This window comes from Oreochromis niloticus, linkage group LG6, assembly GCF_001858045.2.
Source record: "Oreochromis niloticus isolate F11D_XX linkage group LG6, O_niloticus_UMD_NMBU, whole genome shotgun sequence".
NCBI classification, from domain to species: Eukaryota; Metazoa; Chordata; class Actinopteri; order Cichliformes; family Cichlidae; genus Oreochromis; species Oreochromis niloticus.
The window spans coordinates 19,796,896-19,867,706 of record NC_031971.2 but is presented as its reverse complement, the minus strand read 5'-3'; the positions used below and the strand labels follow the sequence as shown (position 1 = coordinate 19,867,706).

Below are 70,811 nucleotides of genomic sequence, written 5' to 3'. Positions count from 1 at the left end.
CAACAGAGCATTATCTGTTGAACTTTTTATTTTTTTTTACAGCATTTTATAAAACCTACCTGTCCACAGCTATTGCCGTCATTGAGTAGATGCTTGCAAACACAGATGTGACTGGAAAGAAATTGTGGAATTTGCAGTAGGCTTTCCCGAAGTACCACTCCCCGTGAGCGGCGTAGATAAAGTTTATTGAAGTATTGAAAGCAGCCATTGACGCATCCGAAAACGCCAGGTTTAGCAGAAAGTAGTTTGTCACTGTCCTCATGCGCTTGTGCGCAAGAATGATCCATATCACAATTAGGTTTCCAAACACCGCCACCGCCAGCACGAAGCTGTAGGCAACAGACCAGAGAGCGATGCGCCATGGCGGCTGGACAAACTGGTTGGTGTGGTTCGTCGTTATGTTGGATCCGTTATATGAAGCCGCCATCCTCTTCTCCTTTCCCCCTGATGTTGTAAAGGTTTCGGTTGTTTCGCCAATATGTTCTAGGCGCACAGCTGGATTGGCAAGAAGGATTTGCTTACAGGCGCCATAGCGCGCAACTTAAACACCCCTAAAAAGATCCCTGTTTGTTTGATCCGACATGCACGTCTCTGCACACAACTAATAAAACCCAGTGAAACTGTGTGTGGAACAAGTATCTCCCAGTGTTTGATTGTGCCTATGAATGCGCAGCCTCTCCTCCAGTAGCAGGACGCCGTGCGCGCTCAGTGACGCACAAGTGGCACAAAGTGAAAAAAGATTGATTGATTCTTGTGGCGGCTGTTTTACACTTCATGAATAATGCTCTCTCTCTCTCTCTGTCTGTCTCTCTCTCTCTCTGTGTGTGTGTGTGTGTGTCTGCGGTGTAGAATCAGTCTGTGTTTAGTGTGCACCTTTATCTACACTGGCCGTCAGATGATGTTGTTTGCAGTATTTCCAACGAAGCCACAAACAGGATATTACATTTCATTCATTCAGTCTTTCTCTCTAACACGTGTTGTTCCAACTATGTCAAAGACTTCATCGGTGCCATTTCCTGCTGTTGGGTTCTCCAGATATATAAAATTTTGTGCTGCTTATTATTATTATTATTATTATTATTATTATTATTATTATTATTATTATTATTATTATCATGTTGTACTGGAGAGAAAGTGAAAGTATGCAGTGTGTTGTGTCACCTTTACTTTTGGTATAGCTGTGATTTTTCTCTTTTCTCCTTTTCCTGTCAGACCCATGCAGCATTCAGAACTAACAGGCTGAAGTTCCCTCCAGACATCCAACAGCTCACATCGCTTTTTTTTTTTCCATACAGTGCTATGCAAACCTCTATCCAGGCTGCATTTACATGTTTTCCAATTGAGTTCAGCAAAGCTTTCTGACAGACAACAACATGCACTCACCAGTACAACTTGCTACCACTTACTACTACTGTGTTGGACCCCCTTTTGCCTTCAGAACTCATTTCAAATCTCTGAGGAAATATTCCTCAGAGATTTTGCTCCACATTGTCATGATAGCATCACACGTGACTCTCTTGTTCAATTACATCTCAAAGGTGCTCTGATGGACTGAGATCTGGTGAATGTGGAGGATATTCGAGTACAGTGAACTCAATTTATTGCAATGTTCAAGAAACCAGTTTCACATGGTTTGAGCTTTGTGACATATTTTCATGCTGGAAGCTGCCATCAGAAGACGGGCACACTGTGACCATAAAGAAAAGGCTATGGTCAGCAACAATAGTCAACAACAATTGTGGTGTTAAACAATGCTCGGTTGTGAAAGTGTGCCAAGAAAATATCCCCCACACTATTACACCAGCAGCTTGAACCGGTGATACAGGGCAGGATGGATCCATGCACTCAGGATGTTTATTTATTTTGACCCTACTGTCTGTAGGTCATATTTCCAGTGTTTGATTGTTCAATTTTGGCGAGCCTGTTATAATTGTAGCCTCATTTTCCTGTTCTTAGCTGACAGGAGTGACACCCAGTGTGGTCTTCTGCTGCTGCAATCCAGCTTTTTCAATGTTTAACACATTGAGAGATGCTCTTCTCCATACCTTGGCTGTAAAAGTGATTATTTGAGTTAGTGTTGCCTTCCTCTCAGCTTAAAGCAGTCCTGCTACTCTCCTCTGACATCAGCCATCAACACGGTATTTTCTCCCAGGCAACTGCCACTCACTGGATGTTTTCTGTTTTTCAGACTATTCCCTGCAAACCCTAGAGATAGCTGTGTGAGAAAATCCCAGCAGATTTGTAGTTTCTGAGAGTAGATTCTCAGACACGCTGCACTGGCACCAACGATCACGCCATTTCAAATCAAATCAAATCAAATCACCTTTATTGTCACGTCACATGTGCAGGTACACTGGTACAGTACATGCGAGTGAAATTCTTGTGTGCAAGCTTCACAAGCAACAGAGTTGTGCAAAATACAATAACGTGCAACAAGCAAAATATAAAAATGGTTAATCTAAAAAGTAATAAATATATGTACCATATATAAAGGTATATACATTACTGAATGTGTGTACTAAATATGTTTTTCTACGTGTGTGTGTGTGTGTGTGTGTGTGTGAGTGTGTATATACATGTTTTACAAATGAAATAGAGTAAACAATAAAATAAGATATATAAAATATAAAATATACAGAGGTAGGTATGTGCAAAACAGTGGCATTAATGTACAGTATGGAGTGCATAATGTTGAAGTTCCAGTAGTGAGGGTGAGGTGTCTATGACGTGTTCAGCAGTCTGATGGCCTGGTGGAAAAAGCTGTCTCTCAGTCTGCTGGTACGGGACCGGATGCTGTACCAGCATTTTCAAAGTCTCTTAAATCACCTTTTTTCTTAATTCTGATTCGAACATTGGCAGGTTGTCTTGACCATGTCTTGACCATGCCTAAGTACATTGAGTTACTGCCATGTGATTTGCTGACTAGATATTTGCATCAATGAGCAGTTGATGAATAAAGTAGCTGGTGAGTGTATTCCACTGTACTGTGGCAGCTGCTCAGAGTCATTTTTCCTCATTGAAACAATACATCCCCAGTTATCAGGTATGGTTCCACAGCCAAGTAGGTCTTCCTCAAACTAAAACTTTTAACTCAGTTCAATATGTGCATTCAAACAAAAGAAAAAAAGAAGCTTTGTTTTGAATTCTGACTCAGCAGAACATTTAATGCTGCATTTAAATGTGAGAGGACATTTATTAGACATTTTCACTCTGCTAGGCACAATTACACTGCATTGACTGCAGCCTGAGTCTCCTAGGCTGTGTCATATAGAAGTAAGATAATGTTTCCTGACATAAAGACATTGTTTGCAGCTTCTGTAATTCATCTTAATTATACTTTTTACCAAGACATACAGGTGCATAAAAAGATGCAAATAGTTACAAACAAGCGCTACACCTGTCGACTATTGCCCTGCAATCTGAAGCATAATGGTTTTACTCTCACTGTTAACATAATACATTGTAATGGCTATAGAGTAAGAAACCGCGCAGAAGTAATTAAATGGTTTTGTGGTGCAGGAACAAAACCTAAATTACCAGTAATTTTAAAAAAGTTCAAAATGTTCAAATGATTGATGATGTAGTCGATAAGACATGAAATGTTATGTATATGGAAGGATCTACATAATAAGTATTTTGTTCTGCTTTGCAATCCTGCATATTAATGTCGGTTAAAATGATTATCAGATACTTAATGTATAATATAACAGTATAATGTATACTGTGTGTATACATGTTATTAAAGCAGGATAAGATTTCCATTCATATCTGTCAGCAAACACAGTTTCTTAACAGCAAGATGAATGCTGAAAAAAAAACAACAACTTCATTTGTATGTGATGCATACCAACTTACTTGAAATTGACTCCTGTCTGTTTTCCCCTTGGATCACTTTGAGAATAGCTGTGTAATGAGCCACCATGGGCTCATTGTTTGGCCACTGCTTCTTTGCTGTGTTTTTGTTGTAAAGCTTGATAGGCTTAATTGTCATTGGGAAGCTCCATTTTCTGACTTAATGTGTCATTTGTTTAGCTATTTAGATAACAGTACCTTTTACAAACATGCCAGGACAGCTGATGTGTAGCTCTTTTCACTGCTGGTGCTATGGTGTTTCAAACTGGGGTTAGAGCTCGGGGCTATTTGGTTTGATCAGTTCAAAATGTAAGCACGGACAGCAATTTATTTGCTAATGAATGTGCATCGCTCTTCAATTATTTCCTAATTAGTCCATATCTCAGACATTAACAGCTGAAAATTGAATTCCTAAGAAGACTGTCATGTGAGGAATTCATTGTATTGTTCGTTCAGTTCAGTTTTTGCGGTCAAAGTAAGTGGAACTATTGACCAACAACAGACTGCCACACACTAATCAATTAAATGTTATCAGCAGCCATGCTTGCACTGCTGAAACATTTGGACTCAAATTTAGAAGCAAGGGAGTGTTTTCAGTGTTGCCTCAACTAAAATGAGATTAATGATTTAGGACTGTCAAACTCTAGTTTGTTGCTATAGATATACACCTACCAGAGCAAAGATTAACTGTCTTCAATAAAACCAGCTTCAGTGCAGTTACAGTAGCTGTCAAGGTCTGCTGCACTGATAAGAATAAAGCACCATTGCTTGGAATAATCATCATGGATGGCGGTGATATGCTAAAGTAAAGTAGATTTTGTACATTCATGTTAGATTTCAATTTTAATTAAATTCAGTTTATTTATATAGCGCCAAATCACAACAGCAGTCACCTCAAAGTGCTTTATATTGTAAGACTCTAACAAAATATAGAGAAAAGTCCAATAATCCAAAGAATCCCTATGAGAAAGAACTTGGCAACAGTGGGAAGGAAAAAAGGCTTTTGAACAGGAAGAAATATCTGGCAGAACCAAACTAGAGACGAGACAGCCATCTGCCGTGACTGGTTGGGTTTAGGAGCGGGAGACAGAACAAAAGGAAGACAAAGAAATGTGGTTCTTTTCTTGTCTAGCACTTCAAGGTTTCTATTAACATTTCCCTTTGCTCATACATACTTGCATTCATCAGATATAAGAAAAAGGTTGCCTTTTCTGTGAGATCTGTGGAAATGACCTGGGTGGGATATTGACAGCTTTTGACTATTTGTCCATTTCTTTCAGGTTTTAAACACGAACACTATTAGATATACGATATCTTGAGCGATCGTGGCTCAAGAGTAGGGAGTTTGCCTTGTAATCGGAAGGTTGCCGGTTCAAGCCCCGGCTTGGACAGTCTTGGTCGTTGTGTCCTTGGGCAAGACACTTCACCCGTTGCCTACTGGTGGTGGTCAGAGGGCCGGCGCCAGTGTCTGGCAGCCTCACCTCTGTCAGTGCCCTAGGGTGGCTGTGGCTACAATGTAGCTTGCCATCACCTGTGTGTGAATGTGTGCGTGGATGACTGGATGTGTAAAGCGCTTTGGGGTCCTTAGGGACTAGCAAAGCGCTATACAAATTAGAGATGGACCGATCCGATATTACGTATCGGTATAGGTCCGATACTGACCTAAATTACTGGATCGGATATCGGAGAGAAATAAAAAATGTAATCCGATCCATTAAATATCAAAAAAGCACCTCACGGCGTAACTCGGCTCATAACCGTAGCACATCGGAGCAGTGTGCATCACGTGATAGAGCAGCTGTGTGTATTTGTAGCCTCTACCAAACCAGCATTTCATCTCCGAGGAAGTTATCCCAGAGAGAAGTAAAGCAAGTGTGTAAGTTCATCTCTGAATGTTTGTAAAGCGTTCCCACGTTAAGCTTAACAACCGATATATGGAGCGACTGCCTCTCTCTCTCTCTCTCCTGCTGCTACTTCAATCATGAAACTGATCAATGATCAGCTGATCGGCTTTTCTGTCGCGAGTCTGTCTCTCTTCTTTGTTTTTGGCCCACTTTGCACCAGAAAGAGGAAACCAGCGGCTGAACAACAGCAGCACGTTTAAGCTTGATAAGCTGTTGTTAGAATGTATTTAATATTACTTTCTACACCAGGATCCTTTTCTACGTAGCTGACGTCTGGTAACTGTGCAGGGGCGGATCTAGCAAAGTTTAGCCAGGGGGGCCGATAGGGCATGAACAGGGAAAAGGGGGCACAAAGACATACTTTTCTTTCTTATTCTCATTTAAAATGTCTAGCTTTTAATAAATAATTATCTGAATCTTACACCCAAAGTTTTAATCTGATGTAAAATGTATAGAAGTCCATTACTGTATATAGTAACTGTTAAGTCTAATATACCCTAGTAAGCTATAGTACTTTTCCCTTTGGGAAGGTACTGTCTGTGCAGTCTGCAATTCTGTAGAAGAAAGATGTTGAATCTATTTAATTATTCTCGAAAAATAATTTATTTCTGTGCATTTTTTTTCACCCTGCATCAAATTAAAGTTGATTACATCGATTAAGCATCATGAGGTGGAGGGTGGGGGTGGTTCCCTATTTTTTTTTTTTTTTTTTTGCTGGGAGTTTGCAACCCTATTAGTTAGGTTGCTTAATATTTCTGCTAAGTACTCTTTAAAATACCAGAATAGGGAGGATGGAGCAGGTTTAAGTTTATTAGATTGATCAGTGTTGCTGAACTATGAAATATTTTGGCTGCAGTGTATTTTTTTACATACAGGTATAACAGAATAGCTTTAGTGTTGTTGTTTATTTAAACTTGAGTATGAACTTATACAAAATGCAGCAAGATATAAAAAAAAACAGTTTTATTGATTAAAAAACACACTATATCGGATTCATATCGGTATCGGCAGATATCCAAATTTATGATATCGGTATCGGTATCGGACATAAAAAAAGTGGTATCGTGCCATCTCTAATACAAATACAGGCCACTTACCGTTTTTTACCAAGATAGAATATAGACAGACTGTGGTAGGAAACAAATTCAAAAAGGTCAATTTTATTCATGTAAAAGTAGAAGTCCAGTGATCCAAGTCTTTTCCCCCTAAATGTGATAAAAATGTCAGCACAATATTAACAGCTGGTTGAACTGAAGACAGTTTAAATAATGACTCAGACTCTTGAGCCACACAGTCTATACAGCACATAAAATTACAAAATGATGACACAGAGACTGGGCTATTTGAAGGAGGGCCTCAGAATGAGAGAAGCTAAAATTAGGCTTTTAAACAAAGGATGAAAAGAGGTGTTACATGAGTAACATTGTTATAGTTGTACACAGCTAAGGGGTCAGAAATTGGTCAACTGAAACACTGTAACCATCATCAAACATTTAAAAAAAATTGTGACATGCTGGTCTTTCTCTTTGGATCTCGTGAGCTGTCCCCGAGGCAGCTTTGGATATCATCCAGTATGACATACTATTAGAAATAAAGCGGTCAGCTGTCATGGACAGCGCCACATTCATTCGCCCTTCTGTGTGTTGCGGATTGGACAACAGTTGGGCTGATATCATGTTGCCTGAGCATGGCATAAGATCTAAAGTAAAAAGTTTGTTTCCCCAAACAAATGGCTTGAATGCCCAAATATAATGAGACAATATAGTGATGCATGTTCAGAGTCAAAGTCCTTAAAACAGACCAAGATCACACTGGATTCCAAGTCTGTAATCACTAGGAGAAGCTGTTGTGTTTAATAACAATACACCTCTTTTGTCTTCTGATAATTTTTTACATCCGTACAGGAGATATTTTGTTGCTTTTGTTGCATTTATTGTGATAAGTATAAACCCGTGCTCATCATGGTCAAAGCTTAAACTTATAGGTGGAAACTTGATTTTTGTTTTGGATCGAGTACTACAACATAAGGCTTGTGGGCCAGAATCAGCCTGGCAAAGACTCCAATCCGGCAAGCTGGACAGCTTTGGGAAATATAATGGAGAGCATAAATTTCTGGACCTTTAACTGCATTTTTGTACATTTTACAACATTTCTTCCTGATAAATACCTCCCTACAGACATTGATACTACACTAAAGTAGTTAAGTAATAGATAAAAATTTAAATGATAGAAACATTCCTGTACTTGATGTAAAATGAGTTTAAAATCCCTGGTGTAGATCAAACAAACACAAACCTGGTTCAAATCAGCTAAGTTCACTTTCAAAGCTTCTTTTTTTTTCTTACAACCATGTAATTGATCCCACCATTACTGATTACTGTTGTTACAGTTTTGTGGCTTTGGAAACCATTTCTCAACCAGAGAAACTCCATAGCTGATGCAGGGTTGATGACAGAAGTAACAACACAGTCATATTTAGAGAAAATAAAATTCTCATTAAAATGACAGGAGGTTAAAATCTGCTAAATAGTGCTGCCTAAGAGTTTAATTCTCATCATTTATAATAACTCACAGACTGCTTCTGCATTTTTGTGCCTTTACATAAATTACCATCTGCCAGGGAAGCAACAAATGGGCTGGTCAGAAAGGGTTTTTGAGGTCAAAGTCCTCCCTGTGACATCTCCTTGGACAGGGGACCTCAGTTCACTTCCACCATCTGGAAAAGCTTCCACTCTGCCAGCTTTCTGATTACATCTTTAGAGTACTAGTAAAACAGAGAATGACAAAACAAAGAGTTGGAAACTATATCTACTCTCTGCCACCCTGTTCTTCTGTAACTCCAAACTCCCATGGGTTGGGTATGCTAGAACATCAGGCTGAGGTCTACAGGTAAATTAATTTTGTCTAAGTCATTATCAAGCTCCAGCTTTACCTTCGTAGGAGAAAGAGTCAGGCAGTCCCATAAAAAGTGGCTGAAATGGATGTAGCCATCGTGACATAATTGATTTGGTTTGGATTCTGCTTTTTTTAAGCTTTTAGTTGTTGTTGTGTTTTTGTGGGGGGTTTGGGGGTTTTTTTGCTTATTTTTTTTGTTTTTTAGTGAAGTTACTGGCTAATTGGTGCTGATTAGTAGACTAATAAATTTTATTTACTAGAATTTTAATCACTTTCTCCTTCTCTTCGCAAGGCCAATCAAGATTCATGCCGCATTCTTTAATCTCACTGCACATCTCTCGTTCTCCTTTGCAGACACCTTTATGCAACCCTCCTCCTCCCCATCTCCACCTCTCATCACTCAGGCTCCATTCAAGCCACCATCTTCATCTCCACCAGTGTCTAAGCTCCGGGGGGTGCTGCTCTAATCCCTTTCACAGCTGGAGTACCGTTCTGCCGAGACCGGCAATCAGAGTCTAACCGCCAACACCTAGCAGGCCTAGCCAATGCAGATCCAGTTGCTTGTGTCAGGACTAGTGATTAAAAAAATGACTAATTAATCACGCGATTTTCTGTAATTAATCGCGATTAATCGCAATTACTTGATCAATAACCTGGTTGCAGCTACATTTTTTCAACTTTATATTTAAGCTTGTAACTGACATTTCTGGAATATAATGGAGTAAATGCAGAATAAACACAAAGAATGTGTGCTTCAATTCAAAGAGAATTTGAATAGTTTTCTTCAATCTTTTAAGACAGGTTCTTAAATTGTATTCCTGTGAAATACAATTTTTTTAAAAACCTATATACTAATAGGTAAGTATACACTAATATATCATATAAATTAGTGCTGTCAAACAATTAAAACATTTAATCAGATTCATCACAGGGTTACAGTGGATTAATTTTGATTAATCACAAATAAATATCATTTATTTTTATTCTATATTAATCGCATTTCATTTTGCATGAGCAAACAGACTCGAGAAAAAAGGGAAAATATACGCACTACCTGATCAACTGCCCATTTGCGCATGTGCGAACATAACTCTACTTGCACAAACTGCCCAAAATGCATTGACAGAAACATTTCAGGGATTCTGAGTCATTCTGCACTCCAGATGCGTTAATTGCGTTAAAAAATTTTAATCACGCTGACCATGATGCCGGATTAATTTGCGTTAATGCATTAATTTTGACAGTCACTAGGACACTTGTTAGTCAAAGCAACTGTGTGCCTAACTTGGTTATCCAGTTGGATGAGTTATAAAAATATTCTTCCCACCATTCCCACTGCTGAGAGCTTCTAGACACTCACACCATTAGAGACCAGGTTTGGCCTAAACTAAACATTTGTCCTTACAGAACGATGTTTGGTATTTTGTAATGACCAAGATGAAGGCCACAAGCCGAAACACGTTGTTCTGCTAATGAAGTTGTTTCCTAGTCTTTCAAGTGTTGCTGCAGTCCTCACCTGACCAGATCCTTACAGAACGACACCAAAAAAACTGTCCCATAACCTAATATTTTTGCTGTGTTTTGTAGAAAAGCAAAAAATATTTAACTGGTTACCTGTTAAATTATCTGTTGTTCCTATATGCAAGAAAACCCATCTGCTCAACAGTAACTCAAATCCCCCAGCCTCTCACCTTGCCATCCAGCACTTAGCATTTCTCAGCCTAGCCAATAATGTTCATTAGCTCTTCCAGTTAAAAACAAAGACTTTTCTGTTATCTGCTTTTGAGTTCAACCTAAACCTTTAAAATTTTAATTTAGATCAGGACGGTAAATATTAATAAATCATGTTACCACTATCTTCATCAGTAGTTTTCTATCCAATTATGCTCATCTTCCCTCATTTTTAAACACATGGATAAAATAAACACACTGTGCCATTTCTTCTTCTGACTGTCATTTAATTGGTGGAAGAAAAGAATAATCAATAAAAAAAGAATAAAGTTGAAACACATTAATTGGGTTTTGGTGCTTTTGACACATTATAGAATCCAAAAGTGAATCTGGATAACAATAAAGATAGGCTTGACTTCATAAACCTTTGAATGCATATCTGTTTATTCTGTCTTATTGAGAGACGATATTTAGAAAATGGACTTTTAATTAAACACTAAATTGCTACCATCTGAAGTACAGTGCAATGAACCTGCTGTCGTCTCTTCATTAATCAGGACCAAGACGTTCTGCTCTCAGAATGTACCTTGTTAATTATAGAAGCGCCAACAAATTACAGTCCTCTGTCTTACTCATTCATCCTTGTGAGTTATCACAAGCTTTTCTTCTCGGTTTGGCTTTATCACTGATTTACACATGAGAGCTCACAAACTCTTTGCTGGTGCCATACGTTCATCAGCGCTGAGAGAACAGCACAAAGGATGATCAATAGTCACATGCCTGGCTGCTCTGGCTGCTTTCACACTCTATTTGGGGACCGGAGTGTGTGGCATTTATTTTTGTTCTCTCAGATGTCTTACTTTGATCTAAAACGGTTCATTTATTTTCAGAGGTGAAGTGCAATAGCAATAAAGTGCTGATGAGTGAAAAAGAATTAGGTGCTGTTGATGTGAAACACGAGATTTCTCAATGTTGTTTTTTGAAAAAAATCAGGGTTCACAAATGTCCCTTTACTCCTGGAGACAGCTATGTGATTTCATGCAAAGTACCTTCATTGTATGACTGAATGTAAAAATTTTTGTTACATTTTAGATTTTCATTTCCAGCTCTTCCTGTTTCACTTGAGGAGAAAAACAGACTACTAGGAATATCAATTTAGTGACACCACAGGCTCCACTTTTTGCAGTAATCTTCACTGCAAAATTAATATTTGAACACAATGACATGGAAAATAAGCTCAATTATTTACATAGTGTATGACTGACAAGCAAGTTTTCTTTAATTGTTAAATAATAACTGGCAGTTATCATAAGAATTATAAAGAACACTGTTGAAACAACAGTATGTGAAACCAAAAAGGAGGCGACTCTCACCCTTCTTGACTTCAATTTGACTCCATTATTTTAGACTTTATGTTCACTTGCTTCATGTGCTGTTTGGTTAGATTTAAGAACCAACACTACTTGGTTAAGGCTATCCCACATACTTAAATTAACCACTGGTCCAATTCCTAGCAGCAGTGAATCCATACAAGAATTTCCACGTACCTATTCATAAAATACCTGAGGGTCTTTTATAATGAGCAGCTTATTGTTTACTTATATGAATGGCTGATACAGTAATCACTGTTTGCTATTGTTTTACTCGCTATGTGCTTACATCACTCTGCATTCAATCATTAGTAAATTAATATATGACTTTCTTCTACCTGTATCTTGTCTTAACCCAGTATAATGGCCAAATATGTAATGTAACGTGCCAGTCCAATGTGTGTATGTATCGCTTTGCCTCTCCAAAGTGTGAAATGGACCTGCATGCAGAAGTTCCAGTAAGCTACAGTACCAAAAGAGGGAGATATTTTATGTCGAAGAGACATTACTAACACATTTACATGTAAATACAAACAGACCACCTATCTTAATCATTTGTAAGAGGATCCTGCAATGTACTTCATACCTTCCTTGGTCACTACTAACTTCTTGGCTTTGAATATATTATCTCCTCCTGCTGGCAGTGCAGCTTCTGCATGTATGTTCATTTCAAGCTTTGGAAAGGCAAAGTGTGACATGTACACATTGAACTGGCCTGTCTGATATACTCTTTGCCATGATATTAGGTTGTTTGTCCTGTTTCCCTCCCCACAAGAAACAATAAACAAAGCATGTTGGCCATTATTAAACCATGATTCCTCTCTCTGCAAATAACAGTTTTAATTATCATTCCTAGTGCTATTAGCAAAGTCATATACCATTTCAGGTCACTGAATGATAGTTTTAAATTAGCCTCAAATCATTTATATGAAAGAGAGGTGGAGGCAAGCTACAGTTGTAGCCACAGCTGCCCTGGGGCAGACTGACAGAAGCGAGGCTGCCATATCGCGCCATCGGCCCTTCTGGCCAACACCAGTAGGTGAAGTGTCTTGCCCAAGGACACAACGACCGAGACTGTCCGAGCCGGGGCTCGAACCGGCAACCTTCCGATTACAAGGCAGACTCCAAACTCTTGAGCCACAATCGCCCTACTATGATTCATGTCGTCACTACTTGGAATTGTTAGACAGCTTGCCTATGAGTGGTGTAAGAGAATGTAGCCTATGGGTTTTATATTGTTAAATGGTAAATATAAGACAAGGTGTTTCATGTCAAGACAATAATTTACTAAATGTAACAAATTATTTTTGCCTGGAAGTAATTAAGTAAGTAATTAAGTGTACTTCATTACAGAAAAATGTTATGTGTAATATGTTGTTTTGAGTAATGACCCCAACATCGATCACAGCAAAGAGGGGAAATACCTCCAACATGCACAAACATTTGACCACACAGCACACAAATAATTTGGATCAATGTAATACCTTTGATATGCTGGTTTGTGATGGTGGTGACTCTCAATGCAGAGTCAATGGGAACCCAATGAGAATCAATAAGGAATTGAATCAATGATGCAATTGGAATCGTTAAATTCTTATCAGTTCCCATCCCCAAGCAAACAGATACACTCATCAGCCATTCTCTTGGGAAGAGCTGCTGAACAACTTGTTAAAGCAAATATTTCATCACCCATCAATGTGGCAAAAACACAAAACATTTAGGCATGTTGATATGGTCAAGATGACCAAAGATGAAGCTCAAACAGAGCTTTAGGATGGGGAAAAATAAAAGAAAATACCCAGTGAGCCGCAGTTCTCTGGGCAAATATATGTTGCCCCTGCTGCTTCAGGTTGATAGGAAGACAACAGTGACTAAAATAACCACTCATTAGAGTGAAGGTATGCAGATGAGCATCTGCTGTTTTAGCCCAAACCAGATGGGCTAAAACAGCAGAAGACCACACAAAGGTGCAACTCATGTCTGCTAAGAACAGGAACTGATGTTACAATTTACACAGCTCAACAAATTTGGACAATAGAAGATTGTAAAAATGTTTCCTGATCTAATATGTTTCAATATCTTCTTCAACATTTAGATGGTAGAGTCAAAATTTGACACTTTGTGCCCCTTAGCACCAAACAAGTGTCTTTTAGTGCTACAGCCTACCCGAATATTGTTGCTTATAGTGTGTTTGTCTGCCCAATGTTGAGAATATAAAAATAGGAAAAGATTTTGTATAATATGTTAATTTTATTACACATATAGAATAGCAACACCTTTTAAGGACAACTTAGAGTAGGTATTTCAGTCCATGTGTAGTGTTTCATATGTTGTCTTTTATATTATTACCGAATCATTAAAGTACAAAGTCCACTTCATTATGATAAGCATTCTATTGTAGCTACATAAAAAAAGAGCTTGGTACATTACATAAATTATTGTTTATTTTTTCTGTTCTTCCTTCTCTTCTTTGGTGTCTTCATCCTTTCTTTCTTCATCTCCTCCTTCATCTGTTTTTTCCTCTTCCCGCTTTTCTTCATCTTCTTTTGTCATCTCAATTTTTTCCCCTTCTTCCTTTTTCTCTTCTTCTACTTTTTCCTCTTCTTCCTTTTTCTCTTCTTCTACTTTTTCCTCTTCTTCCTTTTTCTCTTCTTCTACTTTTTCCTCTTCCTTTTTCTCCCCATCCCCCTCTTTCTCTTCCTTCTTATCTTCTCCTTCTTCCTCATCTTCTTCTACCTCCTCTCCAGTGAAGCGCTCAAGATCTATAATACGATGTTTTAGAGTTTTGTCTGCATTTTCGTAATTTCGTAAGATCTTCTTCAGCTTGACCTGCATCAGCTCCATGGTACCATACAATTTGTTTACCTTTTCCTCCAGCTCTTTTTGCTCAGGTTTGATGTTAGCTGGATCCAAGTCTATAAGACCATCTTTCATCAGGATCTGCCGACCCTTATCCTCAAGCATGCCTTTGGCATCTGGATACTCTGACAGTGATTCCATCAGGTCATCCTTGGAAAGGCAGAAGAGCTCTGAGTATCCAATGCTGCGAATGTTGGCAGTCCGCCTGTTACCCGCTTTGCTACCTTTAATATTAAGAATACTAATCTCACCAAAATAGCTGCCGCTTCCGAGTACAACAAATTGTGTCACACCATCATCGGCAACGACTGCCAGTTTTCCATCTTTGATAATATACATCTCACGACCAATGTCGCCTTTCTTACAGATGTAATCTCCAGGGCTGAACACCTGTGGCCGGAGTTTGAGCACCAGCTCAATCAGAAGGCCTGCCTCACAGTCTGCAAAAATCCGAACTTTCTTTAGTGTCTCCATGTGGACTTGGATGGCTATTTCTGCTTTTAGCTTGTCTGGAAGATACCTCAGCACCTCTCTTTCATCCTGTGCCTTGCCATTATTCCACAGATAGTCAAACCACGTGATGACTCGCAACTCTAGGTCCTTACTAACCTTTCGAACCTGCAAATGAAAAGAAAGCAAGAGGATTAAAATAATATTTAGAGACTAGATTATTTTACTACGTCTTTTGATCTAGACTTTTTTGATCAATGTTCATTTACCTGCATGTACTGCTTAATGTTGTCAATGCGGGCCTGGAACTGGGCTTGGGCTGCATTCATGTTGGAGATCATGGTGGCAATGTTTCCAACAATGGTGGCAAAGATTAGGACTCCAACTAAAAAGTCCACAACATGGAAGAGAAATTCTGAGTCCAAAGCTGGTGGTGGGGTTTCTCCAATAGTTGTCAGAGTCAGTGTGGACCAGTACAGGCTAAAAGCATACTTCCTCATGGGCTGTCCAAACTCAGGCTCCTCGGGATCATCCAGAGCAGGGTAAACCCAGTCATCGGCACCAAATCCAATAGATTTGGAAAAAGAGAAATACCAGCAGGCATTCCAGTGGATGATAATAAGGATGTACATGATAAGGTTTGCAATACGGAAGATGTTGGGGTAGTTGGTTTTAGTCTCTGTTTTGGTAAAGAACTCCATCATGCGCCCAATCCTCAGAAGCTTGTTTATGCGGATCTCTGGGTAGCTGATGCCAAGGACGAAGTAGAAGATGTCAGTGGGCAGCATGGAGAGAACATCGAGACGAAACTGAAAGCTGCTGATGTATCGATCCAAAAGCAGCTTCTTATCTTTCACTAGTAGGCCTTGTTCAAGGTAACCTGCAGTTGAAAGACATAGTGTTTACCATTCACAGGGACATTATGTTTTTAAATACTATATGGAATTAAATGTTCCCTTCTACTGCTACAATCAACCTTTAATTGCACACAGGATCACAGTGCAAACTGTAATTATTAGCAGCTTTAAGATTTGTAGTTGGTGGTGTAAATAATGCTCTAGATATCTTATAGTAAAGCAGTTTCAACTAGTCTTTTTTTTCTGTTGATCAGAGTCCAAAAATTATATCCAGAAAGGGAATTCATGTTAGAAAGGGATCTTTTCTAACGTGAATTCAGCTGAAGGCTTCAGCAGTACAAATTTCCCTTTTGAGTCTTGCTGGATGATAGTTGATTGCTGTGCTGCAGTAGAGAGAGAGAACTACACCATCACTTACATATAACATGACCAAGAGAAACGATGACATCACTGGCCACTCATTTTATCTGTGTAAGTCTAATTAGTGCTTTAAGGAAAACTGTTAACTATATCACATTTTGAAAAGATTTCTGCAGAATGGTAAGGTTAGTCTTTCACCTGTTCTGGTCCTGAAGTACATATCAGCCAGGTAGATAAGGTCTGAGGTGTAGTCCAGAATAACCCAGTAAATTATGTAGTCATGCTGCAACTCCTCAAAGCAAGCCCTGTTTGCAAGAGAAGATGACCACCAGCAGTGAGGATGGTTTGTAAATTAACAATGTTGAATATCTCAACACTATGTCCTGTTGTGCTACTGTTGCACCCCATTAACCCAGTAATCTGTACTAACAGAAAAAAAAAAGACAATACAATGTTAAAAAACATAACTTCTCCCTTTAAAAAAATAAATAAATAAATAAAACTATTTCTGTGCAAACTGGAAAGCAAACTGCAGCCAAAAATAGTTTTAATGAAGTAGGATATAAAAGAAAACAAATGAAATCATGTAAATATTTGACCTTTAGGGAAATTTAGTGATGGAAGAATAACTGATTTATCAAGGTCACCTGACTATGATCATGGTCCAGTTATACATCACTGGTAGCGTAATGACAAACAGCCAGTTGTAATACAAATTTCCAGCAGGATTAATAACAAATATTTCTCCTGGCCTGTGGAGGAAAGAATGAAAGTGTAAAATAAATACTTAAAATCATACAACACATAAAGTTTCTGTAAATTATGTACTTACTTATCTTTGTCTTTGCTCTTGTCTTTCTCTTTCTCTTTCTCTTTCTCTTTTTCCTTTTCTTTCTCTTTTTCTTTCTCTTTCTCCTTTTCTTTTTCTTTTTCTTTTTCTTTTTCTTCCTCCTCCTTCTTCTCCTTCTCCTTTTTTCTGTAACGTGCAATAATAAATTAGAGAATACTGAGCACTAGTTATCCTCAATAACATAGTAACATTTCCTAAAAGGTGAGGAGATAAAAATCAATACTCTTTCTTCTCCTTCTTTTCCTTCTTCTCCTTTTTCCTTTTTTTCTTTTTCTCTCTGAAAAAAATGATTAATGCAACATGTTTAACATGATTACAGGAATCTAAAAAAGCCTCTTTTACTTTTTTCATGACCCCAAATTGTACTTACTCTTCATTGTTGTTGTTATTGTTCGTGTTGCCTATATGAAGAGACGTTGATTGAGGCGAACTTCTGAAACACATCACATTTTATTAACTGACAAATCTTTGCTTTTTTTCTCATTATTATTCTTTGTGTAGTTACATTTAAGTTTTGCTCACAGGTCATCGTCACTGTCACTGGCAAAGTGAGGTGGAACATAAGGTGGTGAGGTGAGCAAAGCCTGGGTGGTAGTGGCCATTGCAGCAGAACTGTAGAATACTCTGCAACAATAAAACATTTTTCAGGATGACAACTTCGGACTAGACTAGAATTTAAGTACTGTTGCGTTCCAAATTGGCCTTTTAGCAGTGCATAAACTTACACATATTTTAAACTGAAACTGGAAGTATTTTGGCAGTTGTTTGATCACCTAGCTTTAAAAGAAAAAAACTGAAAAATATATCTGCTTTTTGATTTATCATAGGAACTTTTTGCGGGTTTATACTTTTGGTGAGACAAAACAAGATATCGCAATGATCTTGAGGAACTTGTTTTACAATTTCACCTTGTGATAGCACAGAGATAATTACTAGTGGCATCCCTGTGCATATTTTAAGAGTTTTGATTTGATTTTTTTTTTTTATTAGAAACAAGAGCAGCCCATGGAAGCAGAAATGTGTTCTGCTGTCAAAACGTGTTTACTGAGACAACATATAAATGATTAATGCCCGAAAGAATAAATAACTAAATAAATACAATTCTTACATATGTAAAAAAAAAATTCAATTTAATTCAGTTTTATTTATATAGCACCAAATCACAACAACAGTTGCCTCGAGATCTAAATACATAAATAAATACATATATATATAAATGAATAAATCAATCCATTAAAAAAAAAAAAGATTTTACTGTCTTCATCTGCATCATGTGTCATTTATATCCAATGTTACTATTGCATTTGTAGTGTCAGTCTCAGCTGGTAAGCACATTGTTTTACAGGTCTAAATTAATTATTTAGCCATACAAATAGATGATGCTACATAAAGAACTTACAATATCGTGTGACTAAACTTACCTTTTCTGATCCTTAATGTAATTTAAAGTCCATTTCCCTTTACTTCTGTACTTTCCTGGATCTTAGACACTCACAGTACCCACCGATTTATTGTATCATCAACCACTGAACGCTATTTAATAATGTATAACAACATGTAGCTAGGCAACTAACACCTGCAGGTACTGAGTCTATCTAACTGTGTCATACAGTCTCAGTGACCCTGATGAGGATTTGGGGATTAGACTTGTCTGAGGAGAGTGGAGGCAAAGTCATTCATCCTCCCTGCTTGTCCACTCCAGCGGGAGATGAGATACATTTAAGTGAAGTTTCGACAAGCCTCAGTTAACCTCCTACTCAGGATCCACAACACTGAAAACCATTATGTGTTGACACTGTTTTTAAAATTCAGCAACAGGCTATAATTTTCCTGATCATTTGCGGAACAGAGGATTTAGTCTGCTTGCACACACACACACGCTTACACGCACTCTAACACACACACACACACACACACACACACACACACACACACACACACACACACACACTCCTCCTGCTCAGTCAGCACTCTCTTCCATATCCTGCTTTGATCCTATTAGATCATGTCCGGTAGAACAGATTCCAGATCAGCCTTAAAAGAATAATAATGACTCATGTGAAATCAAAGCAGAACCTCTATCCGGGAATAACGTGTACAGGAGTGTACTGTAGAAATCCTGTGGTTCAGTGGCTCTCCCTGTTGGCTGATGTGGTGTTTGCAGTTTTATGACAGCAAATTTCACAGTTTGCATTTGAGCTGAAGCATCTTTGCAGGAGTTTAATGTCCTTTAATTTGCTTTGGTTTAGTGTTGAAATAAGTATAAATGGAGATGACATTGTGTGATTTTGATGTGTTCATGTCACTGATGAAACTTAGGGGAACATTGACTAGAAGGAAACACTGTTGCGGTTGTTGTTATTTTTTGGCACTTTAATGGTTTAATGCTGTGGACAGTACGGCAAAACAATAAAACATAAGATAATCCTCAACCATTTATACAATGTGTTGATGAGTAAGAATAAACTTTCAAGTACAGAACTAGAGAAAAAGAGAAAAACCACAAAAAAAAACTTTTTAGATTAGGTCTGAAAACACATTTTGGTTATTCTCTTTACAAAGTGTTCAGTTTTTTCCCAATTAATTTTTTTAGTCTCTTTTAACACATCACCTGTAGCTATTTTCAGCTTTTGTTCCATTTGCTAACAGAGGAGTATCATTGCTTGTGATGAGAGGCAGATTACAGTGCAGTGGGATCTGCTGGCCCTCCTGTCATGTTAGCCTCAGCATCCAGTGGGGCTGCACCGACATCAGTGGCACCGGCGTCAACCTCAGCTGGGACATCAGCAGCAGCAAGTATATCGGCGGTGGCAGGGGCAGCTGGATCAACGGCCACCTCAGGGGCTGCTGGGGCACTGTCAACAGGAACTACATCAACAGGAGGTACGTCCACAGCAGCAGCATCATCAACTGGAGCAACATCTATGGGGACGTCAACTACAGCTGGCTCAACGACCGCTGCAGGGTTTGCTGAAGGCTCCGCTTCAACCATGGCTGGGTCAGCCTCAGCTGCTTCCACCTCCTCGGCCTCCTCTACCTCATCAGAGTTCAGCGGGGCGGGTCCTGCAGCTTTGGTGGCGGGGTTACCATCCTGTGCCAAAGAAATGGAAAAAAAAATCATGTCATATATATGTTGACAACAAATGATGAATTATTGAAGTTAGCTGCTTCATGTTCAGGGTTTATGCTTGTGACGCTGTCATATTTAAAGTTATCGTTTGAACTAATGCTCCAGCAAAATGTGTAACAGTCTGTGTTTCTTTTGCTTGTTGCACTCGTCAGAGTGTCGTCTGTCCTAAATGTGTCCTTTTCTTGTTCTAGCTGTCTGTTTTAACAGTGTTTGCACGTAGCGTCTACCGCTGTTGTCAATTTAGCCTAAATTTATTTATTCAGGTATCTGAGGAAAATTGAGAAAAGCCTCAATTTATTCTACAAGGGGAATGTGTTTGTTCTACATACATTACAAGTTTTACCCAGTTTGTTTTAGCTCTACACTTAGGCTATTCTTAAACCAATCCATTGTGGACAAAGAAGTCATTGTTGTGAATAAACAAGATACGAGCAAATATTAGCAAATATTTCTCTAAACAGGGAAGAAAATGTACACATGAATCTCTCAATAACAACGAATATACAGTTCAGCATGAAACTATGATGCCTGAGCACCTCTGTCTCCTCTTCTGAAGCGTCTCCAACAGGGACGTGAGCTGGAGGAGGGACGTCAGCAGGCTGGGCTGGTGCAGCATCCACCTATATTAAATGTATATAGCCGATATTATTATTTGTAATAATAATATATATAACAGGAAATAAATGCGTATGTGCAATGTCACAGTGCTGTGTGTATGCTCACAGTGGCCCCAGCTGAGACAGCCTAAAAGAACATAATTTTATGTCAGTTTGCAAATAAGTAACACACAAACTTCAGCAATCATTGCAAATACTCTTATTTTTAGTTTTCACAAAAATCCACCACTAAGCTCCTGTAAGAGGCTAACAAGAGTAAACTTACAGGAGAATTAGCAGAGGGAACGAAGGGATTTTGGACTATTCCCTGGAACGAAACAACAATAATAGGAATTAAAACAGATTTATAATCATAAATGAGCATTCATGGAAGGCCTATCTGAAGTTCTTTTTTACTTCAAACATCAATGAACCCCCATTACCTGCTGCTGGTACAGCCTGTACATCTCCATCCACCTCAGGGCCTCATTAGCATGTGCTGCAATCTGCAAATAAATACCAGACGTCTTCAGACATGCGGTGCAATTAAGCCAATTATGCCCTGTCTATCAGACAACTATCATAATGCCCAACTGATGGCATGACAAAAACATAGAATTACATGTCATAGCAGACAGATCCAAAACTCAAAACAGAAAACTTAAAAAGGCCATTTTACCTCACTGCTTTCGCTCGCTGGAGCCTGCAATTTCAGAAAGGGAAGTGAGCAAATAACAGTTAGATGTGGATAACTGTGTTTTAAAATGGTATCAGATGGCAGATTTAAAAATACACAATATTAGACTTACAGGAGCAGCGAGAGTAGAGACCAAGAGGCATATGAAGAAAACAAGCTGCTTCATTTTGACAGTTTCAGTAGAAAAACCTGTATAATATAACATACAACCCAGACTTTTATCTTAATTCTTCTTAATTTTCTTTGCTGAATAAGGGGGGGGGAACCTTAAAAAAATCAAGAGAGAAATAGATTAAAAAAAATTATATTAAAAAATATTTGTGAAGACAACAAGGCTGCCCAAAAAAATGAGAAATTGTTTCTGTTTGTAAAGCGACCTTACCTTGTTGTCCTGGAGACAAACTGTGACAAAGTACCTCAGTAGAAAGAAGTCTACTTCTTGTCCCTCATGGATGCAATTTATATGCTGCTATATCCTGTAGCAGCCAATCACATCCAGTAAAACAGGCACAACTATGTGTTTGAAGAATTCTCCTTACATGTCAAAAGTGAAAAAGCGGTATCTAGGGTTGAGGCCCCTGTTGTTGTTAATTACATGCTATACAAGTATGGTTAGCACACATGCCCACCTTTACTGCCCTAAAACCAAACTTTGAAAAAAAAAAACAGAGAGAGACGCCATGAAGCAGACATAAGCATGTAATGGTATGACAGAGTCCCTTCTTAGTTTGACTTGAAAACAGTTTAAAGGAAAATCAAGAACTTAAATATCTGCAATATTTTATTACGAAAAATAATGTAAGTACTGATGATAGCTACAGAAACATGAAATACAGTGTTGATCCACCTCGCTTGAACAGAGGTTATAAGAACATCTACTCGAGTATTGCACTTTTTCAGCTCTTTCTTTTAGCTTAGCATTTTAAAGGGTGGGGTATTTAAAAAAAAACGTTTTTTTGACTGACTTACTACAGACATTATGTTTCATTATGCATAGAGAAGATAATGTGTAGAAATGTATATAAAGGCTAGTTAGCCTTTATATGCATTTTTCTCATAATCTGTTTTAGTCTAAGAGAGAATTCTGACCCCATGCAAAATACCCTATGCAATGGGATATTTTACACTGTATGTATTACAACAATTGGGTGACTTAAGTTAAACAACTACATATTTTTTCTCAATTGAACACCACATTTCACACAAGTATTCCAAAGATTATTTTTCATCTACTGAAACTTACAGTGGGTGTAAGTGCCAGTGGGAAGCACCACTTCTATAGTGTCTGAGTTTTAACTAAATGTGTTTGCTTTAATTGGCGTGGCTGTTCACCACAGTGATTTTGAACATTATAGCTCACTTATGATTATTTTTTCAGGTTCCAGATCAGATAATGAAGGATTTAGTCTGTAATTTGCTGAACTCTATACTATTCTGACCTCAAATCTGCTGAGCTAATCAACTTTGTCAAAAGATAACAATCTCTTCGTTAGTCATTTAAAAGTTAACAGTTGATATCGTGCCATGTAGTTAGATTATTCCTCTTTTCTCCTTTGAAGAAAAACTGCAGTTATAAAAATGTGGTTACAAAGTGATCATCCGTTCCAACAGGAACACTGAACTTTTAACTCTCAAACTATGCTTGGTTTCAGGAGGCTACATTGTTGCTTTGACAAACAAATGCTTTAATTCTTTCTGTTTCTTACAGAACAGTAAGTAATTAAGTAAGTAAGTAAAATTTATTTATATAGCATTTTAAAAGAGAAAGTTATTTCAAAGTGCTTCACATGGGAATAAAAGCATATCAACCGAAACAATAAAACAGTATAAAATGGTATCAGAACAAGAACAAAAGCAACAGAACAAAATAAAGCTTTATTTTTTTTTTTTAGGTTTTTACTTACTTTTAGTGACAATCTAAAAGCGTGACTTGCATCAAAGGTCTACAAAGCCTCTATATAGCAGTAAACCTCATATCTGGGTGTGACTCACTTAAGGTAAACCGTCATAAAGTAGTACATTAGAACCTCGTTCAATTTTGTTTTTCTGTGGAGTTCTATTATAAGTGAATTGCAGCACAATATTGAGGTCATGAGATTAACAACAACAAAACAAGTAAAAAAAAGTGTGAGGGGCAGTGATAGAATAGGAAATGGGAAGCCCAACGAGTCACTTTATTCGCTGACAAAGTACTAGGGCTGTTTTACCTGTGAAAACATTATGGAATAAAAAAGAAAAAGAAAAAGTCCAGAGTTTATCTTTAGAATTGCCACACTGGAGTAAAGTGTTCTAAACATTTTTCAATGACCAGCATGAAACAGATCTTTGCTTTATAAAAGTCTATAGAAATGCAACCCTTCAGCTCCTTTCAGAGAGCATTTTCCTGACAAGTGATTCAACCCTAGTTTCAAGTCTTAAGGTATACAAGCAGCAATGGTTGCTTTGCTTGCCACCGCAACCTCATCTCACAGTCACTTGAATTTATAACCGTAGTTAAGCCCTTGAAGCTGCTGCAGTGTTCTCCTGAATGATAGGTGTCGCCACTCAGACAATATCTTAAACATAAGTGCTGATAAAGGAGGAGAAGTTAAAACAGGAAGCCAAGACTTTGCCTTTTGCAAAGTTTTTTCCACAAAATCCACAAAACACAAAACAAAAGTTTTCAAAGTGTTCCAACATCTCCGTCTGTATATCTGTGTGTATTCTGAGCTTCTGTACACAATTGTACACTTGAGTTTTCCACCTATCTGTTGCAGCTCCAGCACAACGTGCCAGGTTACAAAAATCAAAGGTGCACGGCCGGCCACAAAGATTGTGTCGTGCAACACATGTTGTGATGTCAAAATGGGTGTGCGACACTTGTGACACAAGCAACATGGCGAGCATAATGGAGCCATTAGATTCCGGTCACATTGGCCTAGAGACCAGTTGGTGACCCCCTGGCAACTACTAGTGTCCAGGGGAAAATGTGTATTCCCTAATTAGTTGGTGAGTAGTTTGTTAGTGGTTGCTGGAGGTTACTGGCAGTTTTTTTTTTTTTTTGGTAGCTAGCATATTGCCATGCTTCCCACTAGTTTGCAGGAAAGATGCCAACTTGTATGCAAACACTTGCCAACTACTTCCTTAGCAGTAGTCAAACTATGAAAAGTATGGCACAAACCAGAAGACCACTGCCATTCAAACTAAAAGTTTCACTATTTGAAACATACTGGTTGCAGAGGTAAGGCACAACTTCTGCTTTGAAGGTGAACATTTCTAAAATAATTACAAGAAAGCGTTATATCTGGTTTCAAAACATCAACATGACAAAAGTGAACAAACTCAGCCTTAGGTTTTGTAACCTGACTTCACTGTCCAGCAGTTTAGGCTATGGCCATCTTTTAAACAAAATGTTAAAACAAGATTACCTCTCAAGAAGAGTCCTCATTTTTTTCATTTTTACATTAAATCACAGTGTTGACCTTTATTTCTGAGCTCATGAAAAGCTAAATTCAATTTTATTTCTACAGCGCCAAATCACAACAACAGTCGCCTCAAGGTGTTTTATATTGTAAGGTAGACCCTACAATAACACATACAGAAAAAATCCCAACAATCATATGAATGAAATTACATTACTTAGTTGGGGTGGTCTGCTGTAGTCTTGTTCTGGTCTTCTCCTGAGGGCTTGAGAGCTGCGGTTGCTGTTTTGGTGTGCCTGTGCATCTACCTCGGTTGGTGGTGGTGAAAGACTAGGGAGGGTGCTGCCTGACAGTCTCTGGATGCGAGTCTGGGGTGCTTGTGGTGGCGAGGGCCTCTACGCTGGACCAGGTGCTGGCCTGGTGCCCCGGTGCCCCAGGGGGCATCTGGGGGGCATCACTGGAGCTTCCCAGTCTCATTATCAAACAACAAAGACACAGGCATTCTCACATTCCCTCACTCACTCATACACACACACTCTCTCTCTCTCTCTCTCTCTCTCTCTCACACACACACACACACACACACACACACACACACACACACACTATAGGAAGATTGGTGATTCATGTATCTGTATTTTTTGTGTTTTTCTGATTAATTTATGTTTGTTATGTTTTGTTTTGTTTTGTTTTTAGTCTATTACAGGCACCAAAGTTGGTAATACATACAATACAATACCACACACACACACACACACACACACACACACACACAAACACACCACTGCAGCACCCTTTTTTGTTTCTTGCCTGTTTTGCCTTAGACATCCTCATACTATTCCTCATATAATGTAATATCTGAAGTAACACATACATAAATAAACAGATAATAATAACAGATAACATGAGGAGCCTATAGAAATTCTATGTAGCTGTTCTAGTAAAAGTAAAATGTGTTCGGCACCATCATGCATTCAGATGGCAATTCAGCTGGCAGATAGAACAGCATTAAAAAAAAAACAACAGTATTTTCAGAGGTCCAGTTGCAGGACAACAACAACAACAAACATGATGATCTTATAGAATATGGTGTATTGTTTTAGATTAAACTATGCACCAGTATATAAAGAATTTAAAATGAGCTAAACCTTAAACATCTGCAGTGGTAAAACACAACATGCACATTAAAGCAGCAGTAATGTGAATCCATTCACATCATATATAACTGTGAAACACTAAAAAGGGGACTTTTTGGCTTGAATTACAGTTCCAGGAAAGAATCTTTTGAAGTAATAGCGTGAGAGGCCAATGTCTGCATTTCTGATGTGCCTCTGAAGAGGTAAGTGTTCAGTCATGTTGGGACAGGCTTTTGTCCCCAGGTGAGCCAAGATCAGGGAGATCTTTCTCTTTCCTGTAAGGTTTTTTACTTCCCTAAGACAATTACGTTTCACAGTGGGGAAATTTTGCCACCAACAGTGAAAATTCATGTCTGCTGTGTGATAAACTATAGTAGTGTTTTACATAAAGCACTTAGATGGTGTTTATAATGTATGTGCTATGTTATAGAGTTAAACAAGGATTTTTATACAAGCTGTGATCAAAAACCTCTGGGAATTGTGTTATAAAAGATCAAAAGTCTGACTCATTTTAACCACGGCTGATCTCATTTTCAATAATCTTCACAGGCATGTGCAGAAGGACTAGGTGTTATACTTAAATTGCTCCCTGGAAGTCCTGCTCTGACTGTTTGCACTCTGTGCTCTGCAGTTTAAGTGAGGAACTTAAAGGTAAGCAAAGAGCAAACATTATCTTCTGTTTCAAAGTGTCCCATGTGAAGATTCAAGTTTTCAGTCAAAGTGACCACAGTTTCCAAGCTCAAAGCCATTGCCAGAGGTGAGAAGCAAGACTGGGAGGCGCACGCTGTGTTTTTTAACATTCATGCGGTTCTAAACATTTTTGGCTTCCTCTAACTTTGCCTACACTTTTGTCCACACGTACAAGAAAATATAATGTGACTGAAGACCTAAAAATTATACCACCAATGCTGAAATCAGGTAAGGTTCTAGATTTTTGTTGGTTAATTTTGAGCAAATTTTAATTTTATTTATTCATTTTTATATAAATTATACATATATTAGTTTGCATATTTATATTTGTTTATAAAGATAATTTATTAGTAAATATTCTTTTTATGCTGATAATGCTAGAGTATTTTCTGGTAAAATAGCTCATGTTATGCCAAGTAATATTAGGTCTTAAACATACCGAACTCAGCAAACTGAAACCAAGCAATAATATTTATAGATGAATTTGGTTTTTTCTATTCAGGAATACATCTAAACGTTAAAATAAACATATTTTCATGTCTTTAATGATTTATAATCATGCTTTTCTTATCACTTGTGGCATTTTTCTTCATTGTTCATACATTCTGAGATTAGTTTTCAACACCAATTTCAATGGAAGAGTTCAGTTCAAATAATCAATTTCATGTTTAATGTTTATGTTAGAAGTTTCTAGCAACACAGTTATGGAAATAGCGTTGCTGCTGATAGCCAAACCTTTGGTATTTATTTAAGTGTACTGAAGAGATATGACTGTAAGGAAAAAAATAATTCCAAGTTTTATAGAAGTCTTTGAGAAAGGAACCAAGTTTTGCTGTATGGAGGCTGTTGTATGTGACAAGTGAGATATTTATTTTCTCACCTGACAGAAGACCTGAGGCACTAGGTCTTTATAGGACAAGGTATGAAATATACTTTTGAATGGCACCGCAGTTAACCTCCTAAGACCCGAACTCTTCCACGACATGCATTTTTAATTTCACTTTGATATTTGGGTATATTGGGGTCCAAAGAATGTAAAAACAAAGAATCACCAGATTTTTTTTTTTTTACCTTATTTTTGTTTTAAAAAAAATAAGAGCCACATATGAGGATATTTGTTTAAAATTTTGATAGAACAATAGCAGTATAATGTCCTCCTAAGTGGATATCAGGCCCATGTAGAGCAAAATTGAGTATTTTAGTCTAAATAACCCAAAATGTGATGTCCACATATGTGGACGCAGGGTCCTAGGAGGTTAAAGTCAAACTGATACTTGATAACCCACGTAGCTTGGTAATAGTGTCATGTTAAATCACAAGATCCTCCTAAAGGACAAATAAAATTATTTTTACTACATGTATATTTCAATCAAAAAAACTAAACAAAGCAGATCTACAAGTGTTTAAATAATGAGTGAGAGCATCAAAGTTTGCTTCAAAAAGTAGACTTTATTTATTCAAAGAAAATGACATTTAAGGAAAAGTTAGCATGAAGTAATTAAAGTATGATGAAAATTCAGCATCACATTACATCTGCAGTTCTACAACAGGTTATTGTTAATGTGGGGAAATGACAAGGGGAATAAAAGAGTGCTTCAGGAATATGTCTTATTTTATGCAGATTATCCTATTACTCTTGAGTTTAATAATGTTGTGATTTCTTAATAAAGAAGTGTTATTTATGATAACATTTGTGGGTTTATTTTTAACTTATGTTAGCACTTTTGGAAACAACATCACTGATAATTTCTTCCAATGCTGATTTCTGAATGTTCACATGTTTACACCTTTGCTGGCATCTGCAAAGACAAATGAGCAGTTTCATATGAGCATTGTTAAAATCATACACATTTCAAACAGTGTTCCCTTGTTTTTAAAGATGCTTTATAAGGGCCAATCTGTTGATTGGTTACCTGGCTTGTCTGTATGGGCTGATCCTGCAGGTGCAATTTTGGGGGGTCCTGGGATGGAAGAGCATTAGCGTCAAATTGGGGAATCTGGAAAAAAAGAAAAGAAAAAAAAACACCTACTTTACCAAAACATGGAGATACAAAGTCAATACAATTAGCTTCTTCAAAACATAATGAGATTATATTATTTGTATTTTCTCACGTTCATATTTTGCTGGGGAATGTTTTGTGGTGGATAATCAAATGGGAGAACCTGTGGGGAAACAATTATAATGGTGAATAAATAAACATGTTTTTTAACATAAACAACAAAAATACACATGGGGTAAAGAGAATAAATGAAATCTTACTTCTGGCACTATGGGGCCTTTTGTCATTGGGGGGATGTTTGGGATTATCTGTAATAAAATTATATATTGTATTTAGTCCCATGATATATAAAAATATACAAACATAAGTTGATATTTTCAAATCTAAAATTAATATCTAAAAGTTCAAAATTCTTACCCTTTGCTGAGCAAAGTCATATGCATAGAACTGGAATTGTAAAAACACAAGACACAAAAAAGTTCAAGAAAGCAGTTAAAACACTTCTATGAGCAGAAAGTTTTCCTGGGCCAAAAGTTTCCATAATCTGCAACAGGAAAGAGAAATTACTTACTACTTCAACACTCTGTCTGCCTGGTGGCTGAGGAATGGAGTACTTGATGAGACCAAAAGATGAAAAGGGCTGCAGAGAGAAAGAAGGCAAAAGTAAAATCAGTAGCAATGAAAAGAAGTTAGGTGACTTTTTTTGTAGGTGGAAAAACTTCTCTCAAATTGGTGTATGCATACCTGTGCTGGGTTTGAAACACCTGCACCTCCTGGAAATCTGTGGGGATAAATCTTGGAGAAAAAAACATAAATGTTGTACTGTAATCATGATTCATAGCCACCGTTAGAGCCAAATGTAATAAATAATGGTGCTGATCTGAAAACGTGTATAAACTTGAGTAATAAATAAGAGTCTGACATACCAGTTCCACACTGTAACCACCAGGTAGTCCAGTGTGTGGAAAACCAGCCGTGAAGGGATTGTTCATCTGAATGCATGGAAATTTTTAAGACTTCAGTATACAGCAATATTTTGTGTAGGTGTTTGCAGTATTTTAAACCTGTGTATAGAATATACACAGAACATATAGAGAAGATGAACAGTATGCAGTATGCATAATTACCTGTAAAGTTGGCATCTGTTGCCTGGATCCAGTGTAATGAGGCAAGTACTGAAACTAAAGGCATAAACAGAAGTTAAACTTTAAGTATTGGACAGATTTCAGCTTGATGAAATTAATGGTTGGGTTTTACTTAACACTCACGGGTGCAGCACAGGCTGTGCTAGCCAAACAGAGGCACAGGATAGCCAGCTTCATGTTTATCCTACAGACATAAAATACATCATTGCAAGTTGTAAAACTCCCACCAGTCACACTGGATGGTTGCTTCCTTCTGGAAATGCATGTAGGAGCTAATGTTAAAATTTTGCTCAACTCACCGTCTGAAATTTAAAAATTCACCAGAAAAGGAGAAAATGATGAATGCTGATGTTGGAGATGATGCCAGCAGGTTGGACTGTGACTTCTGCAGAGTTACTTGGATATTTATACACTGCTTTCTCACCTAAGAGCCAGTCACGAGAGATAGGAGTGGTGTTGCCCAATGACTAGGTAGAGTTTAGGTGTCTAGTCTTCAGCTTTACTAAATGACCAGTGGTCATATCCACTTTCTGTGTAATAGCAGAGTCGTCTGTTTGATTATACCGTCTAGAGTAGAGCACACCTTCACTTTGCTTACTCCTCATTCTGCCATTTGTCTCACTACAATTGCATACGGTGGCACAAATATCTGAAACTAAAAATTTATATTAATACAGCTTTGGTAAATATAATACTATATGCTTTTTTGGTTTGTTTGTTTGCTTGTTTTACTCTAAAAATAAATGTGTACTGAAACAGCACATGGTAGTGAAATCAGAGAACATCCTGTATTATTTATAATAAATATAATTGCCTGCTGTAGCTATTTGTGGATAGTCAAAAAAGCGAGTCAATAATAATCTGCAAAATGCTGCATATAATTCATGGGCTGAGTATCTGATATTCATTATTTGAAATGTATCTGAAGCAAAGAACCAGAAACAATAGATGAATAAGCTTTTTCATTTATTATGAAGCACAGAAATGAAACATTTGATGTTGCATGTAGAGAGGAAACAATATGCTGCTACCTTTATTTAGACATTTACTTTTGGTCATATTTAACTGCACACCATCATTTTTTCATAAGAGGCGTGTTATGCTTTTTGACTTTATTCTTCTTTTTCCAAACAAAGCACCATTTTGAAAAATGCATAGCACCACAGAAAATAGCATTGGCTGGTCATTTTTCACCACAGTAAGCAAATAGTCTTACACCTCTGGTCACCTAAAGTGGGGACAAAAGCAAATGAAAATTTGATAGACTCAATCACATAGAAAAATAACATGTGATCCTTGCATATTTATTTATATGAACTACTTTGCTAAAACCTCCATATATGAATATGTGAATTGATACCTGAGTGTGCCCAAGAGTGTGTTTTTCCTGCTGACTAAGCAGTTTTACTCATCTTCGTCATCTTCATCATCCTTGCCACGCTGAAATGACAGAGGACTTGGGTGAGCCAATCAGGACTGATGATAGTCTCCTACATGTGCATTTATGAGTCACTGTTTTTTCCACAACTCAGCAGAAATAGTTGGGAGGTTTGTCTGACGTGATACTTTTTATAGGAATGAACCGGCTGCCCTCATAACAAATTTCGGTCCAACTCTACTTTATTGCCTGTCAAAGTCTATTAAAGCTATTACTGCACTAAACTGCATATTGCCAGCATCTAATCATGACAGAGGCTTATTCTTTGTTTAATACATTTAAATGCAATAATCTTTCTTACTGGGGGAGGTGCAACGACGACAGGATTCAGAGGTTCCACAGGAATGGCAGGATCAGCAAGAGCAACAGGGGCAGCTGGGGCAGCTGGAGCAGCTGGGGCAGCTGGAGCAGCTGCAGCTGGGTCAGCTGCAGCTGGATTAGGCAGGTTGAAACCGAAGGGGTAGAACTACAGAAAGTAAAAGAAGTTGTGAATTCAATAAAATATCTGAAAAACTTTTGCCAGAGAAAATATGTTCTGCAGACACCTACCACCTCCTTGGTACCTATGCCATTCGGATTTGGAATCTCCTGCTTGATGAAGCCGTGGACCTTTCAATGAAAACAGACTTAGAAACTCATAATTGCACTGGAATCTGTAATACTTCTGATTTGATGTTGTTCTTCTTTGATTACATGTAGGCTCTAAAAACGTCAAAGTCTATAGAATTAACTCTTTTTATAGATAGCATTTAGGTTTTTATTCCATTTCCATTCTTTGGATCAAAGTCTGCAAACTACACTCTCAATAGGTAAATATCTCTCGATATATCCATATATATATATATGAACTGTGCTACTCACAGGTCCTCCAAGAGGTTTTCTTTGGGCATCAACAGGGAGCAACTGGAAGCATTAAAACAACAAAGTAAAGAAATAATTGCTAGATGCACAGAAAAGTTCTGAAAAGGTGCAAAACAATGAGTGAACTCTTACAACTTCCAGATTGTCAAGTGGGACTCCAGCAGGGATAACCTGGGCTGCCTGAAATACAGTATTAATCATATACACTTAACAGGGAGACAATCTTATGAGAAAAGTCAGCCGTGTCGGAGAAAAGCAGTTCAGCTATGAAGACATCAGCGGTGAACAAATGATAACAGACCATCATGCAGAGTTTGAAAATCTGGCTTTTACTGTTGTTAATGTGTGTGGGTATCATGATATCCACCAGCTGATCTAAGCTGCTTCTTATTGTACCTGAGGTGGAGCGTAATGGATGTCGAACTCCTCGAATGTCTGCAACTGTAAAGAAGAGAAAAAAAATCAGTGTAATGCAGGTCAGTGTAACATATTCAGACAGTTATTGAATGTTGTTTTACTGATTAATGCTAAAGACAAAAACAGACACCATAAACAAGATAACAATAACTGAAAAACTCCATCTGCTAAAAAAAAAAGGTGAGTATTAAAGCTGTTGATGATATTTCTCTAAAATACTGAAGATGAATGTTGTATGTTAATTGTTACATGTGAAAGAAAAAGAAAGGGAAAACAGATATTTTTGCAGAAATGTAAGTATTTTTCTTACAGGAGCAGAGATGGCCATCCCAAGGATGCAGGCAGCAAGCACGATAAATTTCATTTTGAAACTTGCTGTGACAGAAAGAGAATTTTGAGTTATTACATTTGGTAGTTTTTAGTGCACGTCTTTTAAAAAAGCATTCAAATTTAAAACGTCTTTTGCAGTTTCATATGATATTAGCAGGATCTACATTACCTTTCTTCCCTGGCTGCACGTGAGCACTGGAGGATTGTTGAAGAGAGGTGTGATTAGAGGAGAGTGAGATCGCCTATTTATTTGCTGAGAGAAACAAAGGGCGAGATAACTTTTGACAGGTATTGATGGTAAGCCAAGCGTTTTTCTTTGTATGATTACAAACCTGGCAGCTGCATCTCTGGGAAATCTCTTAATACATTTTTTGGCTTGAAATGCACATCTATCACATTCCTCGGCAATGTGTCTTATCAGGTGCCCCCTTGCAACATCTCAAACTCAAAAAAGGGCAACAGGGTTATTCGGGAGTAGGACCTTACTTACTCCTGTGTGTTTTTCCTAAAAGAAAATATGATGCTTTCTACCTGATGATGTTTAGAGGATAAATGTTTTACCAACAGCAGTATTTCGAGGGCTGTTAAAACCTACAAATGATCATGTATACTTCTAAAACTGAATGTCTTTTTCAATGTATTGGGTAGAACTTTAAATTTACAACAATTTTAGGGTACAGACATTCACTGCACATTGTATCTGAGCCTGCGTGGATACGTCAGAGGTGCGATGACAATATATAATCTGGGATAAATATGCTTCAGGATGATAATTAGATAAATACTGTGCACACTCTCTTACATTATGGTTTTACTGGGAAGAAAACACATTAAGTAAGTAGCATTCAAGGCTTAAATCTTCAGTTTAATACAGGTAGGGTTACTTCAGGTTCATATTGAGAAGTATCTAAATCATATGAAACACAACAAATATTTAAACACCAGCGGACAGTGTGCATACAGTATGTTTGATTCATAATTAATATGTTGGTAGGAATGACTGCATAGAAATAATATGAACATGGCACTGCTCAGAAATCGAGGTACTTCAGAAAAGGCCAAAGACTTTTTAAGCACTATAAGAACAAGCAGCTATGAATACGGTGACAGATGAACAATAATCACCTGATTTTTTAATTTCAATGATCACAAAAAAAATTTACCTAACAAGCATCAGGTGGTGCACAGATCATGTTAGCAGCCAGCTAGTAAATGTAGCACAGCACATAGCAGCTAAAGAGATAGTTAATTTCTTCAATATAGACTTAAGAAAAAATACTGGTGACTGCCAGTGCTACCCCTAAACCTCCCTGTAGATGCACCTATGGTATAAATTTGAAAACCCTTCATGATTTTCAGAAAAGTTCACCTATGACCTTGACCTTGAGGTCACTGAGATTCAAACTCACCCAGGACTTTTAGCAGATGCATGGCATCAGTTTGAAAATCCTTGGTGACTTTCTTTTTGAGTTATTTTTAGAAAACCTGACCTCTCACCAATGTTCCCTCTAAGCTGCGCACGTGCGCAATTGCGCACTGCTGGCACGGTCTCTGCGCACAGAAAATCTGTGTTGCGCACAAAAAAAATTAACCTGAAATGAAATTAAAATTAATACTTTAATAATTCTGTTTTGCAGTGGACAGAAATTATTTTTTGGAGTGGCACAAATGATTTGTGTGTCATCAGATTTGATGCAGAACAGCTGATTGTTCTGTAAATAGTTTGAAATGTTTATTTAAAAATACCTTGGCTGCATTAAAAAAAATAAATAGCTGCAAAAAACTTTGTTGTTTGCCAAACTGAGTTACTTTTTTGAAGAAGTAACTATATAATTAATTGCCCAGCATTGGTCATTATATACTATATTTTGCAGACAGAGAGTTACAAGACTCTCTCCCAGACCACAGACTCATAATACAAGTCAGAGCTTTTTTTTAAAAAAGAAAGAAAGTTGTGTTTTCAAAATTGGAGTTCAAGTTATTTTTACTTCCAATAGTTTTAACATACTACACAGGTCAATGACTAGATTTTTTTTACATTTTCATTGTAAGTGGGCTAAAGCAGTTAATTAAAAGTAGTCTAACATAAATGTAAATGCTGTAATTTGATTATTTTAATAAACCATGTAACTTGGATGGATTAGATGCCGGCGCGACCACAGTGCACACGTCTGATGTCGCTCACAGTGGTCCAAGGGATCGCTCAGGGAGTTTGTGTGTTCGCTCAGACACGTGAAAAATTAGAGGGAACATTGCCTCTCACCCTGACCTTGAGTCACCCACCCAATAACGACAATATCCCATCAGCATTTTCCGGGTGATCAGTAAACAGAGACAAAAGAGTGAATACAGGATTTAAACATGACTCCAAGTAAAACCTACTGTAACTCGATGACTGTTGTGTGTAGTAATTCACTCATTTCAACCTAAAAGCTGTGAATATTTCAATTTTTTGTTCACAGGTTGTTTGCGGCACTCTTGCAGGAAAAAAATATTATGCCAAGTTTGTGCTGAAAATGTATTTAATTGAAGGTTATGAAAGACAGTAACATGGAAAGACAAAACAGTTCAGGCCCAGCCTTATTTGTTTTATTATTATTTATTTCACATTTGTTTTTATTTATTATTTTTTTTAAGTAAAATAACAATAAATGAAATTAAATAGCAAGGGTTAGTAATATCCTTGAGAATCTCCACTGAATAGTTGTTAGTACCCATCAATAATGCATTTTGTTTTCTCTTAGTATGCTGTGGGTTATCTCCACTGGTGACAACAGTCTCAGACAAGGGTTTCCTGCATGGGCTGAAGCTGGGGTTCAGCAGGTGTTTGGGCAGTGGCAGCATCCGGCCCAGCTAAACCTGCAGAGAACCCGCTAGCATTCGGCTGTGATCCAGAGCACGGCAGTGCCTTTATCGGTTGAGCTCCAGCAGCTGAGGTCCCCACAGCTGGCTGAACGCCTTGTTGTTCTGGGTGTGTGAGTCCTGCGGCCTGGCTCTCGGGCTGAACAGCTCCCGCAGGCTGGTTTGTAAGCACATTAGGCATGTACACACCCAATTGGCCCATTGTAGCAGCCATCTGAAACAGTAAACAGAGATAAGATACTGTAAAGAGGCAAGGGAGGGGCAGTGTTAGTGGGATCACTGAGTTCACTAAACAGACTGTTTGAACAAGCTGGAAGAAGATAAAAATCTTGGCTGTGTTACCTGAAGTTCCTCAGAGCTAAGACTGCCAAGAGGAGAGCTCTGGTAAGGAATGACAACATATGTCAAGTGAAATGTTCTCAGAAAGAAAATTGTGAAATTGCAAATAGCATTAATCATCTAAGTCTGCAGAGGGTGTTATATATTTACCATTGGTTGCTGTAGCATGTATAGAATCTGGGGATTCTGTGGATGAGAATTAGGTTAGATAATTGTAACTCTTTTTTTCTTTTTTCTGCTTTATTCTGCATTATGTATATGCAGAGACACCTGTTGTTGCAGCTGCTGCTGTGGCTGCTGTATTCCCTGAGTTGCATCTATTGAAGGATCAACTGCAACTCCTGCAGCGTTTTCTGCAGGTAACACTGGACTGTTGGGAAGCTGATTTGCTGGAATTTGTGGGAGACCTGATTCCAGAATCATTGGGTAACCATATGGGCTGAACTGATGGAGAGAAGATAAAATAAAACAAAACAAAACATATCAACAATTTCTGCACTGAAACCAAAAGTTACAACTCCAATATTAACTCCTTACTCCAAAAGCCAAAATTCCAATGTCTTTATTTTCATAATACTGTGTCTTATGAAAGGGTTTTAGGGTGTTTCCTGTTTCCAGCAAGCCTGTCTCTTAGCTTACCAGCTGATTCCCATAGGGTGAGGAAAACAGAGGTAAGTATCCATAAGGTGGGAAAATCTGAAAAAAGCAGCAATACACATTTTTAAAGGGAGAAAATAATTTAAAATAAGAGTTAATATTCTGTTTTCTTAGCTCCCCCCGCCTCCTCCTACTAGAGGCTGCTGTGGCAGTGTCAGCTGGTGGGGTCCATAGAAGCGTGGCTGCATGGGCATGCCCTCTTGTGGATACCAGGGGTACTGTTGCAGTGAAGGAATGGGCTGGGGATCAGGCTGCTGTAGACCTCCTGCCTGTGGCTGAACACTGGGTGAAACAGAGGCTGGCGTAGGAGATTCGGGTTTCTGGTTTGCGGCTACAACGTGCTGAGCACCTTGAGTTGCTGTTTCTCCTCCTTGTAACAGCAGGGGACGACGGACATTTGAATTGACCTGAAAAAGAAAGAAGATGGTAAAATTATCACAGAGTTCATAGAATGTCAAATGTTAATTAAAAAATGACAACCAGTATTAAATGAATAAACATAAAATTATATAATTATCTCAAGTATTGTATTTTAAACCATATTCTATGAGTCTACTTACTGGTACTGCAGAGACCACTATGGTAAAGCATGACAGCAGAGTTATGATAATCATTTCCAAAAAGAGAACAAAATCAATATAGTTTTTAATCAGTTCCACTGGATCAATGGGTGCTTTAAGGACTATCTCCGTGGAGCACTCAGGAGTAAATTCATTGAAACTGTATGGAGGGGTGCTTCAACTTATGCACTGCTCACAAACTGGATCAACCAATCACATGGCAGACTGAAGAAAGATAAATTCAACCTAATCATCTGCTGAATGAAGCAGGGAGGTGGAAACCAAAGAAAATCTAATAAGTGTCCTAAACGGCATGTTTTTCTTCAATTATGATGGTGTAATGTCTCTTGAAATAATTAAACAAATGCATGAGAGTTGAGGCCTTGTGGTTTTCCTGCTACTACGGGCACCTACGGGTGTGGCTGATGTGGCTGATGTGTCAGTGTCTCGCTGTTGTAATTGCAGTATGGTCAAACCAAGAATGTGTGATGTGCAAAAAAGCAATCTTAAAAAGCAGACATGAAAAATAACTGAGGCTGCAACAGACATAAAAATGAACACTTGATAAGTTAATGTAAGACATAAAAAAAATGACAAACTACACATTAATGACATATGTTGGTTCAAATATTAAAATTAATTTGAAGATGAGCTCAAATGCTTAACTTTGCACTAAATGTATTTGAAATGTGAGAGAAAATTGTAGAGCAAGTAATTATAATATGTATAAATTCTATCCAGCTTGACTTTTAGTTGTTGTTTAATTTTTTTTTTCCTTTGTAGATCACCTTGAATCAACCTTCTTTAATCAAACACTCAATAACAAATAACAAAATAAAGGAAACACAGGTAATAAGTATGACCACACATTTTTTTTAACATTTGATAAAGTAATATCTTTCCATCATTTTAAACTGACACAACGTTTTGTTTGCAACATCATATGCTAAAACGGCAAACATAAAAATTACTGACAAGTGGCAATTTGGGTACAGGATCCAAATAATAATAAATGATAATATATTGTTATTAGTAATAACAGTATCTGTATAACTATGTCGATAGATACTACTATTATTAATAACATATAATAATAATAATAGATAGATAGATAGATAGATAGATAGATAGATAGATAGATAGATAGATAGATAGATAGATAGATAGATAGATTAAAAAGTGCAGTATGCCACAACAAGGATCTCTTTTCAAATTGCAATTTATTTTGAAAAAAAAATCACCAAAGGATCAAATACAACAATTATGAAAAATACATATAATTCAGTGCATACTTTAAAAGTTGGTTGCCAGCTGGTTTACAAAATTAACCAAGTTTGCAAATTAGGCAGACATCCACAAAACAGGAGATAATGCACATTCATGCACACCTCACACCAAAGAGAAAGTAAGAGACCATGCTAGCTGTGTTAAAAGGGTGTATGCTAATGACAATCTTAATTACTTTTTTTGTCAAATCAGCAGAGCAAGCAGTGCTGTGCAATCAGTGAAAATACTGCTGAAGAGGGTGTGTGAAGAAGAAATAAAGCAGTACTATGTGTTTAACTCATGAAGCACAGAGTCATGCATTAACAGCTCAGCAATCATCCCTCACTTAAGCTGTGTTGATCTAGGGTTGGTGTTGTGTGTACCCGCTTACTGGATATTACGCATGCATGTCGTCAGCATCCCTCCCACTAATGTCTGGAAGCCTAGTCTCTAACAAAACTCATCATTACCTTGCTGACTGAATGCCTCTCTAAATGTTACATGTTTCAAATCACAGTGCAACATATAACCTCACTGGTTATATAAGTTTTTTTTTTTTTTTTAATTAAACAAAACATTCAAATAAGTAGGATCAACAAAACATATATAACATTGTAAAGAGAGGTTGAAGGATGCTGCAATACTGAAATGTGAAAATATGCAAACACAATATGCAATATCTTTGAATGGCAATAAAATTTGGTTCATTTCTGGCTTCAAGGTTACAAAATCTAAAAAACAGACATAATTCTCACAGCATCCATTTCCCTATTATTATGCAGCTTTGTGCTGCTTATGTTGGAAAGTTAAAACCAAAGTAGTATCAGCTACTTTTTTTTTTTTTTTTCAGATCAATGCTATTCACCGACTGTCTCCCCTCAGGGCTGTAGTAGTAGACATGATTGTGGTCCTGGAAGTCTGTGTTGTGGTTGATGTTGATGGCTGAATAGGTGGTTGCGCACATAGAATCGGAAACACAGTACAGATATTGAATGAAGGTCTAATCCACAGGTGTTGGCCACTCTGCAAAAGCATTGAAAAAATTTATATTACTGTGTTCTTTGCAAACAATTATGGCATTATTTATGTCTTACCTCACTACTGTCAGACCCACTGCTGCGTGAATGATGCCGCCTCTACAAAAACATAAAAAATGTATTTGTTTTAAATATTAACAGAAAGGGTTTTGATAGGGGATAAGAATTGACAACAAATATCAAATAAAACTATTTAGGCATTTTTGTACTTACAGCAACAGAGCAATTGACCAAGTATAAAATCATGAGAAGAAAGACTTTCATCTTGCAGTTCAGAGTGTAATTCATTTCCCTTGATAGTTAGAGCTCCCACACTAGAGTATGACAGTAAACAGCACAATAATGAATAAAATCAAGCTCCGGCACTCTATCTCCAAGACAGTCCTTGGCTTTTAAATAGACTCTGTGCCCACACTGATCTCCCACGCTAAATGTTACTTCACCTCAGATGTGGTCAGTTCTCATGGCCGCCTCCAGAGGCGAAACCAAACTAGGTGTGAACACAATTTCATTAGCAGACTAGACTGTGTTTTCGCAAGGCCCGCATCCTGTTTATCATGCTGAGAAGCTTAGAGATTTTAATCCCATACACATACAGACACACACATACTGTAAGATTAAAATTTATATTCATATTTCCAATCTAAGTAAAATTCAGAGCATCACCATGTTAAAACATGTTCTAGTTATATGGAAGCAAATATGTATATAACACGAATAAGCAGTTGCTGTCGAACGCAGGGATGATTGTTAAGTAGTAAGCCATTATATACTTGCAAAACTGTTGCCTAGAGCTGTATTTCCACCTGCAAAACAATACTTGCTCAATCTTTTCCAAATACTATAATCATCTTGTTGACATGTGGTGGACCTCGATTTCCTCTACTGTCATTAATGTTAGGTTGATTTTGATAATAGTTGTCATTCTTGTACTTAAATTTGTAAACCTTGCTCTGAATTGCATGTTCAGATATTCTCCTCCCCCACATGTTGGATGCTATAATGTTTAACTGCAGGCACATTCCATCTAAAGGTTCTGGTTTCCTTATCTGGTAAAGGATGTTCCCTCCTCTCCATTTAGGGGTTCGCCTATGCTTGTATATGGTGAACCATTAAAGTTAAGCCATATACGGGTGTGGGGAGATGACCTGTGGATAACTAGGAAATGTGGTTAAACAGTTGTAACCATATATTGTGTGGCAGGAAGTCACATATACAGAGACACACACACACACACTTGCTCGCACATGCATGCACACACACAGTGCCTTAGCTTTTATGGCACACTACATGGGTTTTACATTGTGTAACCAGTTTAAACCAGTTTGACCGTGTTTGTGTAACCCACGGTAGTGAATGAAAGAGCCTGCAAGGGGAGTCAGTTTGAAGTCAGCTGAACATCTTGCTGGACTTCCCTTGCTAGCAAGTGAGAACCGTACAGAGTGTCTTGCTTTTGTTCACAGTGACGAACCTCTGCACCAGCGAGGTCTGACATTAGACCTAACAATTACATTTTAAACCTTGCAAATGTCTGTGAGAGACTTTATTTTTGACAGTGATGTTAAAATATATGAGTGTTTCCTGGAGTTGGAAAACTAACTTGAAAGATCACTTAGGATGTGTTGCTCCATGTGTTACAATAAACTGTCATTGATGCAAAACAAAACAAGGTGCTAGCACTATCATCCTGCTATGTCTTCTTTTTTCTTTCTATTTTTTTTTCTTCTTGCAAAAAAGCATTAGAGTCAGACCATTTATCCACATCCCATTTATAATGCTGAAAGACTTAGATTTACTTATCTTTTCAAATAAAGTGGTTTTCATTTCAAAGACCTACTTGTTACGAACACTGCAAATAGAAAGTTGATCTTCTTGTTTTTTAAATGTTTCTGATGGAAGAAAATATTACCAATATGTTGTGTGTCACATAACTAAAGGATGGACTTTCTCCTGCAATAAACTGCCATAGACCTTCTTTGGGAGACTGAGGAGTGTGATCCTCCCCTTGAAGCACACCCTAAAGTTCCCTTTCTTGAAGGGGGGAAACTTCACCCCAGTCTTCCAATCCAGAGGACTTACTTCAATGCAATATTAAAGAGGTGTGTCAAACTAGAAAGCCTCACAACATCCAGACCCTTGAGAAATTCATGAAAAAGCTCATCCACCAACCAAGGTGTTTGACCTTCTAGAATCAACAGACTGAAAGCAGAGGTGGTTTCTATTGAAATAATTAACAACTTCACAGTAAAGTGAGGCTTTCTCTCTACTGATATGAGTCAGTGTAGCTCACTCAGCCATCTCTTTGTTTCACTCACTCCTTCTCTTTTGGTAGAATCATCATCCAATAAGACTATATTTATTCAACTGCACTTTAGATCTCAATGTTTAAGTGAACAGATAGTCTATAATGGTTTTCATAATCCACAGTAAAAATAATAGTGAGGCATTAGGTATTTATTTTTTTTATTTTTTATACTTCTTTTATGTGCTTGCTTATAATAAAAAGACGCTATTGTATTAAAAATATAAATTTAGTAATTGCAATATCCAGCCCAATTTACTGCTGCTACTGGTCAAACATTTTAGAACACCACAATTTTTCCAGTTATTTATTGCAATTCAAGTCATTCAAGTCAATGGATAGCTTGAAATGGTATAAAGGTAAGTGGTGAACTGTTAGAAGTTAAAAAAAGTTACCCCAAACTTAACAATAATGTACATTTCAGAATTATACAAAAAGGCCTTTTTCAGGGAACACAAAATGGGTTAACAATTTAAAGCTGTTCTGAGGCAATGGAGGTTGATCAAGCCTTGAAAGCCGTTGCTACTAATTCCTACAGGTGTTCCAACTTTTCTGGAAAGCAATGTTGGAACACACTAATGTACCATTCCCTTATGAGCATCAGTTGAATCATATAAGACAAAATGCTGCCATATTCTGTTTCACTCCGTTATTACACTCTTAAATCTTACTACTTATTCTTGCGTCTTTTGGGATCTTACAAAGCTTCAAACGACGCGTCGACTATTAAATTAGTCATCGACGTAAGACTAATTGTGGCAGCCCTAGTGACATCATCAGGACTTTAAAATTAGGAAATGCTAGGCGGGTGTTTCCGCACACCTGACCCACATGAAGACTGAAAAGAAAGAACAAAGTAAGTATGAACAAATGACTTAATCTCTAACAATAAAATATAAAGAATAGTGATGTGTCGGTCGCAAACGCAACGGCTCTTAGAGCCGACTCTTTTAAGTGAACGATGCGAGCCGTGGGTTTTTTTTTTCTTTCTCTCACCCTCTCTCTCGCACTTTTTTTCCGCTTCGCTCCGCACGCGAGCCTGTGCTTTGCGCTGGGAAGAGGGGGGAGGGTGGTAGTTACACTGGCAGTAGCACAGGAACAGAGCCGGAGGGAGACTGGTGTCAAGCCAGCCTCCAATTCCAGCATTGCAGTCAAGCCAGCCTCCAGTTTGTTTTCTGTTCCCCGTCTATTCAAAGTATTACGACAATGGATGTGGAAACCGGATTTCAAAATAAAAGCCAACTTCTTTTTTTTTTTTATAATTTTTTATTTTTCCATTGACATTCAGAAACAGACATTCACAACATTTACATCACATGAGAATACTTCTTGCATCTGTTGTCTGCCCTTATTGCCAAAATAGTATTTTAGTTTATATCCAGGCTATAAGAAGAGAGAAAAACTTACAGCCATAGCAACAGTTGAAACAAACAGGCAAAAAGGAAAAGAAAAAAAACCAAAAAAAAACCAAACAAACAAACAAAAAAACAAAAACAAAAACAAAACCAAAAAACTATGTACTGATAGGGAGTGATCTTACTCTTGCATACTCTCATATATCATAACTACTAGTTTGTGAAAATAAAATCTGGCCTATGAGGCGTGACATATTTGACCCAGTTTTCCCAATATGATATAAATTTATCCAATTTGTGATTAACAAAGGCTGTTATCTTTTCCATTTTATAGATGTCCATTGTGATGTCCATCCATATATTTATAGTTGGGCTCTCCGGTGATAACCATTTTCTGGTAATACCCTTTTTACAGGCCATCAGCAAAATATTTACTAAATGTTTATCACTTTTCGGCCATTCCTGAGGTACATGTCCAAAAAACATAGTCTTACTCTCAAAGGGTATTTCACATTTGAAGATATACTGTAGAGCGTTGTGTATTTCTCTCCAATAGTCCCTCAAAACAGAGCAATCCCAAAAAATATGGTAGTGGTTTGCACTTTGGTTTCCACAGTTTCTCCAGCAGACAGGGGAGTTATTATCATAGTGAGACTTCTGGGAGGGTGTTATAAAGTACCTAATTAGGCTCTTCCAGCCGAATTCCCTCCATTTTTGGGAGCTTGTACACATCCATTGATACCTCCATATTGCCGTCCATTCTTCCTCAGATATACTTATCCCTCCTTCCTTCTCCCATTTTATTTTAATATATGAAGTTGAATGTGATGTCAAGTCCAAAAGACCCTTATACAGACATGAAACAATTCTATCAATAGTTTCTGAATTATAGCTTTTTATAAACAAATCGATCAAACGTGTGCCTGTCTTTGTTGCATTTTTCGTCTTCATATCAACATAATGCCGTAGCTGCAAATATCGGTAGAAATCTTGTTTTTCTAATAAATGTGTCCTTTTAAGTGTTTCAAAACTGAGCAATTTTCCATCTTTCATTATAGTACATAGGTCTGTTATACCCTTAGCTATCCAATCCTTGAATCTAGAGTCCAATTTATTAGGTATGAACTCTGAGTCATAAGCACACCATTTAAGAGCTATAATGTTGGCCTCTAGTTTATGTTCCTTTATAACAGTTTTCCATGTTTTAAGGGTCTGTTTCACCCATGGGTTATCCATGTTATTTATGTAAGTTTGTAATCAAATCAAATCAAAGTTTATTTATATAGCACATATTAAAACAACAGTGTTGACCATAGTGCTTCACAGTCAGTCAAAACACAAGACAATTAAAACAAACAATAAAATAGGACAACAAACAATAGGTAACAACACAATAAGCTAAAATCAGCCAACTAGTTAGAATCAAAGGCCAAAGTAAACAGATAAGTTTTAAGACGAGATCTAAAAGACTGGATAGACTCGGCCATACGAATATGTACAGGGAGGTTATTCCACAGTCTAGGTGCCACGATCGCAAAGGCCCGGTCTCCTCTCGACTTCATTCGAGACCTAGGTTGTGCAAAGAGCAAGTGATTGGATGATCTAAGCGCTCTGTTGGGATTATATAGGTGGAGTAGGTCAGAGAGATAGGTGGGCGCTAAATTATTCAGAATTTGAAAAGTGAACAAAAGAATTTTAAAATCTATGCGATATTTAACAGGGAGCCAATGTAGTTTGGCTAAAATTGGAGTTATGTGTTCATGGATTCTTGTACCTGTTAAAAGACGCGCAGCTGCATTTTGAATTAACTGAAGCCGATAAAGAGAAGAGTGTTGGAGGCCCGTAAATTATTATTTATTGTAAATTATTATCAGCTAGAATTGCCTGGATGGGAATGGGCAACATTTTTTCCTCAAGGTTTTTCCATTGGGCAGTGTATGACGGGTTACACCAGCATATCACTGCTCTCATCTGCACTGCAAAATAGTAATATCTGAAATAAGGCAAGCCCCATCCTCCCTTTTGCTTAGCCAGCTGTAAAGTTTTGAGGCGAACCCTTGGTCTTTTACCTTGCCATATATACCTAGATAACATTTTGTCCCACTCATTAAACTGATTTTGGTTAATCTCTATTGGTAGGGTTTGAAATAAGTATAAGAATCTTGGCATTATATTCATTTTAATAGAGTCAATTCTTGAGCTAAGGTTAAAGAAAGGAATTAAATTCCATCTTGCTATGTCGTCCTTTATTTTTTTATGTATCGGTAAATAATTCTGTTCAAATAATTTTGTAAGATCCTTTGATAGGTTGATGCCTAGGTATTTAAACGACTGTTTGCCATGCCAAGGGGTAATTACTTCTTATTTCGTCTGATGGGCTATAATTATATGAGAGTAGCTGGGTTTTACCTATATTGATTTTGTACCCAGATAATTGGCCATATTGTTCAAATGAGTGCATCAATTTAGGTAAAGAGTACGTTGGGTGTCCAAGATAGACCAGAATATCATCCGCGTAACAGGCCAATTTATATTCCGTCCCTTTAATAATGATTCCCTTGATGTCTTCGTTTTGTCTAATGAGCTGAGCTAGTGGTTCCAAATATAATGCGAAGAGTAGTGGTGACCATGCACAACCCTGTCTGGTGCCTCTTTCTAGGGTAAAACTGTTAGATAAATATCCATTGATTTTAATCCTAGCGGTAGGGTTGTCATATAGTGCCTGTATAGTTTTTATAGTTGTATCATGGAAGCCAAATTTATATAACACCCTGTAGAGAAAATTCCAATTAACGGAATCAAAGGCTTTTTCAGCGTCTACGCTTATCACAATTGCTTTAATTTTGTTTTTTTGTATATAGTCCATAATATGTAGTGTCTTTCGTATATTGTCTTGTGTTTGGCGTTGATGTATGAAACCTGTCTGGTCGTTATGTATCAATGTTGGTAGAAACTCTTCTAATCGTTTGGCCATAATAGACGTATAGAGTTTATAGTCCATGTTAAGAACGGAAATTGGCCTATAAGATCCACATTCCATTTTATCCTTGCCTTCTTTTGGTATGGCTGAAATTATTGCCTCCTTCCAACTGGGTGGCGTTTGTGCCTTTTTCAAAGCCCAGTTCAATGTGGGAAGTAGAACAGGTATTAATTCTTTTTTAAATTCTTTATACCACTCTGCGGTGTAACCATCAGATCCTGGTGACTTGCTTAAATTAAGCCTACTAATTGCAGCTTTTAATTCTTCTTCAGTTATGTCCGCTGTCATTGTTTGATTTTGTTCTTCATCAAGAGTGGGTAGATCTAGAGAATTCAGGAAGCTGTCAATCTGAGTTACCGTCCCACCGGGGACTTCAGAATATAGGGTTGTATAGAATATTTCAAAAGCTTCCTGAATTTCATTTAATTTATTTTTTATCACTTTTGTTCTTGGGTCCCTAATTTTATGAATTGTATTTTCCGCTATCTTTTTTTTCAGTTTCCACGCCAGTATTTTCGTAGATTTAGAGCCGCTTTCATAGTGTCTCTGTTTCAGAAACATTAAATTTTTCTTAATTTCTTGTGTGGCTAGATTATTAATTTCATTCCTAATATTTTTAATTTCTCTTAATGTTTCCTGTGTAGAATCTATTTTATGTTTTCTTTCTAGTTCCTTTAGTTTGTTTTTTAGGTCCTCTAAAAAAAAAAATAAAATAAAATAAAATAAAAGCCAACTTCGAGTGAATTATCAGATATTTTAAGAACATAATAACATATATGTCTTGATGCATTCTCAATCATCCAGGAAAGTAAATCTCCAAAAGTTGAATCTGTTCATCTGGACGTAGCGTTTTGTGGGAGAAACGTTTCGTCACTCATCCAAGTGACTTCTTCTGTCATGATCCTGGGTCTGTTTGACCCAGCGTTTTGTGTTTTTCTATTTAGTGTGATTTTGGTTCTGTTCTTCCTCTGTTTAGTGTTTACACTGTTCGGCCCGTGTGTGTCCTTGTATGTGTAGTTCCTGTTTTATTGTGAAGGTCTGTGTCTTATGTCAGTGTGTTCTGTTTACGTTTTCCCCTGCCTCGTCAGTTGTGATGTCTTCCAGGTGTGTTCCCCTCCTGTTTCCCTTCCCCTGATTCCTGGCGTGTGTATTTATAGTGTGTGTTACCTCGTCCTCATTGCTGGTTCGTCTGTGTGCTTCCCCTCCATCGTTCTGTGTATTTCTCTCCGTGCTCCTGGTCTTTCTCCCTGCAAGGTACCCTCGTTCGTGTTCTGGTTTTGTGTTAGTTTTAGTTTTCCCAGTTTAGCGTATTATCTGTTATTTTCCTCGTCCCCCTTTCTGTTGTGTTGTATTCCACTATTGGTTAATAAAGCTCACCCTCCACTTAAGCAGTCCGCCTCTTGGGTCCATTACTAATCATCACACGGCCTGCCTCGGCACCCCGTGACATCTTCAGTCTCAGCTGACTGCAGGTTTCCCCAAACCTTATAAACAGTACATTTGCATAATGACTGAAACCAGCCCACTGAACGAACAATGGGCTGTGAGGTCAGTTCCTTAATCATAATTATGCAAATTCCCATGACCATTGATCAACAATCACTGACCAAAACCCACTGATCAAAGAACACTGATCAATGGCCATGAGTACCATTCACAGAGAGTTGGGGAATGGCTGCAATCACAGCATTGTAAGATGGCGAAAGATGTACCCTTAGGCCCCCTCCTCGATTCAGAGATGGTCTTTCCCTTTTCACGTAAATGGCTTCCTTGACTCCGCGCTCAAACCAGCGTTCTTCCCTGTCCAGGATGTGTACATCCTCATCGTTGAAAGAGTGTCCACTGGCCGGTAGGTGTAAATAAACTGCAGAGTCCTGGCCTGATGAGGTTGCTCTTCTGTGTTGTGCCATCCGCTTCGCTAGAGGTTGTTTGGTTTCCCCGATGTATAAATCCTGGCAATCCTCCTGGCACTTAACAGCGTACACTATGTTACTCTGTTTGTGTCGGGGGACTATGGTAACTCAGTCTGATTTTGCCTTCCAAAATAAAAGCATTTTCAAACTGCCCATATCTGACTTACTCCTGGAACAGTTTCAAAATGCTATAAAAAAAATAATTTCGGTTTTCACAGGGTAATTCCACCTTAGAATTATTCTGAAATGTTTTTTTATTCTTTCTGTTAGTCACATGTATGTTTTGATGTGCATTGGTGTTAGTTTGAATGACATCTCCAAGGCCCTTGAATTCATAATTGTCTTTTTTGTTTTTTGTTTTTACTTTGTTTGTCAAGTATTCACCATATTTAAAACCCACAAAAAAAGACAATAGTTAACTTTAAAATTAGTACAGAGGTGGAGAATAAACTCAGCCGTGTTGTCTTTTGTCTTATGCAGTCAGAGAGATTATTGAATGTTTGGGTGGATGTATTTTCCTCTGTGATGGGTTACGATGTGCGCCCACCACCCCAGGCTCCGTGGGGCTTGGTGGTGGTGCTAATGTAGGCCCCCGTCCAGATGGGCATTTGTGGCTTCCAGGGGTGCCTACTTGGGTCAGCGGGGGACCTGGCCACACGACAGAGTACTTTGCCTTCACGTCCCTCCCCTCCTCATCCACACTCCATCACACCGCCACACATGCAGGGCTTTGGCGTACAGTTGTTTCACTAAGGTGGGTGTGAGACATTCCTGCTGTGTCCCCTTCCGACCACCTGTACCTCAATTTTATTCCACAATCTATACATCAACATCACTTGTGCTGGGCATGCAGAATGGCGTCCAAGGGATAGTCTGTGTATTCAACCTCTCCTAAGTTGCCGTTGCCCACGTCTCAATTTTAAATACATGTAGATGATAAGGTTTCTCGGCAGGGGCCGTGCTGACACCAATATTTATTATCTACTGTTACTTATACTTATCTAGGTTGTGGCTGTGATACTTGCTGTTGTGTACTGTGTTATATTTTTGCTTGTTTTCTTTTCTGTTGTTTTTCCTTCCAGTAGGTAATCCAATGGAATTTACTGTCTTGTGTCACCGTCCCTCATCCCCTCTGTTTTTTCCCCTCTTTTGAACGTCTCTTGTCTAAGTCTTAATATTTCCTATCAACCAATTATGTGTATTCCTTTGATAATAACTGCAAATTTAAATTTTACAATAAAATGACTGAATAAATAAAGATATTGTGGAGGTAAGCATTACGACACAGAGCTCTCAGTTCACACTCCTTCTTTATTTGTCTCCAACATCAACTGGACATATCGCGCCACAAAACAGAAGAACACACTTCCTCAACACTGGGTGTGAGTGGAGCCCTCTAGTGGTCCACCACACATGCCCCCCCGAACACCCAGCAGAACTAGTCCAGGACCCGGGGCCTAAGCAAACGGCCGGAACGGCTGAACCGGGGGGGTGGGGAACTGACAGAGGGCAACCCAGCCCGGAAGCGAGGCTGGCACTGGCGGTCAGAAAAAGCTGCAGACGACTTGGACTCCGGTGATTGTGGATCACTCCTGGGGGAAAAAACAGAATCCAGCAGCCCGGTGGCAGGTGGGCGGCCGCGACGAGGGCCTGGGCCGGGATCACCTGATCCTCTTGCATAACATGTGCAGGCTTAAGTCTGTCAACAGAGACAACCTCCTGCCGACCGCCAAAGTCCAAAATGAAATGTTTGTTGCCTGGTTTAAGAACCCTGTACGGCCCGTCATATGGGGGACGCAGCGGAGTCCTATGGGCATCGTGCCTGACGAAAACGAAACGAGCAGAGTCCAACGAACTCGGAACAAAAGTGTCAGGCAGGCAGTGGTGCACGGGACCAGGAACAGGAAACGAGCCTTTCGGGGGGCGAAAAGGCAACAAAGAGGGATCAAACATGGGGGAGGGCTCTCAGGCAAGAATTCCCCGGGACCCGGAGGGGCTGGCCGAGGACCAGTTCAGCCGGGGAAACCCCGAGGTCTTCTTTAACCGCGCTACGCAATCCCAGCAAAACCCACGGAAGACGGTCGACCCAGTCGCCACCTGTTAAGGAAGCCCGGAGCGCGGCCTTAAGAGACCGGTGAAACCTTTCGCACATCCCGTTAGCTTGCGGGTGGTATGCTGTGGTGCGGTGGACCTTGACCCCCAAGCCGTCAGCCATAGCAGACCAAAGCTCAGAAACAAACTGTGGGCCCCTGTCCGAGGTAATGTCAGCAGGGGGACCGAAACGGGAAACCCACGTCGACAAAAACGCTCTGGCCACCGTCGCCGCTGTCGTGGACGCCAGTGGCACCACCTCCGGCCACCTGGTTGTGCGGTCCACCACAGTCAAAAGGTGCGTGAAACCCTGTGACTGCGGCAAGGGACCAACCAGGTCCACATGAACGTGATCGAAACGCCGACCGGGGATACGGAAAGGTTCGAGGGGTGCCTGCGTGTGCCGGTGGATTTTTGAGCGTTGGCATGGGACACAAACCGCCGCCCATTCTTTCACCGTCTTGCGAAGGCCCGGCCAAACGAACCTGGCGCTGACCAGCTTGACCGAGGCCCGGACGCCGGGATGAGAGAGGGCATGCACCGAGTCAAAAACACGACGACGCCACGAAAGGGGAACCACCGGGCGGGGCGGCCGGTAGAAACGTCGCAAAGAAGGCGCGGACCGCCGTCCCACACCGGGGTGTCCTCCAGCACGAGGCCCGTTTTCATTGACTGAAGCGCCAGGATGTCCGGGTCAGCATGCTGCTCGGCGGCCATGGCAGCGTAGTCGACGCCGACATACACTGGAGAAACCAACACACGTGACAGACAGTCAGCGACGTGATTGGACTTACCAGCCACGTGCTGAATGTCTGTGGTAAACTCCGAAATGGCCGCCAACTGGCGCTGCTGGCGTGCGCTCCATGGGTCAGAGACCTTGGACATCGCAAACGTCAAAGGTTTGTGGTCAACGTACGCAGTAAAGTTGCGACCCTCGAGGAAAAAACGAAAATGCCGTGTCGCGAGGTGCAGGGCTAGCAACTCCCTGTCAAAAACACTGTACTTGCGTTCGGCATCCCGGAGCGTACGACTGAAAAAGGCGAGCGGTTGCCAGAGACCTGAAACCCGCTGTTCCAACACCCCACCCACTGCCACGTCGGACGCGTCGGTGGTCAACGCGATCTCCGCCGACGGGAGCGGGTGTGCCAGCAGGGCGGCGTCAGCCAGCGCAGACTTGGCTGCGGAAACGCATGGATGCGTTCCGGCAGCCAGTCAACCGGATCTTTGGCTGTTTTACCTTTTAAGGCAGCATAGAGTGGCTGCAGCAGGTGGGCAGCTCTGGGGAGAAAGCGGTTGTAAAAATTTATCATCCCCAAGAACTCCTGCAACGCTTTAACCGACGTGGGGCGTGGAAAAGCTGAAACGGCCTGGACTCTGTCGGGCAACGGAACCACACCTTCAGCGGAAATGCGGTGCCCGAGGAAATCCAGAACAGGCAACCCAAACTGGCACTTGGAAGGGTTGATGATCAGGCCGTGCGCTGCCAAACGCTGGAAAACCTGGCGCAGATGGGACTCGTGCTGGCTCGCTGAGCAGCTGGCCACCAATATATCGTCCAGATAAACAAAAACGAACGGCAGCCCACGCAAAACTGAGTCCATCAGCCGCTGAAAGGTCTGGGCGGCACCTTTCAGGCCAAACGGCATGCGCAAAAACTCGAACAAGCCGAAGGGGGTAATGACAGCGGTCTTAGGGACGTCTTCGGCGCGCACGGGAACCTGGTGATACCCCCGCACCAAGTCAATTTTAGAGAAAATCGACATTCCGGCGAGGTTGGCAGAAAAATCCTGAATGTGGGGGATGGGGTAACGGTCATTCTCCGTGGCATTATTTAAACGGCGGAAATCTCCGCACGGCCGCCACCGACCGTCTGATTTGGGCACCATGTGAAGCGGAGAGGCCCATGCACTGTTCGAACGCTGTACAATGCCAAGGCGCTCCATGGCTGCAAACTCTTCCCGAGCGACGGACAGTTTCGCGGGGTCGAGGCGGCGCGCGCGCGCGAACACCGGGGGCCCGACCGTGGGAATATAATGCTCAACCCCATGCTTCGTTACCGCGCCAGAGAAATCAGGGACAGACAGCGATGGAAACTCTGAAAGCAAACGCTGAAAAGCATCCCCGGAGGTCACTACATTAGCCCGAATTAGGGGTTCGGCGGCCCGTGTAAAACATGGCAGCGAAGAAAACGAAAGAGCATCAATTAAACATCTGTTAGCAACATCGACAAGCAGTCCGTGAGCGCACAGAAAATCAGCACCTAAAATAGGTACAGAGCTAGCGGCAACAACAAAGTTCCACTGGAAATCCCGGCCATGAAAACAAACAGTCACCAACCTTTCCCCAAACGTTTTGATGGGAGAGCCATTTGCTGCCATGAGCTGCGGCCCACAGTTCGCTGCTAGTCCGTCGGCAGCGGTAGGGGGAAGGAGGCTCTTCTGGGAGCCGGAGTCCACGAGAAAACGTCTCCCGGAGCGCGAGTCCTCTATGAAGAGCAGCCTCTCTGTATTGCCAGCGGTCGCGGCTGCTACGGCGCGCTGGCGGGTCCATTTCCCTGGGCCGAGAAAGCGCAAGGCGGCAGGCAGCGACGCGCTCTGTCGCCAAATCGCTGATGGTAGAAACAGATGTTCTTGCCGCCGTGCCGGCGTGTAGCAATCCCTGCCGTCAGCAAGGGGGCGGATGCTCTGGGGGAGGCAGGTGGTGGCGTGGAAGGCGTCGCCGGCGAGTCCGTAGCCACGGCGTGAACGTTGAAAGTGCGGCTAGCCAGGAGAATGCGATCCGCTTCTTCAGCCAGGGAGCGATAATCCTTCGCAGGCAGAAGCGGGGAGTTTGCGAGGACGGCTCTCACGGCGGCCGGTAGCTGGCGGAGGAAGAGGTGGGCGAAGAGGAATCCCCCGTCATCCGGCCCGAGCAACGACAGCATGTTCTCCATGAGCTCGAGCGCGGTACCGCCACCCAAGCCTGACAGGTTGAGGAGCTTTTCGGCTCGTTCAGCGTCGGAGAGGGCATAGCGCCGAAGAAGCAGCTCTTTAAGGGCGGCGTATTTCCCTTGGGCGGGTGGGTCCCGGAGGAGCGGCATCGCGCGGCGGGTGGCCAGCGGGTCGAGTGAGGCCACCACATGGTGATACTTCGTGTCGTCAGCCGAGATGCCGCGAAGGGCGAACTGAGCCTCCACGTGCACGAACCATGACGGGGGGTCATGGAGCCAAAAGTCCGGCAGTTTCAGCGCCACAGCGAACGTAGCTGCAACAGGAGGCGGAGGTCCGGCGGCCGCCGATGCCTCCAAAGCGGAGTCTGCGTTATCTGCGGCCCGTTGCATGCTCGAGTCAGGGGTCACCAATGTGGAGGTAAGCATTACGACACAGAGCTCTCAGTTCACACTCCTTCTTTATTTGTCTCCAACATCAACTGGACATATCGCGCCACAAAACAGAAGAACACACTTCCTCAACACTGGGTGTGAGTGGAGCCCTCTAGTGGTCCACCACAATATTTTAAAATTTCAATCAAGTGGAGCAATATTGCAAAGCCATAATGGTCCACTTGAAAAAAACAAAATCTGTTGGAGAGCCTATACCGCCCACTACTGGACGTTACAATTAAACAGGCGAGCTTTGAGTGTCTGACTCTGTCGACATTTCAAAAACTAGAGGTCAAAACATGTCATTTTGAACATAAAAGTCTTGTGCAGAAAAAATGCCGAAGAAGGAGAAGGGGGGAGTTCCTTTTTTTAAGTATAAACTTTAAATATTAACTTTTAAAAGTTGCTAACAAAGTAGTTCATCTCCAATTACATGTTATTGAGTAATCAAGTCTTGTAGCCTAGCTTAAGATATTAGCTAGGTTATTTCTGATTGTAAAAATGTCTTTTTTCTTATGTGTAACACGTAAAATTACATTTATTTCACCATATTATTACTGGGGTTTTTTTTCGATAACAGGCTTCACTATGAGCAAAAACAAAAAAAGATTTGCGCACAGGACTCAGGCAAAGTTGCAGCATACGGCAGAAATTAATTAACACGTGTTCTATAACAGGCACATGCAATTGCTTTTTAACATCAAGTGCTGCACATTTTCTTCAGGGGCATTGTATTTCACAAAAACATGTTCAAATAGTACTTCAATAGAAACAAAGTTGATAGTTTTGTAATTAGTGGCACCGATTTAAAATTCTTCTCAATTCATTGAGAATATTATACATATTCTTTATAAAATGTTATGATTTCGTATTCATCAATGATATAAATACCACTGTAATGTTTTCTTTTTTACACTTAGAGTCTACCGCTTCTGCTTATTTGGGGTATGTAATTTTTTCTTCTTTTCTTTCATATATATATTTTCCAGGAAAAATAAAACTGAAAATGTTATATCTTCTGTTTTAGAACAAAAAGAAAACGATTACAATCAATGAAATTATTAAAACTGTGGAACAGCTGAAAAAACATGGTATGCAACTGGAGGACCATGCACTTCATAAAGATGGCCCCTGGGGTCAAGTTTGCCTGACACTTGGTATTCAGAATAATAAAAATAACCGCTACAGAATTTGTGATGCATTTTGTCAGGTTAGTTCTTTTCACTTAATTTTTTTAAATATATTGTATTAAATTATTTAGTTAAAATCAAATTTATTAAAAATGTATGCCTGAACAGACAGAACTTGTCTATAGGGGATTCAGATAATGGACAAAAGCCAACAGAGCAGGTTCCATAAATAAAATTCTATTAGTTTGATATCAAATATGTTGGTATACCACATTTTAGTCAATGTGTTACTGTTGAAATTATCCCTAAACTTAATATTGTTACGGGTAATGTCATTTATGACAGGAAGAACTATCAGCTGCCGCTTCTCTGTCACCGGACATCTCCTCGCAAGAGGATGGACAGCTGTCTCCTGAGCAGGTCAGTCTGTCTGTACTATCATAATTTCTCTTTAACACTTCCATGTAATTACACTAAAGTTACACCCCTCAACTCATGTAATAGCAACCAGAAGAACTATCAGCTGCCGCTTCACTGTCACCGGACATCTCCTCGCAGGAGGATGGACAGCTGTCTCCTGAGCAGGTCAGTCTGTCTGTACTATCATAATTTCTCTTTAACACTTCCATGTAATTACACTAAAGTTACACCCCTCAACTCACCGCTTCGCAGTCACCGGACATCTCCTCGCAAGAGGATGGACAGCTGTCTCCTGAGCAGGTCAGTCTGTCTGTACTATCATAATTTCTCTTTAACACTTCCATGTAATTACACTAAAGTTACACCCCTCAACTCATGTAATAGCAACCAGAAGAACTATCACCTGCCGCTTCTCTGTCACCGGACATCTCCTCGCAGGAGGATGGACAGCTGTCTCCTGAGCAGGTCAGTCATTAAAAATGATTTCAAATAAGTTATTTGATAAGATTGGTGCTAGTATCATTGTTTAAATGACCACTTTATATTACATAAAAAAATATTTTTAAAAACACAATATACAATTAATATCAAATGTTGTAACATAGAATGAAATTTATATTTCATGACACTTCTCACCATGAATTTTTGCTATATATTCTGACATTAGAAACACTGGCATTTAATATACTTAAAATACACGAGTATTTCAAGTATATTTACTGATATTATAGTAGTTATGTAACATGGACAAAACCTTTTCTCACTAAATAAATTTTTCCTCTTTTTTAGCCTAACAGCAACTCATCTGATGATGGATTCATAAGAATCAGGGTCCCACTTGAACAGACTTTTTTTTTCTTGAAAACGAAAGAATGGACTAATATAAAAAATAAGAGATCCCAAAGAGGATACAAGGGACTACAGTGGACAAATCTGATTTCAGACGGAATACGGACAGTGTTTCCACATTGTTCCTTTGCTTTCAAAAGGCACAGAGTCAAGGCTTTGGACTCAGTAAGAAAGGGCCCTTTCTGGTGTCTGGGTTACTGCAGTTTTGAGGATTGTCCAGTCACTGTCACTGTCACTGTAGATAATGAAGACGATCTAAAGGCAAAAGTCAGTTTTCAAGGTCTCGAGTGTGTGCACAACCACTACGACCTGAAAAGAAGACCAGTAAGAGCTCATAAGAGAGATAAAATTGGCCATGAATTGGAAAAACAATTACCTCGAGCCATGTATCTGGAAAAAATGAGCAAAATGGATGATGATGTTGTGCAATCGGGGTGTAGAGATGAAGTTCCAACTCCTCAAGTGTTGAGAAACATAGCCTGGGAAATCCGAAAGAAAAGTCGTCTTCATCATAATGAGATTATGAGTCTCCAGTTAATGGTGGAAAACAAGAAGAACAACCCAGAGGATGTATTGCAGAAAGTGATGTTACATCCAAAAGGTGTTTTTTTATGGTCTTCCAGGAGCATTGAGATTTTCCAGAGCCGCTGTCGGGAGGACATAGTTTATTTGGATGCTACAGGAAGTATCAAGCCTCCTTTCTATGTTTACGAACTTGTAGTGAGGAATCCACGAAAAACGTGCTCTCCCCTACCAGTGGCTACATATTTAACATGTGACCATACCACTGCCTCAGTCACATAATTTTTGGAAGCATTTCTGACTGATGTTGCAAGGGCCTTTGGGCGCAAAGCCATGCGTTTACCTTTAATGCTTATGTGTGATGGATCTATGGTCCTAATGCAAGCTATCTGTTTAGCTTTTGCAAAAAAAAAATCTGTCTGACACAATAAATCACTATTATAACATCGCTTCGGGAAAAGGAAGCAAGGAAGACTTCGAGGTTCCAATTCTTCACAGATGCCTTAGTCATGTTATGAAGAATGCCAAGGAGATCTGTAAAAAGTAGTAAGTGTAGTCCTTTTAATACAGTATTCACTTCTTTGTTTGTTTTTTATTGTGACATGTGACATGGCATTTCATTTTTCAATTTGGGAAAACATTATTACTGTTTTGGAAACACTTAAAGATAATTTTTTCTTAAACTGCAGTGCACCAAAGAACTACCATCTTGCAATGCACACTGTTGGAGTCTTCACTACTGCAACTTCCTTAAAAGACCTCTCTGACATGGTTCAAAGTGCTGCAGTTGTTTTTGGGAGTCCTTGTAGTGGTGAGAATGTAGAAAAACATTTTCACAACCTGCAGTTATGGATGCAGAAAGCCAATGTTGATGTTGATGGCAATGCCAGAAACTCAAAAGCTGATGAGGACCTGAAGGTAAACTGAAGTCAATTTTTATTAAAAATAAAGGCTAACATTTTGCCTCTTATACATCTTTTTAAATACTTTGGAATAGCATAATAATCACAAGTCACAAGTAATTTTAAATGTTTTATACAACATAATGTTAGGTTTTTAGATTATAAGATGAGTGCACACAATGTTCAAATCACATAATTATTCTGTTTTGTCTGTTGGCTAGGGAGTCAAGGGAAACAACCTCTTTGGGAGACATTTTAAGGAGCTCATTTCCAACACATCATTGGAGATGGATGGTGAGGCAAACCCTTACTACAGCAAAGGGCTCATGGAGCACATCAGCAAATATCTTCTTCCTTTTTCTGGATTATGGTCTGCAATAATGTTAGGTAAGCCATTTTAAAGTAGACAAGTAATTAGTTTATAAAATGAAATTACACACATCAATATTATTCTAATCTTCCAAATACAAAGGTGACCTTGGAAGACATGGCACTGGGAAAATGTATGAGCAGTACCACAACAAATACAATGCCTTAAGAAAGATCAAGAGACAAGTAAGACACATGATTTTTTGTATATATACATATTTGTGTGGAGTGATTAAGAAACGGCGGGTCCAGTGGAGTCATCTGTATTGCAGATCATACAACATTGCACACAACAACAATGTGTATCTTTAAAAAAAATAATCACATTTAATGATTTCTTAATTTGATTTTTCAGAATATTACTGAGAATAATAAAATGCAGGGGATAATGGAGAAGAGCCAGTGGGATCTGAAACATATCCGTCTACGTTCGGGAAGGCTCACCAGGCTGGATGACTTTGTTGTCCAGTATCAAATCAGTCACACAGCGCTGCTGAAGGAGTACGAAGTCTCAAAAAGAATGCTTCAAAGAAAGGTTTGCAAAATGACTGGCTGATGTCCATCAATGCTTTGCCGTTTCAAAATGGAACATTAAAAAGAAGTCTTCTTGATGTGGTGGGATACTGAGGTGCCCCACATTGTGATTTTATAGCTTGGTGGCACCGGTGTGTCTTACTGGCCATTTTTGTGTGTTTTGCTTTATTGTGAATTAAGGAAAATATTGTCACAGCATTTCGCTTGTAATTCCTAAACAATGTTCAATGACTCCCATATTTTGTTCAGAAATTTAGAGTGGACGAAGAAAAATGGAAGGAACGTCGCCAAAAAAAGAAGGGGAGATATGTAACAGTACTCCGCAAGCCATTTCCTTTCAGGAGATCTACAAAGATGGTATAAAATGTTGCACAAATTTATCGTTCATATATAAAGACAAATATTTTGCATAACATTTTTTGTATTTCTTGTACACAATATTTATATAGGTTGCTTCCTCTATGGCCCCGAGTTCCCCTGTGCAGACTGGTAGAGTTGAGGATGTTACCTTGGAAACTCCAGAATTTCAGGTAGGATTGACAACTGCTAACATAAAGGATTCATCAAAGTAATAGTAATGCTTTCTTTTTCCATATAAGATCCTTTCCATGACACAGTAATTAGTCATGGACACGTGTATGAAGGGCAAATCTTATTTATTTACATGTTGATATTCATGTTCAATTCATTCGATGTGAACATCCAGGATTTTGGTTGACTAGTTGTAACCTTAACTTAAGTGGGAGGCACCAAATTTCAAAATGAATGCAGTGATTACATGGTAAATTTTTGGAATAACAAAATAAATAAATATGTTTTCCTCAGTAGAAACTGAATGGGAACAAGCATTCAGGAACATAGTTAGAGTATGGGAAAAGTAATGCTCAAGGGTGGCTGTAGCTCAGGTGGTAGAGCAGGTCATCTACTGATTTGAAGGTTGGTGGTTCGATTCCTGGCTTCTGCATGCCCAATATCCAAGATACTAACCGTAAATTGCTCTCCAGTGCATCCATCGATTGTGTGTGAATGTTACTTAGAACACACTTAGAAAAATGTGCTTGGGTGAATGCGTGAGTTGTGTAAAGCGCTTTGAGTGCTCAGAAGAGTAGAAAAGCGCTTTATAAGAAACAGTTCATTTACCATTCAAGACATGGAGTGATACATTTTGAATGAATTTTCCAAAGACATACTGTTAATAACAGTCCATAAACCTTTGTTAGAAATAACAAAACCATGTTCAATAGCTGGTCAGATCTTATGTTAAGTGTGTTTTCCTTTAATGAGGAGGTCCTGTCTTTGTGGAAGAAAAGAGACACAGAGGTTGTGGTTTCTGTGCTTCCCTCAAAAAACCATGGTACGTCCATAATTATCCACCACAGTGATCTGCGAACCCTTCGACCACACCTGTGGCTAACAGGCGAGGTATATCAATGATTAATTTAAGCACTCATAACCACAATAATTAGACTGTGTAATGTAATTCAATTAAAAGGACATTATCATGAAATTATTTATCATTAACATAATTTAAAGTATATAAATTACATAGCTTTTGTGTTTATGCAAATTCTTTACGTAGGTAATTGAAGGCCTGTTTCATTGTCTGGCAAAAAAGGAGCAAAAGGGGATCTACATTATGAACCATTACACAGCGGGCTTGATTCTCTTTGGTGATCGGACACAGCTTTCTCGCCAAAGCTTGCGGAACGTAAGATGATTGTCCAATGTCCATATAATTATGTTCAAATACATTTAGAAAGAATTACTGATTGAATGCTAACAGAATTCCACAAACTGTAAGAAATACATACATGTTTTCTGACAGGTAAACTTCGATCGGTACCAGGCCATTGTCATGTTTGTTAACATTAAAAATGTACACTGGAAGTTTCTGGTAAGCAACAAGATTATAACTTTAAAGTCTGTGTATTTTTTTTAATGATGATATATTAATATTGTTTTAATGATTTATCTTTGCTACAGTTCATCAATGCAGTGAATCACACTGTTTATCTCCTTGATCCTGCCCCAAGTTCATCAGAGGAGGAAGACTCTAAACTCGCTGCACGTAAATTCAGGTATTTAGGCTTTAACACATTTTGTTCTATGCAAATAGGCTGTACAAGTTAGTTTACTACAACTGCATTTTTGTAGAAGCTTTTTGTACCTGGCCCCACAATGCGTGTTTCTCTGTTGGCGTCCTCTTGGCCAGGTCTCATTTGCAAAATCATTCAGTACAGTTAAATAAAAATTATCAGGTGAACAAATTATTTAGACAATAATTCTGATGGCAAAAGAGCCACACGGGACAGGCCAAAAAATAAATAAATAAATAAAAAATAAATAAATTCTGTATAATTCTGTAAAATATCTTTTTTTTTAGATTACGAAATATGACATATGCCAAGTTGTATTCTGTTTTCTAAACATTCTGCTTTGTAATAATGTGCAGTGATTACTTAAAAATGAGGAGAACCCGCCACGCAAAAACAGAATGGGTGGACATTAAATGGAAGGGAGGTGTCTTGACCCATCCAGTGCAGAAGGATGGCTTCAGCTGTGGAGTATTAGTGGTGATGGTAAGTGATGATAATATACATTTGTATATAATTTCTTACTTGTTTGCCATGCCATCATGTCAGAAGAATATCCACATCCATAACAGTAGCTGTAATAGATATGAATACATCTAATTCTAAATTTCACAGTACACTGCACAAATTAAGTATATGGTTAATACTTTGGTGCCCTAAGTCATGCAGATTTTGTGACATACTCTTTATAGGATGTGCAAATATTGAGGCTGCACAGTGATTGCAGATACAGTATACTTTAAAGAGAGCAAGTCACAGTCGGGAATTATTTCCTGTGTCATAATAGTGCATTATCAGTAATCTCATTCTCTCACTGAGCACGCTCTGGTGAATGGCTAGCACATCAGGATGCAGGTGGTATGTATTGTGTCACAGTCTGCGGAGACAGGCCGTGCGGTGGTGTGTGTGATGGACCCAGGTGTGTACACAAGTTAGTAGACGGGAGTGAACTTAACAGAAAGCGAGCCTTTATTATGGCTGAAGAAGACAAAGTGTACAAAACAAAGCAGGGATAGAGTGACTAAACTAGACTATAACTAAACTGGGAAAACTAATACTGTGACAAACTAAGAAGACTCAGAGACTAGGATGATCACTGCAAAGACTGACCGTGAAAACATGGAGGTGAGAACACAGACGACGCGACACTGAGCACAGCAAGACTGGGGACTAAATACACACATGAGGCGATCAGGGGAAGTGGAGACACATGAGAACACAGCTAACTAGAATGGAACATAATGACAATACAGGGGAGAGTAACACTAACTACAATGAACAAAGAACACCAGACTCTTCCAAAATAAAACAGGAAACACGCAGACATAGACATGGAAATGAAACATGGCATGAACTTAACATAACTGCATAGACATGAAACATGACACGTAGACACAGAACCAGGGAGACTGAGTACAGGGGAAGATGGCAGAAATAACTACAAGAACTTGACAACATAAGACACACAGACATAACACACATGAAGGGGAAGAGAGACTAAACACAAGGATAATATAATTACAAATGAGCTGGAATAACTTAATGAACCTAAACAAACAATAAACATCCAAATAAACTAAAACTCAAAACACTGGGTCGCATGACCCAGGACCATGACATATTGTCCAGCATTGTGGTTAACTTGGAAAACATCCACATCTCTAACAGCACCTTAAGAGACTGTAGGGCCACCCTGTGGACTCACTTTATTGAGTCTCTGTGGCACTAGCATAACAAAGGTTGGGACTCTCCACAACATTTTTATAGAATATACTGAGTATTGCCCAACAGATGTTAAAAGAAGTCAGCTGCCCACACATTGGAAGCAGACTATAACTAATAACTAGTAACTGGAGATGTTCCCTATTACAGTTATTCATCAGCTTAAAAGAATATACATGGCTCTGGCCCTTACTGTAGAGTGGAGTGTTGTTTTTAACCCTGTCCACTTTGTTCTCTATGTTTACAAGGTATATCACATATTTATTCATCCACGATGTCCATTTCAACAACCCTGTACTGAGGGTTAGAAGTTACCTGGTGTTCATTAAGACTTAAATCTATTTATTGCTCTTTGTTTTTCATACTGTTTATGCAAGGTTATAAACATCAGAAATTTTATATTGAGTACAATTGTGTCTTTTTTTTCACAATTAAAATTTTGAGTATTTCTCTGTAGATGGCACGGGCAGTGATGAAAGTATTTCCAGATTTTCCCGTCATGAAATTTAAAACCTCAAAAGAAAAAATGGCAGAGGAAAGAAAATTGATGGCTCTGGAGATACTACAAGCATCAGGTTGGTTTGGGGGTGAATAATAGAGAAAATGTGTGTGTGTGTGTGTGTGTGTGTGTGTGTATATATATGTATTTGAATGTATGTGTGTGCGTGTGTGTAGATTGAAATGTATTATTCTGTTAGTAGTATTATTATAGTGCACAATAGCACTTTATGCTGTGGTCTAATCGATAGAAAGTTGTAAGTACACAGTTTAACACAGTGGTTCCCAAACTTTTTTTTGCTGGGCCCCCCTTGTTTAACAAGAAAAATGTTCGCGCCCCCCCACCCCCGCGCGTGCACGCGCGCACGCACACGCACAAACACATCCTTCAACCACACACACCCATATTTTGCTCCATTGCGGTTTATTTCACACCTCAAACATTTATTAAACAATTAAGCAAATACAAATAATCTGCAATAAATTACAGGTACTAAGAAAATAAACTACCAACTCTTTTACGCTCTGTCCGCACCTACACGGGTATTTTTGAACGCGCAGCTGTTTCGGGCACATGTAAACGGCGTATCGAATCACCGAGAACGGAGATTTTTTAAAACTCCTTTTTTTTTGCGTTTACGTGTGGACAAGGAATACAGAGTTTGTCACGCAATGTCAAAGGTATGTGCCTTTTTCACGTCACACTGTGCGCCACGTTATTGTTTACATGAGATGGATTGCAGAATGGCAGATAGAGACAAAATACTGTTAATCTGACATTCTGCAGGTTTTACACGCTTACATATACAGGCCATTACTGTCCCTGCATTTAGAAAGGCAGAGGCATCATGGTGTAATTATTTTACATGTAGTTGTTTTTTTTCCTGTGTAATAATGTTCAACATTGCTATCAATACATTTTTCAAAAAAAAAACCTCTACAAAATGGGTTCAAAAACATAAACAACTGTGGGATACTGTTTGTCCGTGATTTGAACAGCCCAGCGCTGCTCCCGATGCAGGGAAAATTAATTCTGCAGGGAGACCTACCTCAGCACTTGTGCAGGTGAAACCAAAGGGAAGATGTGCTTCACCATATTTTCTAGTCTTTGGCTTAGAATGAAGTTGGTTTGGAAACATATTCAGCAATGCTTCATCTCCTGCTTTGCGTTTGTGTGGGGGGCCCGTGCTAGCATTGTCCAAGCGTTGTTTTTGTTTTTTTTCCCTTTTCATGCCGCGCCCCCCCTGCAATAGCTCTGCGCCCCCCCTAGGGGGCGGGCCCCACACTTTGGGAACCACTGGTTTAACATATGCACGAATTGGCCTTCAAACGAATGTCTATCTAATGTGTTTTGATCCTGTATTTTAGTTTTTGACACTAACAGCAACTGTGCCATGTGATCGCTGACTAAGCCACCTGGATCAGGACCTTCAATGATGAACTGGGTGAGTTGGAGGGTATTTGAATTTCTCAAAAATGTGTAAAAGTCTTTGAGTATAATTTTTTTTGTTTTTGCTTTGTCTGTTTGATTTTAAATAGATACAATATGACACCTGTCAAAGATGGTACCATGAACAGTGCCTTGACATGACCAACAATGACTTTAAAAAAGCAAAGGAAGAAGCGTGGAATTGTCTGCTGTGCTGTTAAACCCCAGACTTATTGGATGCTTGTGTCAAAATATTTGAAGACGTACTCTGTTGTCTCCACCAAAGTGATAAATTGAGCAACATAATACGGCGAAACGTTTTCATACATATCTCATGCACATTTCCGTGATGTTGTAATTTACCTTTAAAGCACCTTTAATGTTATCATGACTGCACCTTTTGGACTTTACAATTTACTCTCCTTGTATTGAGCTTTTCCCTTTTTCTGGGATTTGTTTTCAAAGATAAACAGATTTACCTATGTTACTTTTATGAAAATGGTTCTATTTCATAACATTTCAAATACAAAGAAAAGATTGTGGCATTAATATGTAAAGACAAGAAATCCACTTGAGTAAATTTTAATAAATAAAATCAGACTGACTTGATATTGATATGGTATCACTGTGGGGTTGTACACTGTTGATCTAAAGTGGAATTACCCTGTGGAAACAGCAATTTTCCATTTTAGAGCATTTTGAAACCACTGAAAGTTAGGTCAATTGTGGACAATTTGAAAAGGCTTTTATTTTTGAAAGCAAAATCAGAATGACTTGACATTGATATGGTATCACTGTGGGGTTGTATACTGTTGATCTAAAGTGGAATTACCCTGTGGAAACAGGAATTTTCCATTTTAGAGCATTTTGAAATTGTTAAAAGAGTTGGTCGTATATGGGCAATTTGAAAAGGCCTTTATTTTGGAAGGCAACATCAGGATGACTTGATATCGATATGGTATCACTGTGGGGTTGTATACTGTTGATCTAAAGTGGAATTACCCTGTGGAAACAGGAATTTTCCATTTTAGAGCATTTTGAAATCACTGAAAGTTAGGTCAATTATGGACAATTTGAAAAGGCCTTTATTTTGGAAGGCAACATCAGAATGACTTGATATTGATATGGTATCACTGTGGGGTTGTATACTGTTGATCTAAAGTGGAATTACCCTGTGGAAACAGCAATTTTCCATTTTAGAGCATTTTGAAATTGTTAAAAGAGTCGGTCAAATATGGGCAATTTCAAATTGCTGTGGTTGGATAGTGTTGATACAAAATGCAACTACTCTTTGGAAATATGACTTTTGCTTTTAAGAGCATTCTGAAGTCATTGAAAGAGTAGTTCAAAAATGAAAATTCACAGTGCTTTTACTTTGAAATCCAAAATAAGATGGCCTTGATATTGACAGTTCGCTAATAGTGAACAAGCCTAAATTATATGTTATTATGTTCTTAAAATATCTGATAATTCACTCGAAGTTGGCTTTTATTTTGAAATCCGGTTTCCACATCCATTGTCGTAATACTTTGAGTAGACGGGGAACAGAAAACAAACTGGAGGCTGGCTTGACTGCAATGCTGGAATTGGAGGCTGGCTTGACACAAGTGGAGGGAGAGACAGAGAAAGAGAGCCAGGAACAACAACATCACATTAGAAAGGTATAGTAATCATCCACAACTATTTTCAGTTGCGGATGATAAAGGATTCAGAAAGTTTATTCATGCAGGCCCATATGACAGAGAATATGCATCTTGTTTTTGTTTTCATATTTTAATTTATATTTAATTGTGTTGTGGTTTGCAGAGTTTTGTGTTGTTTCACTTTAAATTTATTTAAAAGGAAAAAGCTGAAAATTTAAATAGTTAAAAGTTGAAATGTGAATAGTTGCGTTTTTGTATTATATGATTTATTTATAACATTTTATGTGGAGTGAATAAATAAAAGTATATTTACGGTGGCCCCTAGAGACAAGGCACATACAAACTCCAAAACACGTACAAACCCTTAAGCACGTACAAACTCCAAAACATGTAAAAACCCCAAAACACGTAAAAACTCCATAGCACGTACAAACTCCAAAACACGTAAAAACTCAGAAGCACGTACAAACTCCAAAACACGTACAAAAGACAACAGAAGTGCTCCAGAATGCTAGGTGCAGTGTTGAGCTTTTGTTACCTAGTGGTTACACAAGCCAGGAAGTGCCAATGACTGGATTTGGTGTGTGGTAGTGACAAGTAAATGAACATTTTTTTTTTATCATTTGAATATATAAGAGTGCTTGTGTATAAATACACAAACAATACACATATGCTTTCAATTGTGTAATTTAAGTGATCTAGGTAGCTCTGTTTTGGAAGTTCAGTTAACGCTAGAAATGTGTTTTGGAGTTTGTACATGCTTTGGAGTTTGTACGTGCTTTTTGGAGTTTGTACGTGCTTTGTCTCTAGGGGCCACGGCATATATTTATATATAAACATATATAAATAAAACCACTTTTTTTTACATTAGTAATTCCTTTTGTGCATAATTTTATATTATTTTTAATAATAAATTAATTAAAGCAACAAAACAACCTGAAGAGCCAGTTCGGAGCCGAAAGAGCCGGCTCTTTTTAGTGAGCTGAGCCGAAAGAGCCAGTTCTCTAAAAAGAGCCGGAAATCCCATCACTAATAAAGAAACACGTAAGTGAGTATTTGCCTTAATTTGCAGAATGTTTGATTTGCTGGCAACAGAACACTTACACACACAAACCCGGGATAGTGAATGCAGCAATGTTACTTGACAAATAGCAAATCATAGCAAATAAATAGAAACAGAATAATATGCATAATGTGCAAACAAAAAGGTTAACACATATGGGACAAATGGAGAGCATTGCAACTGCTCATCCACTTTGTCACATCCTCACTTTAGTTTCTGTTTTACCTTGCATTGGTATCAGCAACATCAGAAACAGTACATTTCATCATTTTATGAAATGTACTTTAAATTAAAGTAATTTCTTCAAAAAGTAACATTTAAAGAAATTACTTTAAATGTTACTTTAGTCCATACATGGACTTTTTTTTTTGAAAATCTAGATTTTGTTTTACGCATCCTACCCATCTGAGGTCTCCAACATGCAAGTTGCACTTTAAAGCATAAAAAATCAAATAAAGCAAAAAAGCAAATATATGATCAATTAATGTTGCTGATGCATCAACATTAATTGATAATATTTTTATTAATAGTTTAGGGAATAATATTAAAAGTGGCCTCATCATAAATGATATAAATGATCATTTACCTGTTTTTTGTTTTTTTACCTTAGATTACAATATGAGAAATCGTAAGGAGGAGGAGGAAGAGCAATTGGATAGATGCATAAGGATAAGAAATGAGGATGCAATAAATAAATTTAGACATGATCTCATAGAAGAGGACTGGAAGGAGGTTTATGTAAATGATATTAATGTTGCATATGACGCGTTTTTAAATACTTATTTGGCCTTGTATGGAAAACACTGTCCACTGGTACCGCTTAAGTTTAAGAAAAATAAAACTAATTTTAAACCATGGATAACTAAGGGGCTATTAAACACGTGCAAAAAGGAGAACAAACTATATAGCGATTATATAAAACTCAGAACAAAGACCTCTGAAATGAAATATAAAGTCTATAAAAATAGGCTAGTATTAATATTGAGGAACGCCAAGAAAGAATATTATAACAAATTATTTCAAGAAAAGAAAAATAATATAAAGGGTATCTGGAATATTTTCAGAGAGATATTAGGCAATAAGAACGTTTCCTTAGATTTGCCTGATTATTTTTATAAGGAAAATAAGATTATAAAGGACATGAATGAAGTGGTAAATGAATTCAATTCCTTTTTTGTAAATATTGGACCTAAGTTGGCAAACCTAATTAGAAAACATGATAAGCTAGAACAAAAGGATGATTGGAAAGGTGAAAGCAGAGTGGTTAAGTCTATATTTTTAGCTGATATCACTGAAAAAGAAATTGCAGCAATTCTCAAAAAAGACTAAAAATAAGACATCTACTGATTGCGATGGTTTAGATATGGTTATAGTTAAAAAGACATTGGATTGTATAATTACTCCTCTTTGTTATATTTTCAATCTTTCAATCCATACTGGCATATTTCCTGATAGAATGAAAGTGGCAAAAGTGATACCTCTTTAGAAAAAGGGAGATAAACATAGTTTTAATAATTATAGGCCAGTGTCACTTCTGTCACAGTTTTCTAAAGTACTTGAAAAACTTTTTGTGGAAAGACTTGATAGCTTTATTGAAAAACATCAATTACTAAGTGAAAATCAATATGGATTTCGGAAAAACAGATCAACGGCATTAGCATTGATGACTACTATTGTCAACATTTCATGTGCAACAGATAATAATAATTATACACGGTGATATTAAAGTCCTGTTTGTGGCACATTAGTATATGTATATGTGAGGGGGCAAACTCCTCAAGATGGGTGGTGACCATGGTGGCCATTTAGAAGTCGGCCATCTTGGATACAACTTTCGTTTTTTCAATAGGAAGAGGGCCATGTGACACATCAAACTTATTGGTAATGTCACAAGAAAAACAATGATGTGCTTGGTTTCAACGTAACTTTATTCTTTCATGAGTTATTTACAAGTTTCTCTTTGTTCACAGCCATTGACATGTCGAAGAGGTTAACACGTGAGGAGCGGATCGAAATTGTGTTGATATCTGGTGAACGCAGTAACCGGGTCATTGCAGCAGATTTCAATGCAAGACATCCTACGAGACCACCCATCTCCCATGCTACAGTTAGCAAACTGCTTGCTAAGTTTTGTGAAACTGGTTCAGTGTTGGATTTGCCAAAATGTGGACGCAAGAAAACTGTCACTAATGAAGAAACATCAGTGGCTGTCCTAGGCTGAATATAGTTTCTGATGATTTTAAATCTTTCTGTGACTCTGTTAATCTTAGCCAGTTGGTCAACCTACCTACAAGGCCAAATATAAAGAGTCCTGACAAATCTACTTTGATTGACCTAATCCTAACAAATGTCCCTCACAAGTTTCTGTCGCTAGGCGTGTTTTGTAATGATTTAAGCGATCACTGTGTAGTTGCTACCTGTAGGAACACTAAAATCCCTAAATGCAAACCGCGTATCATTTGTAAAAGAAATTTTAAAATATTTAATGAGCAAGCGTTTCATTATGACTTGTCTATGGTAAACTGGGAATACTTGAGTCTGATAACAGACATCCATCTGGCTTGGGCTTATTTTAAAGAAATTTTTATGAAGATTTTAAATAAGCATGCACCTGCCAGAAAATTTAGGGTTAAGGGACGGGAGAACCCTTGGTTTTCATCGGAATTATCAGAGTCTATCCATCAGCGTAACGTGGCATGGGCAAAAGCTAGGAAAAATGATTCCCTGACAGATTGGTTAGACTTCAGGAAATTAAGAAACAAATGCACGACACTTATTAAGAAGGCTAAATCAGAATATTATTTATCTGTTACCTCAGAAAACCTCAATAACCCTCAGAAATTTTGGAAAGTAATTAAGTCCTTATCTATAAATAAAACATCACAGGCTCTTCCAAAATTCATCCTAAAAGATTCTGTCCCAGTTTATGACAGAACTGAGGTCTTGAACAGCTTTAACAAGCACTTCGTAGATACTGGTTTTTTATTTAACACTGTGGGAGCAGCCCCCTTGATTCCCTGCACAGAACCCCAAACATATCCTGGGGAGCTTTTTGATTTTTCTCCTTTTTCTGTCCAGGAAGTGCATAAAGCTCTTAAAGCCTTAGATCACAGGAAACCCCTAGGGCCAGACTTAATAGAGCCCTATTTTCTGAAAATAGCAGCTGATTACATTGCACAACCTCTTACGATCCTTTTTAATCTTCTAATCCAAAATAAAGAAATTCCACTTGATTGGAAGTCTGCTTTTGTTACGCCAATATTAAAAGGAGGCGACCCGGCCATTTTGACTAACTACAGGCCAATATCAAACTTGTGTGTTTTGGCAAAAGTCCTTGAGTTTCTCGTCAGTGAGCAATTAAAAGAGTTCTTGTACTCTACCGAAGTTCTTTCAAAACTACAATCTGGGTTTAGAAAGCAGCATAGTGCTGTCACGGCTGCCACAAAAGTGATAAATGACATAGTGATGCGCGAATCATGAACGAATCGTTCAATACTCGAGAATCACTTTACTGACTCGTGAATCATGATTCACAAGCGCAACTGACTCACTGACTCATCCCTGTTGCTGTTAGCAAACTAATTTCATTAGTAGAAATATATCTAGCTTATAAATCAAATTGTGAAGAAAAACACAACATCCAGTATCTTAACAAAAACATTTCTGCTCTGAACTGGAAGAAAAAACCCTGAGTAGAAGCTCACATCAAGACAATAGCTCCTCGGTTCACAGTAGTATCGCTCTGCTAACATGCTAACAGCACATTTGAGCTACTCACCCCCTCCCTTCCTGCGCTGAATCGTAGGGGAAGCAAATCACTCAGGACTCACTAACCCCCTCCCTCCTGTGCTGAATCGTAGTGTAAGCAAATCACTCAGGACTCACTAACCCCCTCCCTCCTGTGCTGAATCATAAAGCGCGCGAATCACTCATGACTCGCTCACCCCCTCCCTCCTGTGCTGAATCATAAAGCGCGCGAATCACTCATGACTCGCTCACCCCCTC

The 70,811-nt window shown here is 38.8% G+C and overlaps 6 protein-coding genes and 1 long non-coding RNA gene across 7 annotated transcripts in view; 1 reads left to right on the top strand and 6 right to left on the bottom strand.

The window, feature by feature from the left end:
* The window catches only part of tacr3a (tachykinin receptor 3a), a 21,076-nt gene extending 20,649 nt beyond the window's left edge, over positions 1-427 (bottom strand). The window contains exon 1 of the mRNA NM_001301378.1: positions 60-427. Coding sequence (NP_001288307.1) covers positions 60-427 — 368 coding nt within the window. The remainder of the gene's footprint in view (positions 1-59) is intronic.
* A 13,187-nt stretch (positions 428-13,614) lies between these two features.
* On the bottom strand, positions 13,615-18,662 carry cnga1a (cyclic nucleotide gated channel subunit alpha 1a). Its single transcript, XM_013276890.3, has 10 exons — positions 18,490-18,662; positions 17,591-17,692; positions 17,439-17,501; positions 17,292-17,345; positions 17,051-17,194; positions 16,866-16,970; positions 16,417-16,523; positions 15,271-15,881; positions 14,223-15,169; positions 13,615-13,633 (listed from the first exon to the last, which is right to left on the bottom strand). Exons 2-10 carry the CDS (start codon positions 17,668-17,670, stop codon positions 13,615-13,617), a joined length of 2,130 nt encoding a protein of 709 aa, XP_013132344.2. The 5' UTR covers positions 17,671-17,692; positions 18,490-18,662.
* A 752-nt stretch (positions 18,663-19,414) lies between these two features.
* Positions 19,415-22,048, bottom strand: enam (enamelin). The gene is made up of 8 exons (XM_003454200.5): positions 21,874-22,048; positions 21,604-21,757; positions 21,474-21,497; positions 21,238-21,300; positions 21,081-21,122; positions 20,922-20,942; positions 20,735-20,818; positions 19,415-20,159 (listed from the first exon to the last, which is right to left on the bottom strand). Exons 2-8 carry the CDS (start codon positions 21,694-21,696, stop codon positions 19,749-19,751), a joined length of 738 nt encoding a protein of 245 aa, XP_003454248.1. The 5' UTR covers positions 21,697-21,757; positions 21,874-22,048; the 3' UTR covers positions 19,415-19,748.
* Positions 22,049-30,808: 8,760 nt separating this feature from the next.
* Positions 30,809-33,162, bottom strand: scpp7 (secretory calcium-binding phosphoprotein 7). Its single transcript, XM_003454199.3, has 9 exons — positions 33,079-33,162; positions 32,890-32,954; positions 32,559-32,603; positions 32,295-32,342; positions 32,163-32,204; positions 31,851-31,910; positions 31,603-31,767; positions 31,224-31,303; positions 30,809-31,091 (listed from the first exon to the last, which is right to left on the bottom strand). The coding sequence occupies exons 2-8, from the start codon at positions 32,941-32,943 to the stop codon at positions 31,268-31,270; spliced, it is 450 nt and encodes a 149-aa protein (XP_003454247.1). The 5' UTR covers positions 32,944-32,954; positions 33,079-33,162; the 3' UTR covers positions 30,809-31,091; positions 31,224-31,267.
* Positions 33,163-35,426: 2,264 nt separating this feature from the next.
* LOC102080296 (uncharacterized) lies at positions 35,427-47,568 on the bottom strand. The gene is made up of 7 exons (XM_019359944.2): positions 47,435-47,568; positions 36,902-37,174; positions 36,750-36,806; positions 36,381-36,554; positions 36,261-36,296; positions 36,114-36,152; positions 35,427-35,985 (listed from the first exon to the last, which is right to left on the bottom strand). Exons 2-7 carry the CDS (start codon positions 36,959-36,961, stop codon positions 35,689-35,691), a joined length of 663 nt encoding a protein of 220 aa, XP_019215489.1. The 5' UTR covers positions 36,962-37,174; positions 47,435-47,568; the 3' UTR covers positions 35,427-35,688.
* LOC102080195 (uncharacterized) lies at positions 38,522-40,227 on the bottom strand. Its single transcript, XR_267006.4, has 3 exons — positions 39,844-40,227; positions 39,688-39,729; positions 38,522-39,616 (listed from the first exon to the last, which is right to left on the bottom strand). It is a non-coding gene; the product is annotated as an uncharacterized LOC102080195 (long non-coding RNA).
* A 7,385-nt stretch (positions 47,569-54,953) lies between the features above and the next one.
* LOC109202448 (uncharacterized) lies at positions 54,954-64,966 on the top strand. The gene is made up of 19 exons (XM_019359943.2): positions 54,954-54,982; positions 55,108-55,182; positions 55,267-55,482; positions 55,567-55,647; positions 55,972-57,099; positions 57,243-57,471; positions 57,677-57,749; positions 57,928-58,010; positions 58,180-58,359; positions 58,608-58,715; positions 58,808-58,888; positions 59,643-59,780; positions 59,938-60,066; positions 60,184-60,252; positions 60,342-60,436; positions 60,811-60,937; positions 62,631-62,748; positions 64,040-64,116; positions 64,211-64,966. Exons 5-18 carry the CDS (start codon positions 57,068-57,070, stop codon positions 64,069-64,071), a joined length of 1,494 nt encoding a protein of 497 aa, XP_019215488.2. The 5' UTR covers positions 54,954-54,982; positions 55,108-55,182; positions 55,267-55,482; positions 55,567-55,647; positions 55,972-57,067; the 3' UTR covers positions 64,072-64,116; positions 64,211-64,966.
* Positions 64,967-70,811: the final 5,845 nt, after the last annotated feature.

Bases quoted from the DNA above. Each gene is read 5' to 3' on its own strand.
- cnga1a (XM_013276890.3), bottom strand. From the start codon at position 17,670: ATGGCCACTACCACCCAGGCTTTGCTCACCTCACCACCTTATGTTCCA. The intron at 17,346-17,438 runs GTAAGTACAATT...CATTTTTTTCAG, and splicing joins AATAACAACAACAATGAAGA to AGAGAAAAAGAAAAAAAGGA. The intron at 15,170-15,270 runs GTAAATGAACAT...TTTCATTTGCAG, and splicing joins ACATTAAGCAGTACATGCAG to GTTCGAAAGGTTAGTAAGGA.
- enam (XM_003454200.5), bottom strand. From the start codon at position 21,696: ATGTTATATTATACAGGTTTTTCTACTGAAACTGTCAAAATGAAGCAG. The intron at 21,498-21,603 runs GTAAGTCTAATA...CTGAAATTGCAG, and splicing joins TCTCTACTCTCGCTGCTCCT to GCTCCAGCGAGCGAAAGCAG. The intron at 21,301-21,473 runs GTAAAATGGCCT...ATTTATTTGCAG, and splicing joins CAGCGAGCGAAAGCAGTGAG to ATTGCAGCACATGCTAATGA.
- scpp7 (XM_003454199.3), bottom strand. From the start codon at position 32,943: ATGAAATTTATCGTGCTTGCTGCCTGCATCCTTGGGATGGCCATCTCT. The intron at 32,604-32,889 runs GTAAGAAAAATA...TCTTCTTTACAG, and splicing joins GGATGGCCATCTCTGCTCCT to TTGCAGACATTCGAGGAGTT. The intron at 32,343-32,558 runs GTACAATAAGAA...ACTGTATTTCAG, and splicing joins TCCATTACGCTCCACCTCAG to GCAGCCCAGGTTATCCCTGC.
- LOC102080296 (XM_019359944.2), bottom strand. From the start codon at position 36,961: ATGCCCATGCAGCCACGCTTCTATGGACCCCACCAGCTGACACTGCCA. The intron at 36,807-36,901 runs GTAGGAGGAGGC...TGCTTTTTTCAG, and splicing joins CACTGCCACAGCAGCCTCTA to ATTTTCCCACCTTATGGATA. The intron at 36,153-36,260 runs GTAAATATATAA...ATTCCTTACCAG, and splicing joins ACATGCTACAGCAACCAATG to AGCTCTCCTCTTGGCAGTCT.
- LOC109202448 (XM_019359943.2), top strand. From the start codon at position 57,068: ATGAAGAATGCCAAGGAGATCTGTAAAAAGTA. The intron at 57,100-57,242 runs GTAAGTGTAGTC...CTTAAACTGCAG, and splicing joins AAGGAGATCTGTAAAAAGTA to TGCACCAAAGAACTACCATC. The intron at 60,437-60,810 runs GTATTTAGGCTT...AATAATGTGCAG, and splicing joins CTCGCTGCACGTAAATTCAG to TGATTACTTAAAAATGAGGA.